The sequence below is a fragment of the Denticeps clupeoides genome, chromosome 11 (genome assembly GCF_900700375.1).
Source record: "Denticeps clupeoides chromosome 11, fDenClu1.1, whole genome shotgun sequence".
Taxonomy (NCBI): Eukaryota; Metazoa; Chordata; class Actinopteri; order Clupeiformes; family Denticipitidae; genus Denticeps; species Denticeps clupeoides.
Window position 1 is genome coordinate 10,555,622 of NC_041717.1, and position 53,917 is coordinate 10,609,538.

General features: G+C 42.3%; 1 protein-coding gene across 2 annotated transcripts; it reads right to left on the minus strand.

The window, feature by feature from the left end:
- Window positions 1-25,633: 25,633 nt before the first annotated feature.
- On the minus strand, window positions 25,634-32,336 carry lhx2b (LIM homeobox 2b). Of its 2 annotated transcripts, none has more exons than XM_028996112.1 (5): window positions 31,292-32,336; window positions 29,957-30,159; window positions 28,807-29,180; window positions 26,755-26,960; window positions 25,634-26,268 (listed from the first exon to the last, which is right to left on the minus strand). In XM_028996112.1, the coding sequence occupies exons 1-5, from the start codon at window positions 31,493-31,495 to the stop codon at window positions 25,978-25,980; spliced, it is 1,278 nt and encodes a 425-aa protein (XP_028851945.1). In that variant the 5' UTR covers window positions 31,496-32,336; the 3' UTR covers window positions 25,634-25,977. The 2 variants fall into 2 exon arrangements, with proteins under 2 accessions (XP_028851945.1, XP_028851946.1); XM_028996113.1 differs by lacking the exon at window positions 31,292-32,336 and adding an exon at window positions 30,285-30,555.
- Window positions 32,337-53,917: the final 21,581 nt, after the last annotated feature.

The following is a 53,917-nucleotide window of genomic DNA, read 5'->3' on the forward strand; positions in this document are numbered from 1 at the left end:
GCGTTCTGCACTGCACTCACACAAAGAAAAACTCGGGCACCATGCACACTACGAAAATAAGATGTACTCAAAGACGTGCATGCATCCTGAGCCCCCTCCACCCCCACCCCCCACTGAAAAATCCCAAAAACGAAGCACTCAGTGGTCTGGAGAAAAAGGGAAGCCACACATTTACGCTACTACAACACTCCCCATCACCGACAAGGCAGTTCGCTGCGTCTAATTAGCGCCGTGAGAGGAGAGACAGCGGCCAAACAAGGGAGGTGTGGAGGTGACCACCCCCCCCCACATCTCCGCTCACGGGCCGCACTGCACTCGCGAGTGTGAAAAGCCTCTCGTTTCCTGGAGAGGCGTCCCACCGCCATGACGCTGTGGAGTGCAGCTTGCTGGTGTTACTCGGTTTGGTTACTCTGCCGCCGGAAAGAGATTTCAGTCAAAGACCAGCAGGTTTCTGTAAATCAGGGAGGTTTTCCAACGAAAGCAACCTGAATTTTTTTCAGTTTCCTTCTTCGGAGGGAACTACAGTGTGGTCAAGATATGCTTCAAGCTCCACTTGGCCTTTAACTGGTCTGAAGTTCTCATCCCAGTATACAAGCACAGGTCTGGAATCAATTTGCTTGCTGGTATGGCGCCGTTTTCAAGACCTTCCCCACACATTGCTCCCCAGGTGCTGTTCATGGCTGGCCACTGCTCACAGTGAGTTAAATACAGAGTAGACGTATCACAATGACAACATTGTGAGGCATTGTGTCACATCCTTGAGAGGGAATTGTGGAGCACGTGTAGAGCACATAGTCCAGTTAGGTTCCGAGTGAAAGGTTACTTGCAGGAGTGACTTGACTACAAGTTGCATTGAATTTGTGCTAGTTTAAGATCAATTTAACATAAATTCAGTCCAGCAAACATGTTTACATGTATCTTGAAAATTAGCTGGGCTTAAAAAAAGTGAATAATCATGTTCTCTATGTACAGGCATCAAACAGGGCTACTAGACCCTCCCCCAGATCCCTTTGGGTATAAGCATCTAGAATATTGGTAATTGCAGAAATTTCAACCAAAAGGCCTTTGGGAACTTAAAGTTTAATTAAATTAATAGTATAAACGGGTGCTTCTCTTTTCTTGGACCCTGAGGCACCTGCTCTGTTCTTTCCCTCTTCTTTTTGGTTAAAATAGTTACATTTTCCATCTCATGGAACTTGGCATATTTCACAAAAACTCAAATTGACGGGTCACACAAATTGTTCTTTTGTGTACAACTGTTAGATGATTGGGTGCTTTAAATGAAAGGAAACCAGCTCATGTTGCCAGGTGAGTGGATAAATGTGGAATATATTTGTGCAATTGAGGAATGACTCACTGCAAAAGAAACATGAAGATCATTTCAATCCTATCAACAAACATAAAATTTCTGATTGCAGTGTGGCCTTCCAAGATAGTGTGGGTGCTGACCTCATCCACTGACCATGAGAATCACTGAATCAGTGTGACAAAAAATGACAATCGTATGATATGATCTTCAGACAATAGATCTAAACACAACTCAACATCTCTGGGAGATTTTGGAGACACCATACTGACACCATCCCTTTCTCTCACTGAATACAATTTAAACTTGCTCCAGTCAATATAATCCTCCTAGTATATCCACTTTTTATTTTAATGTTACACCCATCTGAATATGTATATACCCTGACTGACGTGGCATTTTTCGGTGGTGTCTAACATTTACATTTACAGCATTTATCAGATGCCTTTATCCAGAGCGACTTACAAACAGTAGTTACAGGGACAGTCCCCCCCTGGACACACTCAGGGTTAAGTGTCTTGCTCAGGGACACAATGGTAGTAAGTGGGATTTGAACCTGGGTCTTCTGGTTCATAGAGTGTGCTACCCACTAGGCAACTACCACCCTCACATGCACTTCTTTTGTTTGCCAAACCAGGAGAAATTTGCGTTATTCATAAAAATATTTTACAGTATAATCAGTTATTTTCTTTCCTTTTGCAATTGAATAAATTACACAAAAGTTTTGGACAAATAAAATCTCCACCCCCAGCAAGACCTGGGTGTGCACCAAACCATCTCTACTCCTCACATACTCTTTGCCCCCACTGATGTGGAGGAGGAGGTGTGACACATATGTGGCGATGAGTGTGAGCCATGACACCGACGTTTGGCAGTGGCTGCAGCAGGCGTGCTATGCAGGGATTTATTCAGGTGCTGGGTGTTCATGCACAAAAGCCCACTCAGCAATTCTCAGCAGGCTTCGCCTACAGATTGAGCCCAGTAACGTACCACTGTGTTGCATGACAGTTTAAGAGAATGCCAAAATGTTGTCACACCCACGCCCTGTTGCTCTGGCTCCAGATCTGTGACTTTTGCCTTTACCCTGTCCAGTCATCTCCTCATATCCTGGGTTTATCTCAGCTGCATGTGTTTTATTTCAGCAATCTTACTATATTCCTATTATGATGAATTCATGAATTACACTGCCAGACACAATTTGGGACACACCAACTCTGTGGTGGTTATGGAGATTAAAATGGAGCCATTTTGAAGAAGCCAATTGAAGAAGCATATTTAGTATTTTTTGTACTACCAGAAAGTGAAGTAGGTTTGATGAATCTGCTTTTTCAGAGTCAGCTCATTTTACCTTCATGACTCCTTTGTTCCCTTTTGTCATCATTAAAAGCCACTTCATGACATAAGTGAATAATAAGAAAGTGTTCAGCATAAACCTTCAGGAATGTTGGAAAACCATCCCTGTTGTTTAGCTTAAGGTGGTGGAGAGAAGCTAAGAGTGTGAAATGCTGCACTGGAGGGAGCTTTTTTGTTGCTATTTTTTGTTTATTACATAACCTCAGGTTCATTATTTCATAGTCATGTGTCTTCAGTTTTGTTCAATAATGTAAAAAATGGTAGTGACTGTATTTATATACACCCATGACTAATATCTTTAGATGATCATCATAATAATTCAGTCATGAGCCTTAAGTAATTGTGTCTCTTGAGATATTGCTAAATTTCTTGGTTCAATCAATGGGACAGTTCATCATTTATTGCAGTAATTTTTTATTATCATACAATAATTTGGGTTTCTTACTATTACATAAATAGTCATTTTTATTAAAGCAGGTGGTTTACTTAACAAAACTAGCACTTCTTTAGCCTTGCTTTAATGAATGATTAACTCACAGGCACACACCCAGTATCTGTCCAGCACTTAAGAAGATGAAAAGCAGAGGTCCCAATCACATTAACACAAGTAGACTTATTCATATTTAGGCTGATTTCAGATCCTAATCTTCTCCACTCAGAAGTTCTGAGGCTTATTAATACATGAAAGCAATGGCCAAAAGTATCCAAATCTGACATAAAAATTTTAAACTTCTTACATATCTCCCCTTTCATCTGTGTGATATGGGATGACCCATTGCTGATGAGCTTCTCACAGGGATTGTCGAATTTAAGCCTTCGTCCTATATGCTGAGACCACCCTGCACGTTCACATCAGCTAGAATAGCTCTCCTTAGCGCAGGATCTGGTCAGAATGTCAAGCTACTTCTCTACACTTTATGGTCCCTTGTCTGTCAGTTGAAATGTGAAAGGACAGAATAATGCATGATGTTCTGAAATTTGATTGCTATGTAATTCACAGGTGTTTGTCATATCATATGAATCATGAAATCTCATTAATAGCTCCATATTATTCATCTAATATGATCAAATATTTACCTACATAATTAAGACCATAGACATTTTGGGTTTAGATATTGACATCTTTGTAAGTAATGTCATTTCATAAGACTGAACATGCACATATCATAGATATTGAAACATTAATAATATACTACACCTGCAATTGCAGAACACTCCTTTCAATTTGACACAATCTCAAGCATATTATTGTGATTATACTACAGTTTATTCTTTCACTTTTATTTATGTCTATCGTCAGCCAGCAGCATTGGGGTCATAAACAATGTAATAAGTGCCATGCCTCATTCCCTAGATCTTCTATCACCTGCAGTCAAAATTGTGACAACTACAGCATAAATTTTAATGTGGCATGAGTTATTGATTCACTCGGCTTATCAGTTGACATGTTGAAGTTGGATTTGGATCTCATGCTGGGTATTTTGAATTTGGTCATTAAAAGGCATTGTTTACATATGTATTAATCATAGACGGCCTTTTAGTGAATCTTAAAGTGAAGTGTAAATAACTGTAAAAAACCTGGTACATATTTTGCCAGCACTGTAGTATGATCCAAACATGGGGAGTGTATGTCTTCTGTAGTTACATGTAATTTCTGCATTTACAGAGATGTACAGGTGTCATGATCCGGTCCGGAAGGGGTCACTCACGTTACTCACGTTTCACATTAGTCCTGTTTTCACCTGTGTCGAATGTATAAAGCTGCCCTGTTCGTTTCTGTTCGCCGTCGGGTCTTGCCAATACATCATATACAGAGTTTTCCCAAATATCTTTGCAGACACATTTTTCATACCAGCTATTGCTATCTGTGCACCATGTCAGCTACCAAGAAAAACATTTCCAGATATTCCATGGGTGTTCTGATGAGTGAAGCAGTGAATGAGACATTCCCCATACACCATGTGTTATACAGCACCTGAAAAAATATTCTTCCCTAATGTTATTACATATAGGATATATTTCACAATCATTTTCTGTCACTGTTATTCGTTCTTTGTTACAGGTGATCCACAGCTGAGGAGCGGAAAATGAAGACCGGCTTAGAGGCCTCAAGGACCTCAAGTTGGGAATCACGAGACCACACCGTAGATCATAATAATGGGCATATAAATGATGCAGAGCTAGAGGCATGAATGGTAAACTGATGTTTTATGTCACAATCCCACCCTTCTCTGGCGTCGAAATCCCTGTGGGTGCAGTCTGAGTCGTGGGCCGAGGGTACCGAAAAGCCAGGTCACGAGTCAAGTTAGAGGTCATGAAAGAGTAGCTGCTCCAACCGCAGACCAAACACCTCTTCTTTCCCGTGGGGTGAACGACAAGAGAACTCTCTGGATCCCTTAAAAAAAAAATCTAGGTTAAAGTTTCATATTTACGAGCACAATGTTTTATTTATTAATTTTTCTTATTTTAAGACCTGTTGTGAGTAAAAGAAATGTGATCTTTGGGCTGATATTTAACCAAAGACAGAGTGAAATCTATCCACTTTGACAGGAGATTCATTTCCTTCCAAAAAATTTGCTCTCACTGCCAAACAGCAACGGCTCAGGCCGGTTCACCCTCGGTATGATGAAAGCAGTACTTCCTTTACAGCGTTTGTGTGTGTGTGTGTGTATACGTGTTAGTGGTCGGGCCCGGGGCCTTGGCACTCCAGCTCACTGGCAGCCGAATCCTCTCCCCTCTCCTGAGAAGGAGGCGCACAGACCTCTGCCTCCTCTTGCACAGGCTGTGTAGCCCACATCGCACTCCTGCCCTCGCCTCGCTCCGGCTGACACGCCCCCCAGAATCAACAGCTTAAAAAAATGTTAATGCGCGGGGGTTAGCACTCACACCGAGGAGTCGCCGGGGCCAACAAGCTCCTGAGGAGCCGTGTTTGATATATGTATATATTTTTTTTCCACTCTGATTGAGCGCTGTTCATTCGATATTTACTCTTCGAGACCTTTTGCATTAATTTTTGTTGTTGGTGTTGGTGGGTTTTTTTTATGCTGCTCCTCTTTCCTACATAAATAAATATGAAACAACTGGCTCTATTGACACACACCAGGCTTAATGGTGGATTCTTTTTTAACAAAATATAAACTCTTGCCTTAATGCAACATTAAGGGGAAAAAAGGCTTTTGCAACAGCCTCTTCCTCCACCTTCTACCCACCCACGACCTGTGGGAAGGCCAATCCAGGGCTATTGTTGGAACGACGTTCTATCATTACCGCTAACCTTGAGTCCAGGCTTGTAGCTGTAATCTGACAGGAACCACCGGGGAGCCGCGGAGAGCCTGGAGTAAATTGTTAATGAACAGCGCTGGCCCTTTTCCCTAACAGGTCTCCGGGAGATGGGTGCCCCGAGCAGGGTTACACCGCAGCCCAGCCAGAATTAACTCACACACTCAGCAAGGTAGTGCGGATTGGCCACTGCGGGCCGGTTAGAGTGCACTTAATGAAATTAAATCGATACCAGGACCGGCCTCCGCCGACGAACGCTCGCCTCCTACTCTCCGCTGCATTTTGGCAGTAGAGTAAAACGCACATTAAGTGGTAATGCATGTTCATTAAGATGAACTGCACCAGCGTTGCCACGTGGGACCCACGGTAGTCTGTTGAATTCCGTTCTTTGTGAGATATTGCGAAAACGATGCAATTTTAAGTGAAGCAGAGAGCCAGGGCTAAAACTTCTGGCATGGAGCACGCGCTTACAGTTGAAATTAAGACAGCAGCCTGAGCAAACAAAGATAACACACACAACTTGCATAAATGAAATGGAAAAAATCTGCAGGCAAGTGCGCAGGGGCTGGTCGTAAAGTTCACTTGTGTCACTGAAAGTCTATGGACAACGGATAATGTGTTTTGAGCTAAAAAATTGTTTTTGTCTTATTGGACAGGAAGGTTTTATTGGACATTTCTATTCACATGCCGCAATGTTCCCAATCTTGATACACTACATAGTTTGCTCGGATGAACGAAAAATCAGTTGCCTTGAGGAAAAAACAAGCTGCCACTGATGAATGAATTAGAAAGTGCGCTATGGGATTCCCCGACCACTCCCCCACAATTTCTCACGTTTTGGTTGGGCTGCAGGTAGTGGATTTTGGCAGAGCTCCCAACATATGTCTGTTTCCTGCCATTACACACTCTACCACAGTCATGAGAGTTTAGGAACTGGATTGTGAGCTGGGACATCAAATGAGATGATGTGTCCAAACTAAGGGACATAAATGATGTCAGTTGGGATGGGGGTGTAACATAGTGACATGAGGGGCTTTCATTTGGTGTCACTAAGGATTGCATACCAATACCAGTGGCTGGGCAGATCGTAGGTACACCTCTCCAAAATACAAATAACAAGCAAGCAGTCACCTTGTTTTTCCTGAAAACATCCATTACAGTAAATCCGGAAAAAATACTTGCTGTGACATGGTTTGGTAAACCATGATTTATATTCCTTTGGTTCTTAACCCCCCTGGTATTTCGATTTTTTCAACATTGCTATACAGTGAAGCACAGGGGTTACCGATGCTTTGCCTTGCAACAAAGAGACTTGGGTTCAAATCCCTATTCAGGTGCTCTTGGTGCCCTTAGCTTTAAAGTTCCCTTCCTCTGGGTGCTATTGTTTTACATGGTTCAAAGACACCAGATGAACTGTTCGTCCCCTCAGTGGATTGGCTGTCTGTTCAGTGGCTGTTCTTGCCTTATGATGGGAGTGATGCAATAAGAAATCAGCTGGATGAATGTATGTACTGCATAACAGTAACAACAACCCCCAAGTACTGCAGACAATAGTTGTTTTGGCAGTCTGGTTTCATTGTAGTTTTAGTCTAGTCTTTGCTAGACTCATTTAGTTTAGTTTAGTCTAGGCATTTATTATTAGTCTAGTCATCTTTATTAGTCTTAGTCACGTCCACACTTGTTACAGTCTGGACAAGTTTCAGTTGTCTGAAAGTCTGAGTATTGGGGCAGTGGTGGCCTAGCAGTTAAGGAAGCAGCCCTGTGTAAGGATGGACATCACAGGAGCATGCCTTTTGTGTTGCAAAGCAGCTGTCTGCAGGGGGAGGTGTGTCATTCCTGTGTGGATGGTTGTGCGTGAAGATTCAACACCTCTGTTTTTCATGCCTTTTGTCTGACGGCAACATGTGAAGTGTCAGCTGTCAGACCCTCTTTGTCTTCCCCAAATGGGAGGCACCGGGGGCGTGACATCAGAAACAACAGGTTCTGATTGGTCAGTGACAACTTCCTGTAGGCCAGGGGTATAAAGGTCTGCTCACATGTGGAAAAGGGACTCTGAGCTTTCTTGCTCAGGGGGTTTTCCATCGGAAGCCGGAAGGTTTCTGAGTCTTTCTCTCCCCCTCTTTTTCTCTTCTCCCTCTTTACTCTTTCTTCTCATTTTTATTTTCTCTGTAACCTTGGTACCTTTTTACATTTAATATTCACATGTAACTACAATAATTATTTACCGGTGTTAATAAATTAGAAACTGTTCATTTTTTAACCTCTATTGTGCCATGCCTCTTTCTGCCAGGTAACATCAAATTGGAGTGGTTGAATACAGTGCTTTGTGTGGAGGGAGAAAGAGTTTTTCTACACACTCTGTTCACCCCACACCACATGGTCTTTTTTACAAATCCCTGTAATCAGAAGGTCGCCGGACGCCTGTCATGGCTGCCCACTGCTCACCAAGGGTGATGGTTAATAGCAGAGGATACATTTAATTGTGTCACCATGTGTTGTGCTACAGTGTTTCACAATGACAATCACTTCACTTTCACTTCATGCAAGTTAGTAAATAGTGTGGCACTTTTTTTCAAGACCTCTGCAATTCACCCTGACATGCTGTCAATCGACTTCCAGCCTTGTGCTCATCAACACTTGTGTTAATGAGAGGATCACTGAAATGATCTCAGCAGGTACTTTTGTGGTACTATTAAGTTCATTTTCATGACAAAGAGGTACTAATAAAAAAGGAAGCAGCCAAATTTGTGAAAATATTTGTGTCATTCTCTAAACTTTTGGCCTCAACTGTACATTCAATCCAGACACATTTCAGACTCTGATTTGTTCCATCTTTTCAATCAAACATTCTGTTTTTTTCCTTTTGTAAGGAAAGTGCTTCCAATTTCTACCAACCATCTGCTAAACCATCCAATTATTTCTGACATTGCGTATTGCAGAAGTGATGTCATGTGTGTGACCAAATGGGAGATACACGGAAACAGAAAACGCAATATAATGACGCGATAGAACAAGAGATACGCGATAGAACAAGTCTTGTTTTTGTCAATGAAAATGAAAAGATGTTAAAGTATACTTTTTATTTTGTAGACCATTTTTAGTCTTCACGTCTCATCTCATCTACATCACGTCAAAAAGGTTTGTTGATGAAGCTATTTCGTCATAAAGTTTGTTGATAAAAACAACACTACTGCAGACAAGAGAACAACTACTTTATCACTCAGTTAAAATCCACCCCCTCCCATCTCCTATAAGCTATTAGTCCTTTTGGCAGTTTAGGGATTTCCCTCCAAAGATGTGAGACATGCTTCATTCAAATCCATTCCTTTGCAGTGGTCCTCGGAGACCCCCAAACAGGGGAGAACAGGCTGGGGTGCATTTCAATACTAATATCCATTTATACAGTCGCATCATCAAGTGGGGCATTTGACAAGTGACGCTGTGAGCTATGATCTGACATGGTTTCATCATCGTTTACACTTTGCGTTCTTCTCTTCACATCTCATTTTGTCATTGTGAAGTCCTGGAGATGAAAAAGTGAAAAGTGTTCTCTTTAAAGTGGAGTGGTGTCTCTTTAAAACATAAGACCTGTGAGGCTACACTAATCCTTTGGAATACTTTGGAATACAATATTTTCGCCATCTAGTTGACCGAAGTGTACTGAGTTCAAACACATACCAACAGTATTGCGGTATTTTGTACAGATCAGGATCAGAATAACCAAACTATACACACCAACTGCATCTGCACTGTGATGTTTGGCAAATGCACAAACATTACATATTATAGACCCTCAGAGTATTCTTCCATCTTCCTACTGCATGAAGAGAAATTACATGAGTCTTAAAAACCCCCAAATAGCTACATAACATTAATTGTACAAGTTAGGAATGTTCGTATACAATCAATTAGAGGAGTACTGTGTGCAAACTAAAAGGAAATTGTAGCTTGAATGCTTGCCCACAACCAAGACAATTAGCAGCTGACATTCAACCATTTAACATTTAACAGGGCAACATCATTAAATAGGTCATATTTAAAATAGAATTACTAAACATAACATTAAAAAAAACATTAAGTGTTTTGGAGGTAAAATACAGAAATTGCACTAAATTGCAGTGAATGGGAATTGGAAAGCAATTGTAAGTAAAAATGGTGAAATAAGCATATATAGACATTATAGATGTTAAATTAAATGCACTAGTTATAAACCTTTAACTGCAAATTTATTTAATTTTCTTTAAAAACCTGGTTCATATTACTTATTGAGATAAAGTGAATATGTGAAAATATGAATGTAGCCTTAAGGTTAATATAAAAAACATCACAAACGTGGTGTAACAATTGAAACAAACAACATTCCCAAAATATTTATTGTTTTTTTTTTTTTGGTGGATTTAATACAATATTCTGACACATTTGAATCTTTTGTTAACAGGAGTGCTCCTGGGGGCATAACATCTTGCATCCTGAGATTTGTCCCTTCATCGGCGAAGATAACGATCCCACGTGTGATACCAAATCGGTGCTCGGGGTACAAGAATGCACCTGTACCGCCATAATCTTCTGATTTCCATTGCTGTTCCAATGCTCTTTCATCACAGTCCCACTGGCCATTTACCTCCTGACACCCCCTGTCTCTCCCCTAAGAGTACAGGCAGGGGGAATGCAGCACATCTTTGATCATCATAGAGACCCTTAAATCTCACAGGAAGAAGGTTCTCTGTCTCTATGTGCACCTCTCTCCATAGCACATTCCTCTTTTCTTTCAGATCTGCTGCATTTTTTGCTTTATGTTCCTGCTTCTCCCATGGGAGACGTGTAACTCCCCAGACAAAAATCACAAGGGTCTGTGGGGCTGCAGAAAAAAACAACAGATTTCCCTCCGGTGTTGTGGTTACTCTAGGATCTCGCTTTCTTTCATAGATTGGTACAGAGAAAAAAAATGTTCACCCTTTGAAATTATCTTGATTTTTTCAAGAATTATTCTAAATATCTGTTTTCGGTTTAAGTCCCAGTAAGTGATAATAATTGGAAGTATTTAACTATGTAAGTAATTAGAAATTCATTAAGCTTTTCAGTGAATAATTAAATAAACATGATATTTTTTTGTTGTCTTATTTTCTTGAACTTTATTAGAATATTCATTCTGGTTCACTGGTTCCTTTGGGGGTGCATAGTTCATAGTTCTAGTGTGTGTGGTTTTTTTTTTCACTTTACAGTAGACTAGCCGTGACCAGGAATTGTTCATCTATTATGCCCAAACTCAGTCCCTGCCTCCCTTTAACCCTAACCTCTATAGATGGGATTAGACATTAGATGCATGGATTTGTTAAAGTAATTTATTATTTAACCATTTTTTCGAAACCAAACCTTCCATAAGCAAAATTGCCAACGCATGTATCAAGGTTCGAATTACAGAACTATAAGAGGGGGTCGGCTTTAGGGTAGACTTTTAAGGGGAGCTCCAAAACTAGTCCACTATTGAAGGTGATTGTTTTTGTCATGGTAGTAGCCTAGTGGGTAACACGCTCACCTATGAACCAGAAGATCCAGGTTCGCACCCCACTTACTACCATTGTGTCTCTGAGCAAGACACTTAACCCTGAGTGTCTCCAGGGGGACTGTCCCTATAACTACTGACTGAAAAGGGCGTCTGATAAATGCTGTAAATGTAAAATGTATGCACAGCGATACACAGCCAGCACGATTCACAGTGCACACAATAAATTGTGTGTTGCATAGAGATGAGCGTCTTTCCATGGTCTTACCTTGAATCCACATAGTGGTCATGTTTAAAAAAATCCTGACTTCATACCTGAATCACACATAAGAATGGCACTTGATCCTTGGGGACAATGACTTGAAGAGCACCCGTGAACTCAATGATTTTAATTTCTTTTGATTTTTTCTGTATTAGTAATTTAACCAGTTTTCGGCATCAGCAAAAAGAGGTTCGCCTCATACCACTTGGCACAGTGTAGCAGTTAATTTACTTTTACCACTGCTTTCAAGGCTTTCTTAGCTAAATCAACACCAATTTCACACTGAATGAACAGGGCAGCGTTGAACAAATTGCCCAGACAATTTGCTCATTATAAACACCCTATGTGGTCCCCTAATTGATAAGCATTTAGCGTTTTCTCTGACTGTCATTACACTACAATAGTGTATCCCCTTCACTGCTGTAGGGAGCCCAATTTAACTGCATATTGATGCTGTTTACAAACCATGTAATCAAATTAGCCCTGGCATCAGAGTGGCTGCAAGTGGATAAGTGTAGGTCTGCACCACTGTAGAGCATCAAATCGTCTAGTGCCTCCTCCGCTCGCTCAGTCACATGCTGTGCGATTCTCATTTGCACTTGAGTCCTTTCTGTCCCCACATTTTTAAACGTATTTGTTGCATGAACAATGTTACAAATCGATTACAACTAGAGTTGAAGGCACCTTACCAACTAAACACTCTTTTCAGATGAGCACACAATTTGTGTTAGTAGACCCTACTCCTACTCTACTTTGGACCCCTGCGCAGAAACAACATATTGCGTATAGCAGCAACTGCTGAGTGTACTTTTATTATTGTGATATCATAATATCTAATTACTTTAGAGGTATAATAATCATTATGCATGTTACTGTGTCAGAGCAAGCAAAGATGGCAAACAACAGAAAATTAAAGATAACTGACCCTTTCTGTGTTAAGTCGCTGACTGCTTGTAAATGTGTTTTGATGAATTTTTTTTTGCATGTTTTAAATTTGTTTTATGAAATGTTAATTGGTTTTATGAAACCATAGCAATCTGGTATTGGAGACATTAAAAAGCGTGAATGTGCTGTCTGAATGTAGTCTTAGAGGCCAGTTTTGCTCTTCCATTTCTATGCAATTAAATGCAAAAGTAGAAAATGAAAATCTAATTAATGAAGATGCAATTAAATAAAGATATTAGCATGCAATTAATATTAGTATGTGGTATTGTTTTGCTAAGAGGAATCATTTGGTGTGACAGATACTGGTCTGTGCAGCAAAGGATTGAGGGAAGGGAAGTTGGAGGTCTTTTTTTCTGAAGTCCTGTTGAAATGCTCAAAAATCTAAGAAAAACTGTGGTTTGTTGTTTCATAAGGTGTGTAGATGCAAACTGACCCTGGTAATGAGTGACTGGTGAGGCCTGAAAGGCCATTATACTCTCAACTCAAACGAATGACTAAATGTAATTGTGTTAATGGATATTTAAGATTTTGTGCATCATGTATAGCAATTTGTAATTTTTTTGTTCTGTGCATTATATTGTTTTTATTGTTTACTGCTGGACTGGGAAATATCAGCAATATTAAAGTTAATACAAAACACACACACACACACTCCCCTGTTTCCAAGATCAGTACATCTAACTACATCTCTTGAGACAATTCAGTTTGTTCTCATTTCACAAGAACCATTCTCATTCAGTGGTTGTTTTGAGGTGAGGTTGGGGGGGCTGTTTATGAGAGTAATTTATCACAGTTAGAACAGCGGTTCTTCACAAAGAGAGCAGACTTCCCCCCCCCCCCTCTCTTTGTTTTTCAGAAAGAATTATGTATCAGAAATTAAGAATGCAGAGCCCCGCTTGCACACTCAGGCCCGTGGGGAGTCGTTGGCGGCACAGCTGAGCGTGTGTGGCGTCGCCGTGGCGTAATAAAACACCGGCACTTTTAGGGCTTCAGGATGGCTCTCCTGCTCTCCGCCCTGTCACGCAGAAACTGAGTAAAAAAAAAAAAAACAGCAATGTTCACATTGCCCATAAATGCTTCCATAATTCATGCCCTCTGGGCCGGCGTACCTGGATGAAGTCGTTCCTGTGATGCACGTTATTGCGCGAGGTAATATTTCACTTGAGCGTCAGCGGGTTCCGTCGGCTCATTTAATAACTTGATTGCAGAATTATTGGACAATAAAAGGGGAGACATGACAGATTCCACACAATTAATCTCGCATGGGGCCGTGATATTTGCACAATGGCTTCTCAGGTGTGTTTACTGTTTACTGTATTGTTATTCCTTCCTGTGCAAATTTGTCACCATCCCCCCTCCATGTCCTTTTGTCCTATTCAATTGTTTTGTTTATCGAGCCAGAGAGTAGCGCAGACTAGATTTTATATATTTTTAATGATATATGTTTAGAGCGTATACTCGCACACTATATGGTAAGTGTATATGAGCGTGTGTGTTAGAGTTGGCACAGCTGGACGGCAGGAAAGACTGAATTATGGTGAATATCTTAGACAGGAGAAAAATGTGAGGTTTCTGAATTTGATGCAGCTATAGGCAGCAGAAAGGAAAGTCACAAAAGTCATGGCCTGCCATAGTAGAGGGAATCTGTGGTGCTCGGGTTGCCAGATTTTTGATCAAAGGTCCTTTTGAAGTTTGTGTGTGTTTGAGCACGCGTGTGTGAGTGTGTATTCATGTGCTGTTTTCACATCACTCTGCAAATAAGTACATTAAAAAGATGTTGTGTTTTCTACATACATAACTATACTATATACCAAATATAATTTTTTCAACAATTTTAATGCAAATTCTACCGCCGGGTTCTTCCATAAAACAGTGGATTTGAAATGCTTAAAAGAATTACTGGGAATCCAATATTTCTGCGGCACAAAGTCCTCAAGAGGAGGAACAAGTACCCTCTGTAGTGCTCGAGTTTAACAGCCCTGGCGAGCACACTGCCTCCTACCACTCAGGGAAGGTTCTCTTGAGTCGAGTGACTTTGATGAGTTGCCCCCTTAGCTAGACTTGGCATGGGAATGCTAGGCGGGACAGAGAGAGGGAGTGAGGGTACTGGGGGTGGCGGGATTGTTCTCCTCTCCCCGTGTGAGGCTCGTTGAACAATTCCGGGGGTAGTGGAGTCCCTAGTGAACCTCGGGGAGGCCGCGGTAAAGGTGTGCGACGTTAGCACGGGCCGCGGGCCGCTTAGCGCTGCTCGCCTGACTGAGCATGGGAAGCGTTGGCTAATAGGATTCACCTTTCGGGCGTCTGCTCCACACTCACTCCATCGTAGGTGCTTTCGGGGCAGCAAGTTTCATGCAGTGCTTACTCACCGGATCCTCCATTAAGGCCAAAGTAGTTTGCTTCTTATATAAACGCATCACTATGCTGCTCTGAGGGTTGGGCTTGTTTGCTAGTATTACATGGATTTACATAAAACAAGACAGGATTTACAAAAGTAAATTCTGACTACACACTGCCAGTTTACACACACAAGGCCATCATCTGACTAGGACTGAAGATTAGATTAATTCTATTTAAATATGTGTCTTGTAAAGCCTTTTTTTTTTATAAAAAGGGACAAACTTCTGAGATTCTGGCCAAATGGAATTTGTGAGACACATGGCCACTCTAGAGATTACAACTGATAAACAATTATTCTGCCAAGTTTTTTTGAAATCTCGTTGGGGATAGCAGGACCCGAATGTCAATCACTCCATGAACGAGCATCCTGCCAATAGAGTCAGTCTTGTAGATTAAAAGGTACACCTGGGCTTCCTTGCGGGAAAACACACACACACACACACACACACACAAAAAAAAAAAAACGCAGAAGTGAATAGGCGTCTTTTCATTTATCTGCTCTGTGTGTTTCTTATGCTAAGTGTGCTTGGGGGGGGGATAAAAAAAATGTATGAAATCCTCACTACAGCCGTAAGCATGTGCATCAATGTCCATTCATGAAGGGCACTGTATTGTTTGTTTGCTATGTCCCCATTTCCAGAAAGGCCGAGAGTGGCTGAGTGAAGTGGGATCAGAGAACAATGGCCTTTCTCATTCACCCGGGCCAGGCCCGAGACACTCTCATTGCTCGGGCGGCATGGCCCTCTATACAATATGGCTTTGCTGAGCCTTGAGTGACAGTTGAATCGTGGACAAGTTTTCCCAAGCCCGGGCTCCAGGCTCCAGTGCTCAGGGCCCAGGGACGGAGGGAAAGAGGGAGCGCGGCCCATTGAGAGCCTGGCCTGGAGCTGCAGCTGCAGATCTGGGAGGTCCAGACCATTGTCTGCCTTGCACAATGACAAGAGAAGCAATGGATGGCTCCTCACAATGCTGGTGTACATGCTGCCGCCAAACACAGGGGGGAAGGAGGGAATAAAGATGTCATTGATGTACAGAGATCTTGCATCGTGTGAACTGGAGAAGTGGACACACGGAAAAAAAAAAACTTTCAAAATGGAGACGCATGCACGGCACAGGCCAGCGGCTACACATGCACTCACACATTTACATATATAGCGCCAGCCTCATGAATGTGCAAAATACATAACAGACATTAATGACTGACTATGGTTTTATGCTTGCATGCAATTCATGCATGTAAATACATAAACTGCAGGCCAGACTTTTAAGCCCACCCTCAAATTTTATTGCAAGAAAACACTAGAAATACTTAAACCAAAGTGACTGGTTGTTGAAGTGAAATGTAACTATATAGTTAGAATTATAGCTACATTATAGTCAGTACACACAGTACAATATTGCATTTTACTGAATTTTCTTTAATTACTTTTTCAAAGGATCCAGACTTAATGCATTGTACCGTGTTTATTGTACATACACACCCAGCATTCCATTATAAATTCTGTCCACAAATAATTCTCTTATAGTCTGCCTATTCTATATAAAGTAAAAATGCTTACTGTCAATAACAATACAAATGTTCAAAATTTCTAAATGAAAGAATATATATTATTGAGCCTTTGAACTGAATGTTTATTTTTCACATTGTAAGTTATCTTCTAAAATCTTCATTAACTGTTCAGAGTAATTATACACTATTGTTCACTCCAGGACCTTCAAGGTCCTTGTGATTTTGAACTTGGCCCTGTCTCTGGCTTTGTGTGTGTGTGTGTGTGTGTGTGTGTGTGTGTGTGTGTGTGTGTGTGTGAGTTTGCATGCTCTCCCTGCTATAGCGTGAGTTTCCTACTGCTGCCAAATGGGTATGTACATGTGTGCGCTTTGTGTACGGGTGTCCAGGGATGTGGTCAGCCACTACCCATGGATTCATGAGATTTACTACTCTGTGTAGGGAGAATGTGTAAGTTAGGAACATTCCACAAAATTGGTTATTACTTTAATTTAAATATTACTATTTATATATTATTGAGTCTAACCTGATGACAACAATTCAACAACTACTGGGCAGCGAAAAATTTCAAGCTCTATTTAGAAACCTATATTTTATTATTTAAATGTATATGGGATGTCTAGTGACATTTTTGTTTCTTTTTTCATTGTTGTTTAGCCTGTTTTGTAATTATGGCTTCTGCTCTACACTTACTCATGCAGAATGCATCTGCTAGCCTGCTTGTGTGACCTGAATGCACACACAATGGATCAGCTTGGCCCTAATAGTGAAAGCAGGAGCCTGTGGCCTTTAAAAGTGTGCATAGAATAAAGTTCAGGTGTCAGTAGTTCAACTGATTTATAATGGTGAGCGGCCCTTGATAAAGTGCTGATGTCAGGGGATTCCTCAACTCTCATTTGGAGAATCAACCAGCGTGTATCCAACAAACAAGACAAATGGTGGGCTGTGCTGGAGTAACCTTTTCTCATATTTATTTTCCATCCAATCAGCTGCCATTGGATACTCCTAGATCCATGATTTGCCTTATTTATGGCCTTGCATTTCTAATGTATAGCTTTGTGGGGCACACTGGCATGCATATACATTTATTTGCATATCAGCAGACTTTTTTTATTGTATTTATTATATTAGATGTACCTGTGAATCAAATGGCATTCTGTTTTCTTAAAGTAGAATACACATTATTGAATACTAGTGATACAGTAATTGTCTAAATGCTGATATTGAGCACTGCAGCAATTGAGAATGTTTAACAGTTGGCTCTGTATTATTTTTGTGTAAAAATGTATTATTCACATCAGTTGGTGCCTATTGCTTGTATTCAGCCTTTCTAAAATGATCCCCCGTTACCCATGTGCCAATGTGTGCGTTTTTCCACGCCCTCCCTCCCTAAACCCACCAAGACTGTGCTGGCTGCACCTATTCAATTATTCCCCCCGTAGTGTGTATTCTACAAAGGATACATCACACAGTGTTTCAGGAAGGCATATCAAAAACGCCACTGACACCGATCCATAGCCCGGAATGTCATGTGCGAATAAACAGAGTGTCATTCTGCCTCCCTTTCCCCGCTGGCTGCAGACAGGCTCTGTCAGCATCAGTGGGGGAAATGCCACCTCTCTTCTGACAGCTCGCACTGGAACGGGAACCAGCGGCACACGCAAACCCAACCAGTCATCCAGCAGTCCTTCGTATCCGCCTGACGCAGCGCTAGCCTGTAGCCAAACCTGCCTGCCTTTGCTTTGTGATGGACCCGGCGCCCTGACAGGGCTGTATGTCTAATGGAGCTGAAGCCTGCAGCGCACCTGGGAAAAATGCTAACATCACATCCTGGTGAAGAAGAGTAGTGGGGAAGAGAGGAAACATGCATGTGTTTACTGCTGATGACCCTTCATGCTATCACATGTCTCCTCATTCTGGTCCCTGTCTCCTAATGTGGCTGCATATCGGGCAATATCCTTGGCCCGCTGTCATCAAGGTTCTGTGCTCCAGAAGTGTGAAAATCAGTGGTGGATCGCTGTTTTGTGCTTACTGGTGTATTCAAATTGACCAATTCAATATGCCTATCAAGGACTGTAGATTGACGGTTGAGCATTATTTATTTCGTCTCACCAGCATGGATTTCATGTCCAACTGATCCTTACCCCTGTTGTTGTTGGAAAAACAAGAAGAACAAGGAAAGGTCAGTATATGTACACCCGACCATGTAATTTCCGGTTCATAGCAGTTTGTAGTATCCATCAATCCATTTCTCCAGATCAGGATCACAAGGTATCATGAGTCCTTTAAGCAACCATGCTGAGGTAGGGACCAATTCTAATGAAACCACACACACAAGGATCAATTTAGCATCAACAACTTAAAAAAACATATGTGCTCTATTTACAGTTATTGCAGCACCACTTGCTGTCTCCGGGAAAAAAATTTATTTATATAATGTATTTGTAATCTGGAATTACCCAGCAACCAAAATATCATGGAGGTTCTCAGGAACATGAAGGACATATGCACATTCCCTAGATTGTGTATACAATTCTCTCACTTTAATGGGTTGTCAAAATGTGTACTAGGATTTGGACACCCAGCAACATGGTAGCATTTTTGTCTCAATTAGTGACAAATATGCTACTAGTAGTATTGTATGCAGTTTATATTTTATATAGGCACAATAAAACACAAGTCACACAAGAAGCAGCAGAAAAAAGGAATACAAACTACACCACTAAAGAAGATGTCAAGGTCCTGACTATGGGTGGGTGGGGTTAAAGTACTGCCTTGTGCAGTATCAGAACGTGATTCAAATGATTCACTCCACTGATTCAAATGTCTTAGGGGTTCATCATGATTTTATGGCATGGCTAAAATGTGATGGTCTAACAATGTCTTTGCAGAAACCTAATGAAAGAGTTCTTTGAAGGAAAAAAATGAAAACGTTCTCTCAATGTTTGATTTACCTCTCATTTACAACACTGTCCAAGTGCATACAAAATGAAAACATCTGGAGCACATCTCCTACTATCAAAGTCGTGTCCTTGGGTATAGTTTTGACCAGTTTAAAATCAACACAACATTACAATGACAGATGTGCTTAATATACTGTATATGATATACAGTTTCACTTACCCTTAATTACTACAAATCAGCTAATCTATGACTGATACAATACTGAAACCTGCACCTGTTCTTTTTATTAAAATGAGTGGGACAAAAATTTAAAAAACATTGTTACAACAACAATGAAATTGTGGAGCCCAACGTCATGTGTTTGTGCACATGCTCCCAATGGGAGATTTATTCCACTAATTGGTCATAATTGTTAGTAATTCCCTCAGCATCTCCCTCCTCTAGGCCATCTCTGTGTGGTCAGAGGGATGTGTCCATTATTGATGTGACAGCAGTGAATTGAAAACCTTTGGCGGCTTGTCAACGCCTAATTAATCACTCTAATTTCATCTCACCATGGCTCCTCAGCCACCAAATGAATGTGATTACACAGAGAGCTCCTCATGCTAATTAGCCACTAGGCCGGAGATGAAGAGGGCCTGAGGGTCGGACAGAAGAGTCCTAAGTATGGCAAAATGGCCACATAATGACCACAGGAACACGTATCTTTGCCCGTCTCATTTTCATAATATATTACACTCAAGTACCGAGTGACTCAATGAGACGAGGGGCTTGGCGATTGGAACTGGGCTGGCCTGGGCACATGAGGCCAGGCTAGGCTTTTTAGCTTTTCTGCATTTATGCTATACTAAGGCAGGTTGTAAGTCTGCTGAGATATTTTTAACCAGCGCTAAAGTAAAAAGGAAGATCAAATGGATTCTTGGAAAGGGCTGAAATTAAAATAAAAATACTGTAATAACGCTACCATGACTGAAAAATGTTATTCTTCACACGTTATTTTATTGAAACTTCAGTTTATTAGATATTTGTGTATTATGTGAACAGAACATATAATTATGTTTGTTCTTACAAACAAGAATTCATGAAAAGTTACTGTTGTAGTTAGTGTGGCCAGGAGAACTGTCACATACATGGTGAAATGGCTTGGCATAAGCAACTCTATGAGGTGGAGTCATATCCATCACTCATCAGATTTGGAACTCAAAGTACCAGAGTTTTGTGTTGTCATCGTTGTCGCCCTGATTGTCCGAAGTGTGTGCATCTGTTTGTATGTGCATAAATGCAGTCCTATGGTGTATAGTCTTGGCCAGATTACTGTATGTGAATGTTTGTGTTATGGCCTGTATTTTCTGCACTGTTCCTATTAAATTTGCCTGCGAATGTATCATTTCTGCTCTATCCTGTTCCTTCCGCCACCGTGGCAGTAACCAAAAAATGCTGCAGGTTCAATTCCTGAACTACCAAGGTGATCATTTTCGTATGTACAAAATATTCAGACTCTGAGGTTTGACCATTTCTACAATGAACACAGATGAAAAGTACCGCACACTGTGGAACACATTATTGAGACAAAATGTTTGCCGCAAAGTCATCAAACATACAGATCGTTCCATAGATCATGACAATGTACACACCACATATATCACACTGTAGCAAGTTTGTACAAGCAAACTTTGCAGAGACATTTTTTGCCTTTACTGAAATCTGTCTAACTGTCACTTTTTCCATGAGCGAGGACTGTATTTACCTTTTACATTTATCAGACATCCTTAAACAGAACAACTTACAATCAGTAGTTACAGGGACAGTCCCCCTGGAAACACTCTAGGTTAAGTGTCTTAAGTACATTGGGTTTAAACCTGTGACTTTGTGGTTTTCTGGTTCAAAGGCAAGTGAGTTACATACTAGGCTAATACCACTCTACAACACTATAATCCTCATTTATCTGTCATGCTTTATATAATCATATGAACTGGCTGTGAATGCATGGGTCATATTAGTTTTTATCCTCTCCTGATTAGTACTTAGAGTGCATTTGCAATTTTGGCTAAATAATTAAAAATAATTAATAATGTAATCCAGATGAAAACTTAAATACAACTAAACTCAATCAATTGGGGCTTGATGTGGTTTGGTTGTGCATTAATAGATAGATAGATAGATAGACAGACAGACAGATAGACAGACAGACAGACAGACAGACAGACAGACAGACAGACAGACAGACAGACAGACAGACAGATAGACAGATAGATAGATAGATAGATAGATAGATAGATAGATAGATAGATAGATAGATAGATAGATAGATAGATAGATAGATAGATAGATAGGCTTTTTGCTGGCTAGATAAACTTATGACAAGAACATTTTTAAGTAATCGACAGGAATCCATTATAAGACACACTTAAACGTCTGCCATCCATCCAGTTGGCATGACAGCTGGTTGAGGGTGGTCTGTGTGTGCACAGACAAATGTGTGTTTACGTGTGTGTGTGTGTGTGTGTGGAGGTCTGTCAGAGCCAAGGTGCTGGTGTGTTCTTGATGATCAAAGCCTGTCTGTGCCGCAGCCTCCCTGCAGCTCACGGCAGACAAGAAGATCTGATGGTTGTGTAACAGTGCCCACTAGAGTGGCCCGTGTCCGCTTCCATCGCCAGACTTCCCAGACTAGCTTTGCTGAAATAAAAAAAAAAAAACACCGGCCCAGACTCACATCACACTCGGATCCCCTAACACAGTGAGAAATCCCTCTGTTCCCACTATGGTACTCCTGGCTTGAGTCCATGCTATAAAACCCCTGGACTGTGCCCACTGATAAACCCCCCTAGCCTGGGCTACCCCTATAAAACAGCAGCCTTTTGGAAGAAAAGCAGCAGGGGACCGGGAGGAAGTCTGCAGTCTGATCTGACCAGACTGCTCTCCCACAGGAGCGAAAGAGCTAGTTAGCCAAGCCAGTGGTGTACCCTACATACTGTAACAACATCAGGGCTGCAGTTTCAGGCCTAAATGTGAGTCATGAATCATGAAAAATGCATCTCTGGCTCATTTTGTGGACCTAAAACCCAGCGTCAGTGGTTTGAATCCAAGCTCAATGCACTTACAATTTGGACAGGTTTTGCCTTGCACAGACGAAATGAGGTAATAATATTCCATATTAAAGTTTATTGGGCCCACTATTTCCATATAGCCTGTCGTGGGTTTTAAGAAGCAGGCTCTCTCTCTTAAAGCCTTCATCACAAAGCTTTATGTGAGCATTCAGGGGTACATCTGGGCACCACATTGGCTTCTGCATGCAGCGCCTGGGCTTGGCATCCCACAAGGAGCCACCGCAACTCAGCCTGGCAGCCCCTGGGAGCTGGAGGAGCGAGCCCCATTCCAGGCTACTCAACTCCGATCTCTCCACATTGCCCAGAAAACAAAAGAGACCTGTGACCTGATGCTCAGCAGAGGTGCCAGGATTTGGAGGAATAAGTAGAATTCTGTGCTGCTATTTTGTTTTTTAAACTGTCTAGTCTTGACAATATTTTGTTGTGGCGCCAATCTCTTTAATCTATTGAGACAGATATCCTGATATCATTCAGATTGTTCCTTAGATTATGAGAATGTACACACCACATGAATCACATAAAACTTTAGAAAGATGGTACCAGATAGATGAATGCAGTTTGGCTAGTGTAGCCTGCCTCGCAGAAGCAATTTTTTGTAATGAAAGTGAAGTGATTGTCATCGTGAAACACAGCACAGCCTACTGTGCACACAATAAAATGTGTCTTCTGCTTTTGACCCCTCACACTTGGTGAACAGTGGGCGACCATGACAGGCGCCTGGGGAGCAGTGTGTGGGGACGGGGATGGGCATCTTGGCAGTTCTGGCATTGAACCGGCAACCTTTTGATAATGGGTCCTTTTTTTTTATTTGTTTTTCCTCAGTGAAGACTGCATTCTTCCTTGGTTTGCACATAATCATTTGTTTACGCATATATAATCATATGAAGTAATTATGAAATTATTGGTCACTGTTCACATATTACATACCACACACATACCACTTTCATATCCGATTTATTGTGTCCTACACCAGAGAATTTCCAGATATCAGAAATCCTCCCAAACCATCTTAATTTCATCTGAGATGGCATTAAAGAACTGCTTCAGTTTGAACCAATGGGTGCATTCGTTTTTTAGATATGTACATTTTTGTGTTTGGAGAACTTTTAGTCATGCAAAATCAGTGGGTTCACGCTATAATCAGCAAAAAAACGGTAACTGTATAAAAAAAAACCTCACATAATACATCAATTTTTGAATCTTCATCCGAGCACTAAGAATGCGTGAATAACAATAAATAAACAGGCAAAAAAAAAAGCAGTGCAAGCTAATCAACACCCACACACAGCACACACAAAATGAACTGTGAACCACCTCATTTGAGCTATTTTAATAATGGAAACCCATCATACCTCTGCGACTGAGTTCAGCTGGAATGACGGTGACCTAAGGGAAATTAATGTGCGCCACCTGCAGAGGAACGCTTCCCTCCGTTATTCCGGTTTGGGAAAGCTGCCAGGCATGGCAATCAGCTCCTGCTTTTTAAAAAAATTCTTATTATCTTCATGACTTGGCATCTTTATTAAACATTCTTCACAGCTGGCTGTGGTAAATATTTCGTAAATATTTCCGCCCTGGCGAGAAGGGGACAGGCCACACAGCAAGAATGCTGATTTATCTGAATACACCACGCACAGTTGTGAGTGCGGCTGCCCGATTCCTTGATCTTGATCTGCTGCAACGTTGCATGTTTAAGCAGACTGAGTGACCTTCACTGCACATTCAGTGATACTGTTGATGGTTCTTCCAACATTTAACAACAACAAAAAAAAGACACACAAGATCATCATCAGCGGACATGTTCTGATTTAAGAAGGAGATTTTTTTTTTTTTTTTTGCACTATCCCATTACAGCCAGAAGATGAAACATTATTTTTTTTTTTTGCACCATGCAAATGATTGAACAAGACAGCAGATTCCTGTAAGACTTTTCTTTTTATATAATTCTTTTACAGAACTGAAGAATAACATCAAAGGGGCTGACTGTGAAGAGTGCGCATAAAAACTTCACAACATTAGTCAAACTATACAGCATTTTTTCCCCCAACCAGCAGCCTCTGGTAACCTTGGAAACATTTCATCCGTTTCCAACAGAAAAAATTACGCACAATGCAAAATTAAATCAGTAAAAAAAAAAAACAAATATCCATACATCAGCATTTAATATGATAAAGTATCCCCACATTTAGTGTTTTTTTTTTTCTTTCTCAATAGATCTATACGAGTTTACAACATGATGGACCATCATTTACACCATCGTGATCATGCTACACCACTGTGCCTTTAAGATGCAGTCGTTGCAGTTGATTTCAGTGCATTTTATTCCTTTCTAGAAAGTTTGTCTGTGTGTGTGTGTGTGTGTGTGTGTGTGTCTGTGTGTGTGTTTTTGTCCAGCTCCGTAGTGTAACAATATCCAGTGATTTATTTAGTGAGGTAAGACGTTGAGATGAGAGTGTGCTCTTCCCTTTTTTCATAGTTAAATCACATTTTAGGGGTGAGTGTTATTATAATGATAATCTCATTTTATTCAGCTTTTGTTGGTACACAAGCATTACTGATGACCTTGAAAATGCTGTAAGACTGCCCTTTTATTGCCACAATTATTTGTATTTGTGTGAGTGTGTGTAAGAGTGCATGCATGTATGTCATTTCAGATTTAAAATGAATCGTGGATGGTGATGGGTCCTACAGAGCACAGAACCATAGAAACGCATGCACACACACTCACGCGTACACACACTCACAAACACACGAAGCTCATTTAAACCCTTCGCTGCTGTACGCCCTGCTGGTGCCAGCATCCGCGTTCCGTATGCGTTCCGTAATGAGGGTGAGAGGAAACACTCATGAATACAGTGGGGATCCTTGTCGCTGAAATACAGAATAAGGCACAAGACAGTCCAGTCTCAGGTCGCGCTGCGCCCGGCACCACCGCGCCCGCCGCTATCCTCACACGGACCCCTGCACAGTCAAATAAATAATGAGCTGAAGCGATGACCCCAACCCCACCCACCCCAATGTTCTGTAAACATGGCGGGGAAATAAAAAAAAAGCCACCAACCCCCCCCCCCCGGCCAGACCAAAAATAAAATATCAACATTATGTGAAGAAGTCTTGTCCGTCTCGTGCTGTGATAATCTAGAGCGGGCTCAGAGTTTCTGGCTTTCCTTCGTCTTGCTTCACGACCTCCGTGGCTTTCGGAACGTCATCCGTGGGACAGAGACACGTGAATGAATTCAGTGTTTTGTTCTCGGTGCTGCATGACCTCAGGCTGTTGGGTGCTTTGTGCAGGTCTGTGTTCGCGATCGCAGTCGCGGCGCCGGCGTCCCCCGGCAGGGCCGCCGCCGGTTGGGGGTCTCGCCTTCCTAGATGCGGCCGCCCTCTAACGTTCAGGTCTCTTCTCTGGTGCTGCCATCAGAACAGGCTGGTCAGGGTGGTCTGTGAGGGACTCCGGCACTCGTGCACATCCATGCTGCCGGACACGGAGGTGAGGACGGAGGTGACCGTGGGCATGGTGGGGTTGGTCAGGTCTGTGAGGGTGGTGGGGGTGCTGGAGGGGCTCATGGAGGCGTTGGAGATTTCGGAGGCGGGGCCAGAGGGGGTGCTCCCTTGCAGGGTCGAGCCGTCGGACGCCTTGTCCGCTCCGGTGTTCTCCTGGCGCAGCAGGTTCCGCCTGAACTTGGCCCGGGCATTCTGGAACCAAACCTGTGTGCCGACACGAATCACATCAAGCGTCAATGTGCATCACAGAGAAGGAGGAGGAGGAGGAGGAGAGCGAGGAAGAGCGAGCAGAGGGAATGTTTAAAGCTGAATGACAAACGAGGCAAAAGAAAAGCCTTCATCATGGCAAAACGGCAGCTTTGTTTTCCACGAAACGGTAATTAGAGCCGGGAGATTTTTTTATTTAGTTATCGTTGCTTTCTTCTCTTCAGTACCCAAGATAATTCGCCTGTCATGTCAAGAATTTTATTCTCCCCGTTCTCCAGTACATATCTGATGTGACACACGTTCAAGCGATCATAGTAAATTCAGACTTTCTGCTTTTTTTTATTGTTATTTGAATTACAACTTGCTGACTGTTTTAATTGAACAAAACAATTGTTGGGAGCTAAATTTTTATTGAGAGTCATGTATGTATTTGGAAAAGATGGTTCATGGTGCACGAGAGTGGGAAGGTGGCGAGATTCGAACCTGCAGCACGCGTTTGGTGAGGCCGGTTTTCTGCGCCAGCTGCTTCAGGTCCTTGGCGTCCGGGTTGTGGTTGATGGCGAAGTAGGACTTCATGGTCCTCAGCTGGTGGTGCTTGAACGACGTCCTCATGCGCTTCGTCTTCTGGCTGGAGCTGTACTGCGAGTCCCGGTCCATGGGGTCCCCATCGTTTTCGTTGCAGCTCAGCGCTGTTGTTGGAAGAGGCGAATCGTGGAAGTAAAAAGAAGAAAGATGTTCACGTCAGTCTGTCAGCATGAATCTGCTGTTCTATTGTCAGATTCTTTTATATATATATATATATATATATACACACACACACACACACACACACACATACACAGAACACTGTGTAGATGACATAACGCTAATAACATTTATATCTATATATTCTGAGTTCACTAATCTAATGACAAATCATTATTCAACACCATTTATGAGTTTGCATGTGCTAGGAAAAACACTGTACACTTTTCCATCACATCATTTAAAATGACCCTGTCTGAGAAAAGCAGAATGAAGATAACATGACATGACGCCAATTAGAGCCCATAGTAACATGCCTGTACAGACAGACAGACAGACAGACAGACAGGCAGATAGACAGATTAATTTTTACACCACTGAGGGGTTCAACTTGAACCCATCTATGGGCCAAGCTGTTTTTGTGAATCTGTACTTGTGTGATCTTGAGACAAGCAATAAATATTTACTAGTGTGAAATAAAGAAAAAAATTGTATTTAATAAAAAAATGAGAGAGAGACAGAGAGAGAGAGAGACAGAGAGAGAGTGGGAGACAAAAAACGACTCTCCAGGAAACATAGCCTACTGTACATATTTCCCCTACTGCAGTCCTTGGCAGATGATTAAGTGTTACTAGACGCATAACAGTTCTGATGTTTTCGGTGACAGCAAATATTAGTCACTGAAGAAGGAAAAAAAAACACCACTAAATATCGTCAGACCAACACTTCACATAATTAACCTTTAATGCTTACAACGCCAGACACGCAGAACAAATGTTTCCTCACGTCGCCGTCACGGCTACTGACATACACACCGCGTTCTCCTCACACACACACACACACACACACACACACACACTTCCTTGCTTTTATTTTGCTTATATTAAATGTTAAAGTCTGTGAAAAAAAATTGAACAAGTCTGGTGAAGTATGTGAAATAAATAGCATTTTTTGCACCACCCCCCATGTCCCCTGTGGGACACACGTGTCATGTTGGAACCGGTGGGGGGCACCAGCGACCTCCGTCCGCGTCAGGCCAGCTCAAAACTCTAAATTATCAAAGGACACTCCTACAAAACACAAGCAACTTTCCATACTGGAAAAAGGAGTTTTAATATTGTCTTTATTCATCTGATAATAGTTGTCTTTTAGGATAAAAGCATTTATAAAACTTCAATAAAGTTGCAATAATAAATAACATTTTGAGAGAAAAAAATAAATTAAATTTCTCTCACGGTCTCTCTAATCTCTCTTTCTCTCTCTCTCTCTGCTTTAGGAACACAAGCATCTAATCCATTTTCCCCTTGTCAGTCCCTGTAATCGTCCAGCTTTCTCACGACTGACCCTCTGTGACCACTGAGGCCTGCTGGTCCGAAAGAAGATCTCCACTTTCTGCAGACTTAATGCAACCATCCACCAAATTCATTCTAATAATAATAATAACAGAAATCTCAAAGCGGGTTGATTTGTCAACCATCAATTCTCATATTGCTATGTTGTTCATGGTTTATGTGGTCCCGTTAACTTCGCTCCTCTGCCATTTAATACACGCGACGTGCTCTACCCGTGTGTGCTCGTGTTTTCCATCTCATCACCGTGTTGGCGTTACAACAGAGTACGAACGAATCCACGACAACGTCGTAAAAATGATGTCACCTTTTCGGCCAAAACAGTCATTATCCATATATGGCCGCGCGCAATCAGCGTAGGTCTATATCTTGGGTGGTTAATAATAATAATAATAATAATAATAATATTAATGATGATGATGATGATGATGAAGCTGCCTACCTGCGTTGTAGGCCGCCAGGTCTGCGCCCGGCCCGGGGCTTTTCCGCTTCCGGGGCCTGCCCTTCTGCACGGTGTTGACCCCGTTATAGTACGGGGACAGTCCCAGCGGGCCCCCGGAGCCCAGGCCTTTGCCCGGCGCCGCGTCCGAGTGGTTGAAGTGTCCCTGGTAGTCCCCGTGGACCAGGCTCTCGAAGTGGGCGCGGCAGTACACCAGGCTGTCCTTCATGCCGAAGTGGTCGCCGGTGGTGAGCATCTTGCTGCAGGTGGCGCAGGTGAAGCAGCTGAGGTGGTAGACCAGGTCCCGGGCCCGCATCACCATCTCCGAGGCGGAGATGCCCAGGTGGCACCGCGCGCACCGCTGCACCGAGAAGCGCCTTCCGAGAGAGGGGAGACGCGCGTCAGCGGGCCGTGACGTCACGACTCCGTCACATTTCAACGTCCAATGTTGTTTACTTAAAAAAGGACAAAACGAAATTCTACCAACTCCCCCTTTAATCAATTATTTGTTTCGAAAGACTCGAAATATTGATGCTAAAAACTTTCGTTTTAAGTAGACGCAGTTGCAGTGGATTATGGGATTAGCAGGGTCGTCTAAATGCTGATATTTGTTACTATTCATATTTATTCTTATGTAAAAATTATTGAACAAAGTAGAAATGGGTTAATGATAATAATTAATAGGTTTGAACCTTGATCCAATTAAGATCTTTTTAAAATAAGAAAAAAATGTAACTGAATCAAAATAATTGTTTTGTTGAACTTTTATATGATGAATCAGAATAAGAAAATAATTTTAAAAATTAAATGCAATCGCATAAAAAAAAACTATTGAACGTTCCCAACGTGTCAGATTTTACAGCGTTACTGATTGTAAACGGCGAATTTAACGCATTGTGGAGAAAGACACGCCCACCTCGACAATCCCACAATGCAATGTGCAAGCGCGCTGCGAGTAGTTAATTCGATTTTTTAAAGGTTATATTCACATCTTAATAACATTATGTATAAATTGTTGCGTCAAAAAAAAAAAAAAACGAATCGCGTGTATAGAAAAAAAAATTAAAGGTTAAAGGTCGATCCAAACACAACGACCACGCCCACTAACTATTCCCATTTGAACGAACGCGAATCGCTCTGATGGCGGCCTTACCGGTAGTAGTCCTCCTTGCAGTAGATGCTGCCGTCCTTGCTGAAGCACGTCAGCTCGGACTCCAGGTTCAGCTTGCACTCGCAGCACTTCAGGCAGCGCATGTGCCACTGCTTGTCCACCGCCAGCAGGTAGTAGCGGTCCGAGATCTTCCCGCCGCAGCCCGCGCACAGGGCCACCCGGTCGCCGCTGATGGAGGGCATGTTCTGCACGCACACGCACACGCACACACACAAGCCGATTCAACAAACCAGCTCCACATTTTAATTCAGCAAGTTAGGACAATTTCAGCTAAAAAAAAAAAGAATAAAAATGTACCGCGCAGGCGCACCTAGAACATCCCCAGAACGCGTGAAGTCCGCAGAAATACTTTTCTTCTACTGGAGATCCTGTTCTGCGTGTGTGTGTGTGTGTGTGTGTGTGTGTGTGTGCATTATTTGAACTCTTAACCACTAAATCAGGGGACACCTCGGCGTGTGTGCACACCAGTCACGCGCTCACACACTTTCCAGTTTAATTCAATTGAAAAAGCATAATTCTGAAGCAAAATTGAAGCATAATTTTACTATCTAAATTAAGAGCGAAATTAGGCCGAGCGTGTTTCGGGTTTCGGGTCTTTTCCAAGTTGATTAAAAAGCGAAACGACGGCAAGTGGAACCCGCATCAGTACAAGAACACAAGGAAGAAAAACCGAGTTCCGAGATGGAGGAACGAGATACTGATCTGATTCCGAACGATAGCGACACACGTTTAAATTCGATTTAGGAAATTAAGTGTTTTATAGCGTGCACACACACACACACCATAAAGCTATCACGTGCACGCGCGCGCGAGCACGCATGTGGCCTGCACGCGAGCGCGCGCACAATCACACACGCGAATAATGGACGACCATGTCAAATATTCAGACACAATTTAATACACGGTTTAAAGTTTTTTTTTTTTTTAAGAAAGCTGAAGTGTAAAAATACGAAATGCGCGAACAAACGTTACACGTCGTAGAAGTTTACTGTAAAGAAAGAAAACGGTCTTAAGAACATCTCAGTTCCTCTTTTTTTTAAATAACCAATGCTCGATTTAATAGTCTATAATTTATATTATATATTGTAATTAAATAATATAGAATAATAGTAATAATAATAAGTATTTATTATTATTATTATTGAGGCCTATAAAATATTGAACGCTGCAAAGGTGTGACATTTCATTACAAAATCCTCAAAATCGATCGGATGTATTTAAGCATAACTGGGTCGCACTTGAATAAAGATCTGAGTGTAATTAACGCCGATGACTCTACACCATCCGAATTCGTCCCTCGTTCGTCGCCTCGCCTACCGTCTCGGTTTCGCCCATGTCGATGGCCGAGCTGATCGCCGCCGAGTCGCTCTTGCCCCGGCGCTCCATCTCCTCCATCACCCCGTGCATGTCGCCGCCGGGGAGGCCGTGGAACAGCATCGCGGCCGAGGACGCGGGCAGATGGCCCGAGCTCCCTTCTGATCTGTAAGCCAAGATTTCCGTGAGACGCAAACCCAGCCCCATGAACGGGCGATTCGGAGGGGAAATAAAAATGACGAAAAAAGAAAGAAAAATGTCGGGGTGGGTGGGGGCGAGGCCGGGTGGGTTCTGCTGTACCCTACGGTTCTAAAATTCCAGTGGAGAACCTCGAGAACGTACCGGCGAACCCAACAAGCGTCTGACACTCGACCTCCCTCCTCTGTCTTCCCGGTGATTTTGCAGTTAGCGCATTTCTGGAAGACATTTGTCAACGAATTCGGAATGTTTTTTTTTCGTCTCTATTCGTTACGAATCATGCAGGTAACGCAAACGGGGAGCGAAATCAGTCCTCGTATCATTATAATAATGATATTTCAAATATATATATATATATATGTCAATAATAGTTCCGGCTTGATGGGGAGGAAAAAAAATTACGATTTTTTCTCAGTTCTTTCAGACGTCCTCATTTCCTCGAGAGGGAAAATACAAAAAAAAAAAAAACTAAAAATTATTTAAAAATGTCCACGTTGGTGCGTGCTGGATGGTAAAACAGTGTCTCTGCTCTCAGGTGGAAAGCATTTTTTATCTCATCATTTCTTTTTGCATAAAAAATGGAATAAAGTTCAGTTGCTGTCCCTCTGGTAGATCGTTCTTTTTTCCTGGACGACAGTCGGACCTGCGCCCGTGATAAATCCCCCCAGCGTAAGGACGGCGTGGCGTGGCGTGGAGTGGCGTGGCACGGCGCGGCGGCTCGGTCTCTATCTAGTCTCCACCGTCTCCACAAGCCCGCGCTCAGCTCGCGCCTTTTCTACCGGGAGCGTGACGTCACGCGCCACGGCCGCCGCTTATTGGCTGCGCGGCGCGCGGGTTTAAAGCGCCGGACGGCCATGCCGCCCGACTCTGGGTGAGAGTTCTGCTGGTGGCTGGGTTTGTGCTGTAGATGGTGTAGATTTGTGTGTGTGTGAGTGTGATTTAAATGTTATTCGCTTCCTGATCCGTTTCCGGCCAACTTTCCCCGAACCATCTGCTTCTCACCAGACACGCTGCCTGTGGCTTCACAGCGCAGGACAGCCGCAACCAAAGAGCCCGACAAAAGGATCCAGACGTGCTCGGTACCAGGGGATCCAGCCTCTCTCTCTCTCTCTCTCTCACACACACACACACACACACACACACGCCGAATAATCTCTGAGCGCGCGCTTCCTGGTGTGTTTAAACGTTCTGACATCATCACGCATAAAAAGCAAGATGCCCACCGTCCGACCACGTGCCTTTTCAGATGTTAAATATTAATCAACAGAAATTCGGATATGGCATGTAAATGTGAGTGTGTGTGTGTGTGTGTGTGTGTGTGTTTTATGAGAGGTTTCAAATGAGAAAAGAAATCCTAACAGACTCACAAGAACCAAGTAAAAAAAGTAAAAGTAAAACAACGCAGCAGATATCTTTGTTATACTTTATTATTTAAATCCGATTCACTACACGTACGTCTCATATTTATGATATCGCAATCTTGCCCTATAGAAAAACTTGGGGGCATACAATTATTCTTACCATTTTTTCTGTATTTATGTATCGTTTCATATTAATTACGACGTGAGATCGAATGTTTTTAGCTTCAGATGCAGGCCAGCTTGAGAAGGCAACGCACAATATTTTATTGTCGCCCGTTCCTTTTCCCCTTCTCATTTCACAAAAGTTTTCTCCTTCCTCTCTATTTTCCGGTGACGTGTTAATCAAGAGAAAGTCTTGTCCGCCACATCATATCTGGCTTCGTAAAATGTCAGATCTGCCTAATTACCCCCCACCCCACCCCACCCCACCCCGCCCCGCACACTCACTCCATTCTCATACCGTTTCCACTTTACACTGACCTAATTAGCGCTCTGATCTTAATTGGTCGGGAGTATTAATTTTGCGAACATAAGGAGACCTTCGCGAAGCCATCCAGTGAAAACGATTTCCAGATTAAAGCGCCCGAAGGCTGTAAACCGTTTCAGGGAAACTGAATCTGACGCCGGATCGGCTATTACGCGCTTCAGACCCACGTGATGTCATCGTTCCCCATTTAATTGGGGGCGCGTTTTTATTACGTCCATTAAGCAAACCACACTCATTCATTAAACTAACAAATAGTCCAATTAAATATGTATTTCAACGTGTTATGTTAAAATAAGTTGCTTTGGCAACATGTATTAATTATTTTTTTTGGTGGAGGATTAAATATGGATAGAAATTGAGGAAATTTTTGATTTAGAATTGTATTTTTTTTTTTTTTTTTGGATGTCGTCTCTTCTCTTGTTGACATTTTCCATATTAACCATAAAAATGTCAGTACGTTGGATTTATGGGACGCTGTGAACTAGTTCTGTCCAGCGAGGTTTTGTCATTTCCCCAACATTAACTAGCTAGCTAATTAACCCGCTTTCCACGCAAAACTGTCACAACAAGAAACAGCGCACCGATTGTCATGACGACCGAGGCGTCTCTGAAGTCGGCCCTGATTGGCCGCCTCGTTTCGGAGCTGCGACTGACAGCAGATCAGCTGTTTACCGGACGTCACGTGACGACACGTCGCAATTAGCCCCGTAATTGTTGGGGTGCGCCTTCCTATACAAATCTACAAAGCAAATACTTTACTGTGTCGAATGTTCACTACACAAATTAAACTAGAAGTCCGCTGCAAATGAAATTAATACGTCGACCTTACTGGAAAATAAAATAATAATCGCGAGGCTTCAGATATTTAACTAAATGCTACACTGCGTAGAAATTTCAATATTGAAATTATTATATGCTGTATTTTTTTGTGAACTGCCGAAAAGTTCTGGTTTGGCATCCCGATTCATTTCATCGCTTTTCAAACACTCCGAATGAAGAAGAGGAAAATGTATTTTATTATTAGTTATTAGTATTTATTCATTTATCTTTGTTTTTAAAGAATGCGTATTAACGGAAGCAGAAATCGTCGTATCCGTAATACCTGAGGCGCTGTTTGGCCCCGGTTTATATTAAAGTTTTATAGCACAAATACGAAGACGCGCGTTAAGCTCCCAAATCCTTATGCAAATGAAGGCCTGTGTAATACGCTTAATTGAATACATGCATATTTATAATCCGAGCGCTCTATCTGGAATAATGCGGCCTTATACATTAAACATTGTGTTGCTGGGGGTATCTGCAGGCGTGTATGAAATATGATATTGTATAAGAAAAAAATAATAAAATAACGGGACGCTAGGACCCGCCGCCAAATAAACGTATGGCCCGGTTTCACCATCCCGCCTCTATAATAAAACGATTTCACTACTTTTCTCTCTGCTCAATGTCTGAGTATATTTTACATCATCATAAACATGCTGTTTTGGCTTATAGATGGGATGTATGTGTGTGTGTGTGTGTGTGTGTGTGTGTGTGTGTGATATGGGGTGAATCTATTCTGACTCCCAGGGGAATGGAGGTGCACGCGCCCTGCTGGTCATTAACAGCAAACGTTTCTAATTAGTACAGCGTGAGTTGCGTCGTTGTCTGTGTTGTCAGTACACACAATGACACATGACCCATAAACGCCACACCCAAAGTTTTATACCACACATCATCGCGTTATGGCCGGTGATTGCTGTAAACGGGGCTTTGCGATTTTGAAAGAAAATATATTCTCATTCCATATATTCAGACTTTCATTCCATATTTCCAGTTCCACGTGTATTATATATATTGTTTATTTCCTTTTTGGCTTGCCATAATAAATATATATATATATATATATATATATATATATAGGTCCTGTACCTGGCGGGGCATTAAACGGGCGCGCGCAGCCTGGAGCGGTGCGTCCGCGCGCCCTGACCTCCATCTGCGCGTCCACGTTGCCGTTTTGTTGGGGATCAAAGCGCACCGATCGACCCGCCGCTCGTTTAGCCGTCTGCCGATCAGGCGCTGATAGAAACGTCAGGGCGAGGGTGGTGCGGGCTGCGGAGCTCCGGTATAATCAGGTTAACTCCCGTGATGCTCTCCTGCGCGGCGAAGAACTTCAAGCAGGACGAGACGCGCGCCGTCATGCGGAAGGAGCGGCACAAGATGACTGACAGCGTGGGTGAAAGTTGGCCGGCTCCGTGATGCTCTCCGGCAGAGTCAAGTGCTGCAGCTGCCCCCTCTGAAGGAGTACAGCGATGATGATGGTGTTGATGATGAAGGTCATACTGCACGCAAAATCAAAAGCCTTGCTCTTATAGTTCTTATAATTAATGACTGCTGACGACAGAGCGGTTTTTCCCTCACTGGATCAACATCAGTTCCCCCCAAAAACTGTGAAATACACTACCAGTCATCCTACTCATTTATGGGTCTTGCAGTTTTGACATTACAGAGCAAAACTGAAGACACCGGACCATGAAATAACACCAGAGGTTATGTAATGAATAAAAAACAGGCAAAACAACGTCCTGAAGGTTTATGCTGAACACTTTCTTAACGTTCACCATGCTAATGAGTGTCTCGTGTAGCGGCTTTTGATGACAATGATAAATGAAGCAGCCATGAAGGTAAAAAGAGGCGAATAAAAAGAATCATCAAACATTTGTCACTTTCTCCTGATACAAAAAATACTAAATATGTTTCTTGCATTGGACTCTTCATAATGGCCCCCATCTTAGTCTCCACAGTAGGTGTGTCCAAACTTTTGACTAGTAATTTGTTTCATCCATATTTTCCATATTTGATTCACTGCAGGGACATATTTGGGCCCCTTATGATTTTCCCACCACTAAAGTAGCTCTTTTGCCAGCGCATCGCTACACGACACTTATCCAGCAGGTGCAGCACCCCTTTCTACTGACAGGCCATCGGGCGCTGCATCATCATAACATGCTAGCTGGGCTAATTTTGCCAATGTAGAGGGCCACACCTAGTCCCCTGATGTAAAACGAGCAATCGGGGCTACTGGGAGTGATGAGAAAAGTAAAACCCAGGTAACCCTTTACACATCCACACACATAATTTGTAGTGAATTAGCTTGCTAGAGGAAATAAGCCAACGCCACGCCTGTTCCCTAATCTTTCAGCCAAACACACATCTGCTGGGTGTTATCGGCAGAGACGCACTGAGCATTACCCTTCAGGCTACTTAAAAGAGTCTGGTGCCTCAGCGCTGCATCCAAAACTTTAACCTACTAATAGCTTCAAGACATGCCCTTTGACCCCTTCACAGAATCCCTCAGAATCAAACTTTTCCGATGAGGTGTCAGAACGGAAACATGTAACAACTACCATATCGCCCTTCTGTCTGAACCTGAGAGCAGAGAGGACCTTGGCATGTGTGTGAGTGTTAGAGACGGACAGACGGTGAGGGACAAATGGACATTTGTCTTTTTATTCATAATGTTATGCATTTTAAATATGTTCCTATTTAACCATGTTTAACTGCTTTTCCATATTCATGTTCAGTGTAACTTGCATCTGTTTTTAATAGTTTCTTAATCTTTCTGTATTGACATGGGGCTGGTTAAAAAAAGAATGAACAGCCCTACTTATTTCATACACATACAATTTTTGGTATTTAAAAAATAATAATTTGGTGTGTTTTAAAATTGTTCATGTTCGTCATCACTTTCCGTGATAAAAGGTCTGACCTCTTGTGTTAAAAAGTTTAAGTGCTCATTGTTTATACATTTCATTTGATAAAATATTGTTTAAGTCATGTTCATACTCTAGTTTAACAAAGTTAAGCAGGGCAAGATTCTGGCGCCAACTTGAGGGAGTTTGAGTGGTATTAACTCCAGCTTTCTAGGTGAAAGGATGCCTGGAGTTGCCCTCCCTGCAGACGGTGGAAATTGTTGCATCTGATTACCTCATGCGTTGAAATCTCGCCATAAATGATGCATTGACAGAGTGCTTGTAGTCAAAACAAAAAGACTGAGAAACAGGGTCTCATTAATAAAACAAAAATAAATCTTAATTTCACTTTTTATTGGTACACATGCGCTCCGGGATCCTTTTTCACACTTTGTGGCACATCATCATGATACATAATATAGGGAAGGAATGGGTGGTAACAGTGGTTTTATGTCATGATATTACTAATATTAGTACGAATGTATCCAATATGGAAATATCAATTAAATATTTTGTCTTTGCAGAGACCTTCTTGGATCATGCGTACTGCATTTTAAGTGTTATTGTTTTTCTTATTAATATGGAAAAATTAAAAACCGATTAGCCATAATATTATAACAGCTGAAGTGAAAGTCGATGATTATGTCATAACAGTAGCACCGTGGGTGGGAAATAGGTGACGTCAAATGAATGTTTTGTCCTGAAGGGAAGTTCATGTGTGGCAATGGACAGGTACTGAGAATGGGCAGGAGAGACCAGTCAGGGTGCATAGCCTGAGCACAACATGAGCATCATAACCGGACCACAAAGCCATGGTGGTCTGGTATAATGGTGGACAAAGTTCCCCGGTATAATGAATCTCATTCTCTTTTTTTTTACATCCTATGTGAGCAGTGAGCACCTGTCATTGCAGCTCACTGCTCACCAAGGGTGATGGTTAAAAGCAGAGAACACGTTTAGTTGTGTCACTGTGTGCTGTGCTGCAGTGTTTCACAATGACAATCACTTCAATTTCAATGTTCTAGCAGAGTTCGTGCCTTCACAGCCTGTTTTGGTGGCAAAAGAAGGGGGAGCCTGCTCATAATTAGGTGGGTGATCGTAATATAATGTCTGGTCAGCAGTGCTGTCCCAGGCCACACTGAAAAAGAACTAGTTTCATACAAATTTTGATTCGTACAAATAATTAGTTTTTTTAATAAAAAAATCCCTTTAAAAACCTGCACCAGAATTATAGCTATTTCATGTTTGTTCATTATTGTTTGAAATAAATAGGTGACAGTTTTGTCTGTAATGGCTTCAGCAGATGTACCATGCATATTGAGAAAGGGGCTGCCAGGAAGTGATTTGTTACGTTCACCGTTCACCAAAATGACAGCCATTCTTTGTATTTGTGCACAACACTGCCGAGTTGTGTATGTAATCACCACCTCTCAGAAGCATTGTACGACCACCAGTGCAGAAGCGAGCATCTGAATCGCTGAGCAGAAGGATGGACGTGTATGTTGTGTGATTGCATCTCCCGTGATAGATGGGATCTTTCATGTCAGCTTGAAACTGTTTCTACTATGTATGTATTATCTGTCTTTCCACGTGTCTTATTTTTGGAGGGACTTCTGAGATCCAGGGGCAGTGGTGGCATAGCGCTCCCTGTAATCAGAAGGTTGCCGGTTTGAATTTCGAACCGGCAAGGTGCCACTGAGGTGCCACTGAGCAAAGCACCATCCCCACACACTGCTCCCACTGCTCGTGATGGTGTAGAGGGAAGAAATGTGTACACTCCACATGTTTCACCTTTGGTCATGGAACAGTCACGTGTTTCACCTTTGGTCATGGAACTGTATCTCACTTTAAAACTTGGTGATGTACAAGGCTAAGATGTTTTCCAAACAAGTGTGTTATGCTGTGCACAAAACAGATTCTGGTGTCCTTGTCCAGGTGCCATGGTTAATTAAACGGTGTCTCCGTGTGCTGTGCTGCAGTGTCTCACAATGACAATCACTTCACTTCATCCAACAGTAACATCATCCATCATTTACACGTTTACACATCCCTCCTCCATGTCACCATACTGTCACGCACAGGGACCCTGGAAGAGACCGGAGAGAAGTATATCACTAATCTTACTGTCCTCCTGGATTCAGGATGGGCCTGAGCATTTGGTTGTTCTCATTGTGTTGCAGGGTGTTTGTAGAGACCCTTCACTAATCGCAGAGCTTCTGAAAAAAAAATAGATGAATGCAAAACAAGGTAGGTCATTTGTTTTCACCGCCCCCCTTTTTTCTCCTCTGTGTTTCTCCTTGTAAGAGCAGTGGGTTCTTTCCAGCATCTGCTCGGTGGATTAATCCACGAACACCACGGCCGTATTATATCCTGAAGGGGCTGTACTGTAAAGTTCTCCCCCGTCTTTTTCTTCTCCCTCTACATGTGCTGTGGAGGTGAATGGGAGGATCAATCTTTGTTAACGGGGCAACTATTAACTCACAGGGAGTTAATCAGAGTCGGTGAAATGGTGTGAGCATTTGCATCTGAAAGGGCTGCGGTTTCCACACTGGCCTCTTTTATACGATACTCCCTGAATGAGGCCGGAGACTCAAACGTTTTAAATACTTCCTGCACCAACTAATGTAATTTTTTCCGGGAAGGAGTGGAAAACCAGTAGTGAAACCTGGAATGGCATCAGTTAACAGACTTCCTGGATCTAGACCTGGACATCAGTACATAAAAAGAGGAAATCTTGCTGGTTTCGGCCGTCAGCATGATTAGAGGTCGCGGTTGGAGCTGCATGGGATGAGAGCGCGCCGGACTGGGATTCACATGCGTTGCTGTTGGACACTTGAAACAGCGTGGTCTCTTCCTATGTGACCCCGAAGTGCAGCAGAAGCGCTGACCTACCAGTTTTCAGTTCATCTGAACCCCCCCAGAACTGGAGGAAGCGCTAATTAACGTCTAACATGTCACTTTAGCACTCTGTATGGGAGAGAAAAAGCCTTTTTTCTTAACAATAAGGATAATTCTACTGCTAGGTCAATCGTCCATTCAGATATAGTGTCACGTTGACCTAAATATAAGATGACCCCACATACAAGGCACCCCCCTTCAAAACTACATTTTGAGAAAGAAGCAAAACTAAGTAAACTAAATCTTGTTTTTATGCTGAAAACTATACAGTGAATGAATGCACAATTTCATTTATGAAACTAAAAGCAGTAAAAAAAAACGTTTCTACCTACACACAAGAAATGCAGATATCTGGCAACACTGATGACAAGCTCAATTAAAAATGTATTATGGTATCAAAGTATCATATTTAGATCTATTATATGTCTACTCTTCAGATGTATTTTGCCAAAAAAAAGTCTTAGATTGCAAAAAGAAAAGAAATGAAATGAATGTCTGTATTGTAGCAGTAGTGAGTAAAACCTATTGAAATACTTTAAAGCATTTTTCAGATTTTTCAGATGAGGCTCAAATGCTGTGCATGCCAAAATTGGAGCCAATCAGAAATGACTCTAATTTGGGTTCTAATTACTTTTTACTTCATACATTTCTATAGCACTGTTGTGTGATAATAAAATGCCGTTCTGAGATGGTGTTCATGCTGTCACATGCAACATGATGCAATTTTCGTTATCAATTAGCAACCCTGTCTGCAAAGTAGCCTGGAGTCTGTTTTCTGTCAGGTTGCACGGATTCTAACACATAGTTCTGATTTTGCAGGTCCAATTTATTTCTCTCTTATACACATTGTGAGGGATCCTTTTATTTTCCTGGAGAGAAGTGGGGCGTTCCTCCATTTCAGCCGTTACTGCAGCCCGTCCCGTAGCAGCGAAACCCTGCGTTCTTTAACAGCAACTCATATCTGTTCCGAATCGTTTCACTGAGCAGGGAGAGTTTTGTGGTACCGTCGTCGGAGAAAGTAAAGCTGACGTGGAAATGTAGACTTAGCGGGATTTACCCATCATTGCTAGAAAAAGGCCCTTTCACAGGTTTTGTTGGTTTATCCCCTAAACCCCGTCTCACCCCCCCTGCCTAAAAGCTTTTGACATCTTCATCTAGTTCACAGTGGGCAGGCTTTGTTTGCTCTTGTGGGGACGTCGGATGGGGCTTCGCCCTCCCAGCTCAGTGGCACAAGCGCAGGACTTTGCCATGGCGAAGGGGAGCTTTTTTCCACCCCTTTTATTTTCTTTTTCCGCCTCCCTCCCTCCGCTTTTTCAGATCACCACAATATGGCCATTGTCTGGCGGTGAATAACGTGCCCATTCCGGCAGTGTAGGCCGCTTCGAGGCCTTTGACTGTGAACCAGTTTCTTTTGTTCGGAGTGAAAGGATTGTAATCCATGTAAATACGGGGAGGTTGGGGAGGGGGGGGGGCAAGCTTTTGCCGCAGAGAGGGGGAAGAGTGTGTATGAGTGCACGAGGTGTGGGGGGGGGGGGGGGGGGGGGTCAGCAATTTAACCTTTAACCCAACAAATAAGGAGCACGAAAGTCCCAGAATTGCTTCACAAAGAGCGTCTCCCGCGGATGGTTGGGTTTCCTGTGTGCAGCGGTTTGACTGACAGATGCCACGTTGTGAAGACACTGTACTCACCGCGGGGGGGTAAAGAGAGGTGTGCCTTTGCGATGTCATGTTTTGTGAATAATGCGTTTTGTTTTGCTTTTTTTTAAGATCACACGCGCAATTTGGCAAGTTTGTTAAGATGGAGTCGGGAGTTGGTTGAGTTCGCGTTCACTTGTCTTTAAAGGGCACGCGGAGCAGATTCAGCAGAGGTCCTCCGGCGTTCCTTGAAAGTCTCCGTTTTTTTCTCTGGGTTCTTGTAGTACACATGGGAGGCATTAAAAAGCAGCGTCTCCACGCGCCGCAGATTTCTATTGTCAGGGAGCGTCAGTCGGCGGCGGTCCCCAGTGAGCCGTTTCAAGTCCTTGCAGACAAGCGAAGATGTTTTCTGATGTTCCTCAATAAACAGACACTGAAGAACAGAGAAGCAGAAGAGTGTTCATCTCGTACAAACACACACATTTCCAAAAACGCTAATAATAAAACATGTGATTTGCGATGCCCGCTGAGCGATCCCGAAGGCCTACGATGATACAGCTGATCCCTCCTTCTGACACAGAATATATTAGATTATTTGAGGCTAAACAAATGCACCTAAAGGCCACGGTGGAAAACCGAGCTGTGTTTCATGACTAATTTAATTCTAAGAAAGACAGTTGTGTTTTTAGTGGAACGCTGGATTCATGGCAGCTTGGGCTGTTACTGCACGGACCAACAAGCTCACAAAAAAAGTCAAAAAGACAAATTTGATTAATTACTTAATTAAATATCAGTGGAAATTTCGGAAATGTTATTTGTCATACTGATCAAGTTAACTCCTTCCTTCACTCTTTAGGACTTTCTCATGTCATGCTGGGATTAATTCTCACTTGACTAATTGTTCCTTGACTAATTTACAGTTAGTTAAATGATAACTGATAGATAATTAAGCTTTCAAAATGCATTTGTGCAAATTTGAGTTTGTCAAATCAGTTGTGGTTCTTGCTGCATTTTAAGTAAAAGTGAAGTGATTGTCATTTTGATACACTGCAGCACACGGTGCACACAATGAAATGTGTCCTCCACTTTTAACCCATCACCTTGGTGAGCAGTGGGCAGCCATGAAAGGTGCCCGGGGAGCAGTGTGTGGGGACATTGCCTTGCTTCTTTTTTCACACACTTCCTTTGTAGCATCCTTTAGACGATATGTGGTACCGAGGTAGTTTAAGGTGAACAAAAGGCCAGGATAACAGCTTTGTGCAAAGCGACATTTCAGCCAGCGGCGTGAAGGCATGTCACTCTTATTATGTATTGAAATAAACACAGATCGCTATCGTGGAGCATCCTAATTAACCGCTGTTATTCAAAAAAAAAATTTTTTTTTTTTCAAATGTCATTAAATTATATATAATAAAGTATTCATCCACAAATGACATTCGTCATTATCACAGTCTGGCGCTTTTGCTTAAAAAAAAAAAAAAAGAGTTAATTTTCTGTTTCTATTCACCTATCCACACTGAACACAAACACCAAATTTAAACCAAGCCATGCCAAAACCTTGAGGTGCATGCGTGTGTATGTGTGTGTGTGTGTTTTCTGCACAACTTGATTGGGCTGTATGTTTTCCTCTCTTTCATGTGTTTTTAGTCTCCAGCGCTTTGTTCCTTTCATAATTACAGCAGTGTTCTCCTCTGAGAGCTCTACCCAGTTCCGCGTGTAACACCCCCCTCCAGCCCCCCACAATCCCCACCACCACCTCCACCCACAAGAATCTTATTAACCGTGGACTGAAAGATGTCTGTTTATACCTTTATGCAGGGCACAATTAAAATAGAGCAAGATCAAAAAGATATTGAAGTTTCCTTTTTCAGTTCGGGAAAGGAAGGGAGGGGGGGTGATATGTTTGAAAAATGCAGATTTCGTTATTGATGGCTGCCTATTTTGAAATCATTAAGGCAGCGAAGGTGATCGTTAAAGCTGCTTCAGCACTTCATTTAAACTGCTGCCTTTCTTTTCCAGCCACCTCTCAGTCAATTGTTAGTGCTTAGATCTTTCACATATTAATTTTATAAGAAACAGTATTTAAAAATGCACAGCTATACAGATGCAGGGCACTGTCCAGGAATCAGAAAGCACACAAATGGAAAACCTGAAAATGTTCAAACTTTTGAACATTTGAAATTTTGCTAAATCATATTTAAAAAGTGCAGCAAGACCAACGTCAAAAGTCAGAATTGAATATATGTATTGAACTATCAAAACATCTGTTCACACTGTCCTTTTACATGACTTAACTACAATTACTAAAATAGCAACTCTACTAGATGCTTATAGAGATGTTTGTAAAGCATCATCTTTGACATTATAGATGCATTGTTGCATGTTATTGCACTTTTTATTAAAAAAAATATGTGTCATTTTAAAACGGACTTCACATATAGGGAGTTTGTCTCTTTGGTCTTGATGCACTTGGAATGTGTGGCTGGAGTGAAGATGCTCAAATTGGATCTTGTGTGAGTGTGTGTCTGTGTGTGTGTAGCTTTCATGTACGGTTTCAGTGGACGTGACTGTATTGTGCGGTTGTCTGATACCGTGCCACCTTGTTCCCAGCAGCCCCGCTACCCCCCCCGACTGGTGTGAAAGCGAGGGAATAACCTCGGCGGAGGAGCGCTCTTTTTCAATTCTCACTCATCTCCCCTGCCTCATGGGTGTTAAATTATATGCTCCTGCGGTCTCCTCATTCACATTTTACAAGACTCAAGGTTATTAGGCAAACAGGGCCGGCACAGACTCCCCCAGTGCGACAGTTTTCACAGTCAAGGATTTGGACCTTTCTTCCCCTTCTCTACCCCCTGCTTACTCACCCCTGCACACCCTCTTACTCTCTTACACACACACACACACACACATTTAAATTCAGAACCTATGGGAAAGGAGTTAACATTGGGAGAGGCAAGATGGAGTTCCAGGCCCGCAAGATTCTGCAATTTCGTTCAGCCTCAAACTCTGTTTCGTTTCCAATCCCCTACACCCATCCACCCTCTCCCTCGCCCTGTCCTTACCACCACCTCTCGCATGCAGTTGTATTCAGATTTGGGGGCAAAGTGGTTTTGCAACGTCCATTTGTTCCCGAACAGTCGACAAATTACAAATGTGCTCGCTCGCCTTTGTACTTCAAAATGGCTTTTTCATATCCAGAAAGGAAGCTGATGAAAAGAGTCAAGAACATCAAAGTGCTCCGCCGGGCGATTGAAAGGTTAGAAGTTTAGCCCGAACACAGGTTACCTTGCTCTTTATAGTCCAATTTTCATTATCGGCTCATTTGAATTAGGCCCGCCATCAATTAGTGTGACTTTTTCCCCCTGCAAGTTGGACTTCAAGGGCGCGGAACTTTCCTTGTGCTGGCAGGAGCATAATGTGCTGTGTTTTTTTTTTTTCTTTTTTACCACCGTCTCATAGGAAGTGGTTAATGGTCGGAGTTCAGCTCCATGAGACGGGAGCAAGGAAGCAGGGCTTTAACGGGAGGTGAAGGGGGATATGGGTGACAGGTGAGCCAATCAACATTAAAACACTGGTCAGACCAGATGCCCTTCTGAGGTGCGTGGCCTGTGTGTGTGTGGAACATGGAACACTACTCTCGGTCAGATCGCTCAGTTTAATTATTACCTATCCGCTCAACTTAGCACCGTTGTATTGTTGCCATAATTTAATTTCAGAACATTTTTGACTCGATGTTGAAACCTAATAATTGCACTGTGGCATGTAACATTTATTTTTCACATAAACAGGACCAATTCAAATATCACAGTTAAAAAGAACCATAACATTTTGGCAAAGCATAGTGAACACAAACTACAGTATAATAAACATAAGGAGGTTACCAAAAATTTAACCCAATTTTTCTTTTTGGCTCAATTAAGTGTTTATCAATTGACCTTTTACCATCTTCAGACTGAAGGACAGCAAAAAAAAAGCAGTAGTGGAGTCAAAAGTACAATGAACACATTTGAAATGTAATGCAAATATAAACTTTATGTGAACTTTTTGATGTAAAAGTAAACATTCCCTTTTTTAAAAAAATGCTGTTGTCAAATGTACACTTACATAAGTGTTTAAGTAAATGTACTTTTTTTACTCTGTGTATGTTCCTACTCAGTAAACCCATCATTCAACCACAATGTTTCTGAGCACCAACTCTACATTACTCCCAATGACCTGAGCCTGAAATACGAGTGGTTTCAGACACTTCAGATATTGTACATTCTACATATATCTTTCTCAATTTTTGAAATGTATTGGTTATTTTCTTGATGCATTGCATAATGTGTCATTTTGGTATTTAGTATATAGAATAAGAGAGAATGATTCATCTGAGTTTAACATGTGAGTAAGACTTGTGGAAGGGTTGGAAGGAAATATCCTTCCGGAGGACTCTTCAGGGGGACTTCAGGGGCAACGTCCTTTTAAGAGTGGAGTTCAAATTTGTGTGAGACACCCACCACAACTCCCCGCTATTTTTTGCATTGGTCTGTCTTATTTGACTGATATTTACAGTCAAAACTAAAAAGTAACAATTGGATACCTATTATTTCTAGCCCTCTTATCATCTATATCATCATTCAGAACAAATCCACAGCCACTGAACAGTAGTGGGCAACATGGGGTCAAAATAGCATTATGTGTCTTTAATATGAATCCATGCTTTACGCGCATGTAACTACATCTATGTAACTTTTCCATTCTGCTCAGGTTGAATCTTCATTAGCCAAGAGCAAAGCCTGCAGCGCTTTCCTCACTTTCCTAACTTCTCTCTCTCTCTCTCTCTCTCTCTCCCTCACATACACACACACAGACACACTTCTTTGCATGTATACACATGTATACCATATTCATGGTTAAATGATTACTGTTTAATGAAAATTTAGGTCTGAGTGATTGTGATTGTGATGCATAGATGTTGGCAGACTTTCTGCAGGAGAGTCTGCTGTGTCTCTTTCTTCTGTGCCAAATAAAATCCATTTAAAGATCTAGTTGACCAGGGATTTCTTTCACCTGGTTTAGATTCTTTAATTGCTTCATTGTGATATGATATTATCCCAAAAATTTTGCACCCTCGAGGAAAATGGTTGGCAATTCCTGCCTTATTGCCAGATCTGACTGGCAGGAGTGAAAAGATGAAACACCTTAATCCAAAGGCGAAACAAAGTATCCCAGGCTTCCAACCATATTTAAATATCAAGCTTTGAACTATCCTGGCAGATCTGTGATAATTAATCATGCTAACTCCCGGATGACTCAATCTCTTCCCAAGCGACCACCTGGAAGTGAAGGGACTGCGCTCGGAATCCCTCAGGAAATGGGGTGCTCATCCCCGACAGAGACCGATGCCGCACGCAGTGCATGTTTGGCTCGGGTGAAAGCAGATGCCTGAGACACTCTGTGGCAGCCAGAGCAAAGGTTTCAAGATTCGAAATCACTGTTGTGACAGTGAGGCTCCTGTATGTGAAGCATATTTTCATTTAGCGGTTTAATACTCCACAGCATTTAAATCTGAATAATTTAATAAATGATCCTCCAAAAAATGCTCGAGAAACGAACACAGCTGTCAAGTGTCATTTAGTTTCAGAACTGAGTGATTTGTTAATAATCTGAATGATAATGTTAATAATGAGACTTGGTCAACCCACCCAAGAGACACAGTTGTTCTAGATCCTTCACAAAAAACTGACCACAGGCCAAGTGCCAAATGAAAGCTTTTTCTGAACAATAAGCTTACTTTGGAGAGCATATCCTGGGCATATGTTTTACTGAAATGATCACTCTGACTCTGGGCCACATTTTCCCGGTATGGAGTTGGTCCTCCCCTTTGTAGCTTTGTAGCAGATGCTTTGCTTATTGACAACAGCTTCCATTCTTCTTGGAAGGCTTTTCAGAAGACTTTGGAGTGTTTCACTGGGAATTTGTGCCTATTCGTTCTGTACAGCATTTATGAGTTCAGGCACTGACGTTGGACGAGAAGACCTGGCTCGAAATCTTGCCTCATCCCAGGCATTTTCAGTGGGGTTGAGGTCAGGATGATGCAGTCAATTTTTCCCCAACCAAACACATTCAACCATGTCTTTATGGACCTTACTTTGTGCACTGTTGGCACAGTCAAACTGGAATAAAAAAAAGGGCCTTCCCCCAAATTTTGGCCTCAGAGTTTGTCCTAAATGTCTTGAGTCTTGGAATTTCAAGGTTTCTTAGCCAAAATGATCGGCGGGCAAATCATGGGGTTGAGCGCTTAATTTCTGAATAGCACGTTGCATCCACTTTGTTTTGTTTTAGCAGAAAAAAATATCTCCACGATTTGTTTGTTGGGTGAACAACTCAACTGAACTTTTTTGTTCTGTTTATACGCAATAGGCATTTTGCTTTCGATACTGTCATAAAAAATCTATATATGTAGAAGCTTGACCTGCTTTCAGCAACCCTAGGGCGCTTGTGGTAAACTCAACTCCCTAAAGGGGAGAGCAGGAACAAAAGAGGAGATCTTGTTCTGCCTGGTTCCAGCCTGGTCATTTCTGTCGTTAATGGATTATTTCCACACTAAACGTAGGGGTGATTTGGCATAGTCTAGTTAGTGGCATAATCTAGTTCTTTTAGACATTTCTCTTCTCATTGGTGAAATATAAATATTGCGCAGAGCTCGTCCTGTAACAACCCAAGGGCAGACAGAAATTCCCATGAGACTCTGTTGTGGTCTGTTGGACAACGGGTTTGCAGCTTGCGTTGGATGTGTTGTACAGTCACATGAGAGGGATACAGAGTGCCAGAGGCTGTCACCGGAGACAGAACCATGAAACATCTGGGACAGGCAGCACAGAAAGCAAAAAGAGAATTGGTCTGTACTCTAAATGGCATAAATGTAAATGATTCTGATATTTTTTTGGCATGTCAGCTCAACCTCAAGAAGGGGGATGTCTGTGGCAAAGTTGAGAGGTACTTGAGGAAGTGTTTCATTGTTGTCAGGATGGGAGTTTGAAAACTAGTGGCTAAAGGTTTTTTTTTTATTCAAACGTGAAACCCTACAGGAAAATAATTCAAATAATAAATTGTTAAAATAATATTTAAAAAACTTTATCACAACTCAGCTTTTATTTTTATTATTTATAATATCCAGAGCGACTTACAAGCAGTAGTTACAGGGACAGTCCCCCTGGAGACACTCAGGGTTAAGTGTCTTGCTCAGGGACACAATGGTAGTAAGTGTAGTTTGAACCTGTGACTTCGTGGTCTTCTGGTTCATAAGCCAGTGTAAAACTCACTAGGCCACTACCAACCCCTTATCATAAAATGAAATATGGAAACATTATGGGATTAAAAGGAGCAAGTCTAAGAAATCCTAAAGATTTAAAAGTCTGCTTATCAAGGTTTGCCCATCCCCCCTAATGCCAGAGTGGATTCAGACTTACCCCTCTGAAAGGGTGAAGTGAAACTCAAGGAGTTCTCCTTCCTCCTTCAGTTCCTCCTCAACTGCCCTGTTCAGGGCCATTCACAGCAGCTTCTCCATGTGTATACCTGTCGCCTAGCAACCAGCGCTCTGGGACAGTCGAGTGAGACGCCGCACATAGAATAAGATGGAACAGGTTGCAGGCAAAAACAACTCCTGATTCTCTTCAGCCAAGAGTTATCAGGCTGGTGCTCTCTTGGAGCAAAGATGGTTTTCTGGCCTTGTATGGATGTAAAATTATTGCAATTTCATGATATTCTAGGTTTTAGAGAGATCTTTTCTATGTATACATTTGCATTTTGTCTTTTTGGTGTAGCTTTGGAGAATGCAGCATAGCTCTCTATGATTGAGGGTCTGTCGCAACTGGTCACCTTTCCTGAAGCCAATGGATCAGCCATGTCAGCAGGTTGTCTCAATTTGAGGAGCTGACACAGAGGCTCCCCTCATCCTACAGCTCAAAGGATAAAAGAGGATCTCCGCCAGATCTGGACATCAACCTCCTTCCAACACGAAAAAGCTATAAAATACATTGAAAAAAAGAAGGTACAGTTGAGAAAAAGTTGTGTTGCCAGATTAGACATGGGTTTAGATCAGGCCTCCTGTTCATCCAGCAGGCGAACTGGAAAAGGTGCAGGTCAGACGTGGTGGAGCACGGTCCCCTGTGTCAGTCAGAATGATATCTGTTCTTTTCCAAGTGGTGGGTTCATGATGCCTTGAGAGTAGAACCTTTCCTCTCTGCTTACTGATGAGATAGAAAATGATGCATTTATTCAGTGCAAGCAGAGCATACTCTATAATGGCTGATGCTTTTGATGCTTTTGTATCAACACAATACAGGTACAAATAAGTTGTTATTTAACTCTTCAGTTATGAAGGCAACTGAATAAATATAAACACAAATATTTATATTTATAAGGAAACTAGATAGGGCTGCATGAACATGCAATTAATATTGAACCATTGCACCAGGATTTCACAGTGTTTGTGAAAATCAACCAAACCCAACCAATTCAACTCATTGTGTCCCTGAGCAAGACACTTAACCCTAAGTTGCTCCAGGGGGACAGTCCCTGTAACTACTGAGTGTAAGTCGCTCTGGATAAGGGTGTCTGCCAAATGCTATAAATGTAAATGTATGAAAAAAATATTTCTCCTGCAATTTCTCCTTCATTTTCAACAAAAAAACCATTGTAAACCAATAATATTTTAGAAAATATACATTCTAGCAACATTCCAGCTAGTGAAATCCTGGAAAAACCAAACAAGGAAGGGCATGCAAACTCCACACACACAAAGCCAGAGCCCATTTTTGGGCCCGTGGCCTTGGAGATGCGAGGACACAATGCTGACTGCCAGTGTATGGCCCTGCATTGTTTCAATATATTTGAACGATAAAAGACAGAAGAGCTAATTATATTTTTATATATATTCATAACACTGTTTCCAGTGACATTTCCTTCACTTGACTTTGATTTCTGTCAGTTTCACTCGAGTTCTGAGCACAGACACCGACCAGTGATAATGATCTTTGGTGGTACATTACACAATGAGGGGAAAAAATGGAAGACTTTTAATGGTCCTTTCAAATCTCCTAGCTCTTAGCATTAATTACTGGCATTGTTAAAACATCGCTGCCAGTTATTAAACGAGTGTTGGTCCTCCTCCACGAGCAATGATAGTGTGATAATGGCCCGGCAATGACTCTACTGTGGAACCTGTTCAAAGTGTCTTAGGCTGAAGAGTCACAAGCTCCATTTACCTTTAGCTCATTAAAGAAAAGGTTTAATTTCCCACTCTCAGCCTTTGATTTTATTTTCTTTTGCCACGTGTAACCTTTGCAAGTGGCCATGGTTGAAAAGTTTTTGGACCAAAAATTATTTAAAAAAGGAAAGTCATTAAAAATGGGGAACGAGTGGGCTTATTGGAGTATCCTTTGCAAGAACAATATGGAAGGTCTCTGTATAGGCCTGCTGTATCACTCAGAGGAGACAAACCTCTGCCCTTCTTCTGCTTGCTCGCTCACGAATGGAAGGAAGTGCTCAGGATTTGAGGCTCGCATTATGAGCTGGTCTGTTTAAACTCCATGAAATTCTGCAATGAGATTAAGAGGGGGTCTGTGGACTGTGTTTTCAAAGCCCCTTTCCTCTGCTTTTTTTTTTTTATAGGCCCGTGCCCCTTTCCCAGTGCCTGTCTTCGTGAAGGGAGGCATTCTCTGGTTAAAAAAAAAAAGGCTCCCCCACACCCACAGAACAGGCTTGCGCTATTAAACAGTGGCCTAACATAGAACATGTGTTCGTGTGTTGACAACCGCGGCCCGTGGAGAGGCGGGACGTGAGAGGCCGAACGTGAGCCTGGGGAATAGGGCATTTTCTGAGTGACTCCCGGTCCAGTGCCTTTTGTTTTTGCTTTTTATAAATCTTCACGCTCATGTCAGTTCGCTGTTATGTCCAAACCAGAATTGAAGCCCGAATTCCTCTTTTATACCCAGACCAAACTCCTGAGCTGAAAAGAGCTAAATGGGAACGAGCGAGGGAGAGAGAGATTGAAAATCTTGTTTATATCCTTCATTATTCATGTCTGATTGGACTGGGGACTGTGCCTGGTGGATGCCGCTGTCTGTTCCCCCTCTGGCTCTGGCATAGTGCTGGATGGAAAGTCAGCCAGCAGTGAGGATCTGCGCCGCAGCTCCGGTGCCACGAAGCAAAAGCAGATGCTTTGCTTATTGACAATATTTTAATGAAGGTTTAATTAATATTTTAATTAGCATTACATTCACTTTTTTATTTGTTGTTGCCTCCTTTTCTTCTCTTTTGAAAGCATTGTTTTTTAGCTCGGGGTGTGTCGTCTGATGTCTTTGCCTGCGTGATATTTTTTTGGACGCCTTGCCAGCTCTGCTCGCATCCCATGATTCCTCAGTGTTTTCCTTTGAGTGTTAGTCCCAAATAAATGTCTGGATTTCTCAATAAATATAATATCCCAGAGACCATTAAATGTCTGGAATTGAAATGCCTGCTGACGCAACGCAATGTCACACGGAGTTCAAAGATGGTGAGCGTGGAATCAGATGTACTCGCCATGCTGAAGACTCTGAGATCAGACGGCGTTCTGGTGGCACTGGTTACATCAGCGCTGGATAAATTGCATTGAAAGTCTCCTCCATGTTCCTTTGTTGAAGCAGTCCTTTGCAATTCTCGTCAGACGAGGAACAAAAAGCCCAAGATTATCAAAAAAAAGCGCGCCGTCATTCCCTCTCCGGCATGTTACAACCACAGGCGTTATTTATGAATGGGCTTAACAAACATAACAAGTGCACTGGGACTGAGAGCGGCAGGATTGGAGTTGATTGCCTGACTAATTTCTGAAATGTGTGAGTCCTCTGAGCCTTTTGATGCAATATCAGACACTTTCTTAGCATGAATGTGTTTTATGTGTATATTCTGAGACGGTGTGTATTGGGTTAGTGGGGGGGGGGGGGGTGTTAAATGACGATACTTTAATGGCATTGTGAGCAAGATGACATACTTACAGGATAAAAAAATGACGCCCAGGAGAGGGGTGCAGCGGTCGGGGGGTAGGTTATGTATGAAATGGTCCAAACCCTCCGAGCCTCTGGCAGGAGTCTATGCTGCTTTTGGGAGATTTGACTAAACAAATGACACCATATGGTAGATGAGAGCAGAGAGGGGCATTGTTGTCATTGGGGCTCCCGTGTCTCCACTCCTTCCCTCCTCCCCTCTTCAATCTTTCATTCTGTTGTCACACTCCCCATGTGTGTCCCCCCTCCAAGCACTTTAATTAGCCTCCAGGACTTCAGGAGATGTTCTTTATCTGTATTTTGTGTGTTTTTACATACATACACATGCTGTGTGTGTGTGTGTGTGTGTGTGTGTGTGTGTGTGTGTATGTGTCAGAGCGGTTTTTTACATCTTTGTTATATGTAGGTGTGGTGATGTGCATGTGTACTGGAAAATAAGATTTCGATTAAGAAAAACTTTATTAACCGTGAGTGGAATTCCATAGGAACAGCAAAACAGCACCCAGTGGGTGCTGCCACATTAACATGGACCTGATCTTACCTTGTTTTCAGTTCCTGTCCTCACGGCACATGCCTCCGGACTGATTTGAGTTCTTTCTCTGTCCTTTTTGGCCCTTGTGCCATTTTGTTTGTGTTTATTAAAAATCCCTTTCTTCCACAATGTTCTGTGGCTCCGCTTCATTCCCCCTCTGACCCTCAGATGTAGGAGCCATTATATATAGCCAAATATATATGATAAATGTGTATGTTTTATTATTTTGGTTGTGATTTTTGGCATACAATTAAAATGTAGTATTTACAGTTATAGACATTGTCAAATTGGTCAAATATGTTTTGTTTGCATATACAGTATGTTTCAATGAAATATTTTGAATAAAATGTATTTGTTAGCAGACGTGGATTTAATTGTGCCAAGTGGCTTCCTTTAGAATCCAAAATACAGGTTTGTTACATTCCAGCCCTGAACAAAACTGACCAGGTGCAGGGCAAAAATGTCTGAACAATTCATTGAACGAATGCCTCCATTAGTGTGCATGTGAGTGTGGGTGGGTGCACGAGAACACTTATTACTTCCTTCCCCTCCCATGCCGTTGAGCGCAGTGGGAGGCAGCCGGCGGAGCATCAGAGCTCTGAGATCACCGTCGTCTCCTCTGCTGACTTCAGGACATCCGCCCCGTCATCGCTCGCAGCGTGGCTGCTGGGAAACCCACGGCGGCGAAATAACGGCCGACAAGACCGGCGTCTTTGTCTGAGCGTCTGAAGGAGGGCACGGTGGAAAAAGGGGGTCTGCC

Excerpts from the sequence above, each read along its gene's own strand:
- lhx2b (XM_028996112.1), bottom strand. The coding sequence starts at position 31,495 with ATGGGGCTGGGTTTGCGTCTCACGGAAATCTTGGCTTACAGATCAGAA. Across the intron at positions 30,160-31,291 it reads ACATGGGCGAAACCGAGACG|AACATGCCCTCCATCAGCGG; the intron begins GTAGGCGAGGCG and ends GTGTGCGTGCAG. Across the intron at positions 26,961-28,806 it reads CCTGGCGGCCTACAACGCAG|CGCTGAGCTGCAACGAAAAC; the intron begins GTAGGCAGCTTC and ends TTCCAACAACAG.